This window comes from Octopus sinensis, linkage group LG17, assembly GCF_006345805.1.
Source record: "Octopus sinensis linkage group LG17, ASM634580v1, whole genome shotgun sequence".
Taxonomy (NCBI): domain Eukaryota; kingdom Metazoa; phylum Mollusca; class Cephalopoda; order Octopoda; family Octopodidae; genus Octopus; species Octopus sinensis.
The window spans coordinates 26,899,125-26,971,213 of NC_043013.1; the positions used below are offsets into that span (position 1 = coordinate 26,899,125).

At 36.7% G+C, this 72,089-nt stretch overlaps 1 pseudogene; it reads right to left on the bottom strand.

The window, feature by feature from the left end:
* Nucleotides 1–48,533: 48,533 nt before the first annotated feature.
* LOC115220787 lies at nt 48,534–49,607 on the bottom strand (annotated as a pseudogene).
* Nucleotides 49,608–72,089: the final 22,482 nt, after the last annotated feature.

A 72,089-nucleotide genomic window follows, 5' to 3' on the forward strand; every position in this document is an offset into this window, starting at 1 on the left:
TGACTGGTTTAAATATTAAAGGGTTAACATCCTTTATTACCATGCTGATATTGGTTGAATGGTTTGAAAAGAACAGACTAGCCAGAGGACTCAGCCAGGTTCTACATTTTGGCATGGCTTCTACAAATGAATGCTCTTTCTAACACAAGCCACAACGTAGTGGGTGCTTTTATGTGGTACCAGCACCAGTGAGGTCACCGAGTGCACGTAAGATAAGACCTATCAACTGAGCAGGATATAGGCTCAGGGGTGAAGGAACTAGGATAGAGGTAGAGGAGCAAGTGTCTTGCTGAAGATATGGGTGTATGTACAGGAGTGTATGTGTGCGTATGACAAGAGGTTGTGTGTTCATGCATGTGTGTCTCTGTGTGTTTGTCTCTGCACATCTTCACAACGACACCACTTCAGCTATGATGTCATTGTTTAAGTCTTTCAATAAATGAAATTATCTGACATCAGATTCGTGTGGAAAGACATGGAATGAAGCACCTTATCGAAAAAGTCAGTCGAGGCATTGAGAAGGAGCATCTTACCAGAGGATACAGGCATAAGAACAAAGAAAAAAAGGCACAGAAAAGGCAAACATAAAAAACAATGAGGACAACGACAACAATGATGATGATGATGATAACAACAACGACGACGACGACAATGATGGTGATTATGATGATGATGATGATGATTATGACAGTAATGACGATGATGATGATGGTGATGATGATGATGATGCTGGTGATGATGTCAATGAAGACCGTCATCATAAACATGATGATCTGAATGATAACAATGATGATGAGGATGATGATGATGATGATGACAATGACGATGACAAAGACGACAACGATGATGATGGTGATGATGATGATGATGATGATGCAGGTGATGACAATGAGGCTGGTGATGATGACAATGAAGATTGTCATCACAAACATGATGATCTGGACAATAACAATGATGATGAGGATGATGATGATGATGACAATGACGATGACAAAGACGACAACGATGATGATGGTGATGATGATGATGATGATAATGAGATGATGATTATGACAGTAATGACGATGATGATGATGATGATGATGATGCAGGTGATGACAATGAGGCTGGTGATGATGACAATGAAGATTGTCATCACAAACATGATGATCTGGACGATAACAATGATGATGATGATGATGATGATGACAACAGTGATAATGAAGATGACATTTATATTTCTTTAAGCTATAATTTTTGCTTTGTAATTTTCTTTGCAATAATGTTGAATTTTTTCTTTCAGGCACCGTTCTTATATTTTTGTTTCATTTAGATTCACATTGAAAACCCTGTTATTCAACCCCCACCCAATCAAAAAAGACTGTTTAAATAAATGGTTTTGTATCAATCATTAAATCATCAAAACCTAATGAAAAGTTTATAATTTCAGTTATTAGAAATAATAAATATCTATTAACTGTTGTTGTTGTTGTTGTTGTTGTTGTTGTTGTTGTTGTTGTTGTTGTCGTTGTCGTTGTCGTTGTCGTTGTCGTTGTCGTTGTCGTCGTCGTTCTGTTAGCCATATCACTGCTGTCTCTATTGTCACTATTGATAATTGTGATTTCACGCAGAAGCAGTTTTGATAGATGTAACTAGATGATATTGCTAACACTTCATGACATCCCTAATTGAGGAGACCTACGATTTAAAGCCTTCCACCTATGACTATCACATCGTATTTTCAGATACAGTGCATTTAGAACTACACTATCCAAAATTCTTTTTCTTTAAAATAGCAAGATAAGATTTGATGCATTCTTGGTTGCTGTTTCCAGCAGTCAAACAACCACTTCACCCATATATGCCCATAAAAAAATGAAGTCTTAAAATTTCACAGTATTTAGATTAAACGTTTATGGTAAGTTTTCAAAATCTGGAAGAGAAGGACAGCATGCAGTCGTTAGCTATGGGTGTCGATTACCAACTGAACATTTTGTATTCTTGGTCAGATTCTTCCTGGTGAGTTCATGTCCAAACAAGTAGGAGCAGGTTCTGCATTGCGAAATCGCAACCAGGGATATACATGGGTTAAGATCACTTATTCTTACCACAGGAGTAAGAATTAGTAAATTGATGTTGTTGTTGTTTAGTTATAGATCAGCCAAGATCAAGCAGACCTGTGACCAAAACCATTCCATCCAGGCATGACAGCACATCTCTTTTCTTATGTGCAAAGAACTTAGGGTTACATTTTCCAAATGTATTGTTTTCTTAGATGGTGGAATGTGATTTGAGGGTGATTTGTTTGCTATTTCAAGCAAGTTGGGGAGCTGTATAGAGGCTTCCAAAGACTTAACTGGGAAAGCCATGTAAACCACTCTCTAGCAAATCACTGGTTCCTGTCATCATCATCCTCATCATCATTTAATGTCTGTGGATTGGACAGTTTGACAGGAGATGACAATAATAATCCTTTCTACTGGAAGCACAAGGCCTCAAATTTGGGAGAAAGGATTAAAGCGATTACATCAACCCCAGTGTTTCACTGGTACTTATTTAATTGACCCCAAAAGGATGAAAGGCAAAGTCGACCTCGGCAGAATTTGAACTCAGAACATAGCGGTAGACGAAATATCATTAAGCATTTCACCTTGCATGCTAATGATTCTGCCAGCTCGCCGCCTGGAGATAACAAAAGTAATAATAATAATTTTTGCTACTTTTAGTGGAGGGGCTAGTTGATTATATGGACCCCAGTCCTTGATTTGTACTTATTTCTTTGACCCCAAAAGTGATGAAAGGCAAAGTCAACTTCAGTGGAATTTGGACTCAGAACCTAAAGAAGAAATGCTACTAAACATTTTGCTGTGCTCATGATTCTGCCAGCTAATGCTATACAATCAATAGAAATAATAAAAATGTTTTAATTATAATGATGCATGTTCATGATATAATTGAACGTGTTAATAAAGCCAAGTTAAATCACATTAAACTTGATTGTAACATAAAACTTCAGCTTGTTTTTTCAAAAACCTCTTTTTACACTTTCAAAACTACTAAATTTTCATAATGCTGACAAGAATTTTTTTTATATTTACATAATTTATCAAAGTTTTAAGGTAATTTATTATGCATTTTTGACATTGTTTCATTAAATTGAAATTCTGTTTCTGCATATAATTAGGCCTAATACAAAATGTAAATCTCATACACATATAAAATATAAAAAGAATGGCTTGCTTGGCTAAATAAGAACATATCATACACATTTTTTTTTAGATATAGAGGAATTTTTTTGAGAGGAACCTTACTTAAAAGTAGGTTTCTTTGCCATTAATATCTTTGTTTTTTAAAACAAACTTAAAAAGCTGTATTTTTAGGAATCTTGGATGTTCTCTATTTGAAAAACTACTACTACTACTACTACTACTACTACTACTACCATCCCTACCACTAAATTTTTATTCACTTCAATTCACCAGTGATGTAATTCTCCAAAGACAAAGCAAAAATAAAGTTATTCTCATGTCTTTGACACAGATGCATTCCTGGATCAAGCAAAGACCAAATTTGGGCATCAGGTTCTTGGACTGTAGTCAGATGCTTGTAGTTCTCTAGCAATCTGACAACATGGCCAGTGATATATCAACCCCAGCATTCTATAAAATGTTAGTGTTTGATGGTATGAACAATAAAATTTTCAAGGAGAATCTGGTCAGCAATGGAAATCAATTGAACAGCTCTTTTGAGAGAAGTTTAAAGAAAATCAGTACCAGTGAAGTACCAGGTTTGATGAAATAATAGTCAAGTACCAGGGTTGATAAAAATAAATGCACTAATCAAATTTTGGGGTTCACACAATCGATTATCCCTTGCCTTCAAAATTTCTGGTGAATAAAATACAATTAAAACCACATTATCTGTATTAGGGCTTATAACATTACACACAGCCCACATCTCCCCGTGAGGCGCTTTCAATTCAAGGGCACAATTAAAACAGCACCCCGTCATATATTCAGCACAGGAACTCAATAAAATAACCCAAGCCACACAACATATATTATACTTGATCCCCACTACTCAAGAGATGTACTCTACACACATAACATATGCTGATTCTACAGAACAAACATGTCACATTCTACACAGCTGCACCAAATTAATGACACACAAACCACATACATCTAATCAATACACCTGACTGCGACCCTTGTATTGTTCTGACCCTAATATGATGCTATTATGGTTTGAGTCTATAGACAGGTCTGTGGCAAACCAGCTCAGCTTATACTCTATTCTGCTTTGAAATCCAAACAGATACTTCCATATAACCTGGCCTGGTCAATAGAGACTACATTGTTTTACATATCGACCAAGGTTTCTTTTAGATGCTAGAGAACACAGAACACCCTGTCACTTCTTACTTGGTCTTGAATAATACCTCAGGTAAGGAGATACACTTTTTTGTGACAACCTCCTGTCACACTTCCAGTTAAGCCTTCACTTAGTCTACATCCAAAATTTGCCTGATTCCGGCAAATGTCAGTGAAATTGCTTCCATTACCACTAACGTTCTTATTCTACAAAATGTGTTGGCATATGTGCATTCTTGTTGTTGCTATGACCAAAACTGTTCCAATAAATGTTGTCACTAATTCTGAGATCTTTGAAAATGTGCATACTTTGTTGGAAAATATTCTGTTTATTTTTTTTTTTCTGTTTAATGTTTGTAAAAACATAGTTATTCTAGCTAAAAATTTTGGAAACATTCCCAATTAAAGAAGCCATTTTGTTTAATTATGAATGAAGAAGAAAATACTTTCTTCACAAATTAAAAGGTTTTTTTCTCTCTCTCTCTCTCTCTCTCTCTCTGTTCAAAAAGGAAAGAAATCATAGAAACAATTAATAATTACCTTTCTACAGAGAAATTCTGATCTGACTTAATTTCACTAGAAAAATCCACAAATTTGGAAAGCAAGATGTACCACTTCAGACTGATACAGTCATACTAATAATAATAATGATAAGAATGGTGGTGGTGGTGGTGGTGGTGGTTGGTGGTGGTGGTAATGATGGCAATGATGATGTCAGCAAAAGCGCAGACACTGTTGTGCCAAAAACTGAACTTGTCCAAGCTACATGCAGAGCATGTGAGTCAGTTCCACTGCTCTGCATGTATCTTGGACAAGTTCAGTTGTTGGCATTTCCATGCATGCAGAGGGGGGATATACATAGGTACAAACATGGTTGTGTGGTTAAGAAGTATGGTTTCAAGATCAATCTCACTATATAGCACCTTGAGCAAGTGATTTTTACTCTAGCCCCAGGTCAATCAATAACTTGTGAGTGAATTTGGTAGACCAGAACTGGGTGCAAGCCCATCATGCATATGTGTGTGTGTGTGTGTGTGTGTGTGCGCACGCGTTTGTGTGTGTTTGAGTTAGCATTTGTCATCCCCATCACTGTCACCATTTAACAAGTGGTATTGGTTTGTTTATGTCCCTGTAACTCAGTGGTTTGGCAAAAGAGACCAATGGAATCATCATCATCACCATCATCATCATCATCATCATCATCATCATCATCATCATCATCATCATCATCATCATCATATCATCATCATCAAGTACCAGATTTAAAAAAGAAAAAAATGCTGAGGCTGATTACAGTTCATTCAACCCTTCCAGGTGGTGCCCCAGCATGGCCACAGTTCAGTGACCAAAACAAGTAAAAAACAATATATATATATATATATATATTACAGCAGTGGTGCCCCAGCATGGCCACGGCCTTCGGGCTAAAACATTTTTAAGGATTTAAGGATATATATTAAAATTAATCAAAGGACACACTAAATATGTCTACCTGCTGGAAATAACAGTCAAAACTCTTATTTATTAAGAGTTTTGACTGTTATTTCCAGCAGGTAGACATACTTAGTATGTCCTTTGATTAATTTTAATCCTTCAGCTACTTAATGCTGTTTTTGGAGGCCTGCAATTGCCTATATTATTGATTCTATTTTTATCATTTTTAAATTGTTACACTAGATAATAACAGAGTCAATGGTATCTTTGCAAATTAATTTTCCATGAATTATTTGCTCCGTATTTAAATGAGATGTTTTTGCAGGATGTTAGAAATGAATGATGTTCATGAAGACAAGTAGACACAGACATACACACAGTCATGCATGCATACACACACACACAAGAGTCACCCACACACATAGATAATATAGATAGAAAGATATATATATATGTATATATATATATGTGAATATAATAAAAAAAGGGTCATAACATAGATTACTACCAGTGGCCCAGCACAAAAGACGAATTAGTCATTAGACAAAATAATATTCTTATAGAAAAATATTATTCATATAGAAATATAATTAAGGGCTCCTAAATAAGGATGCCAAGTGCTATTTATATATGTATATATATATATATATATATATATATATATAGAGAGAGAGAGAGGAGAGAGAGAGAGAGAGAGAGAGAGAGAAAGAGACCCACACACACAAAGACACACATATATATTCACGCACTTGCATGCATACACACACATATTCACACACACACACACACACATGTATGAAAGGCTTATTCACATTGTATCTACCAAAAATTCCACTCTGGAGGTTTTGCTTAACCAGGGGCAAACCAAAGCCTTCAGAAGTCCCACACAATAGGACTGAACCTGAAACTATATGGTTGGGAAGCAAAATTCTCAAAAATGCAGCCTGTCCGAAGAAATGTAAATAGATAAGATGTTTAGGCTTGGATTTCATCCCTAAGATGTCCCATTTTATCAGTGCTTAAATATACAGATCTTCCAAAGACTGAAACACTGTCTATTCTAAGCCTTTTGGATGAAGAAGTATCAACTGCAGAGCTAAATGGATAAAAGAACATTGGCCTGAAGGATAGAATGTTAGTCTGTGCTTGAGACATTTCTGGAAGATCTGATAGCTATCATTCCATACTCTGCCTATCTCTCTACAGTTAGGTGATCTGGGTCACAAAGATTTTTAATTGCCCTGTTCAGAAAAACAATAAAAGGTCTGCAGCAGATATGAAATCCTGATCCATAAATTGATAGGCCATTTTACCATTATCTATTATCATCTCAGTTGCTTCTGTTTTAAAATAAATAATATATATATATTTACAAATGTGTATGAGTGCATATTATGTGTATGTAAGCATGCATGCTTCTATAATATGTATGTGCAAATATGTATATTCACACACACACACACACATGTATAGTAAAAATTAGCTATTTATTTTGCCAACTTTCATGGCCTGTTGTGAGTTGTTCTCCATATTAGGTAATGAAATTGTGTTGAATTATATTGGAAAGAGACCAAAAATTAGGTTTGCATAGAAATTTGTCATAATGAATAATTTACATTAATATTTCATGGATAAGAAAATGAAAATGTAATAATTGCTATAAATGCAATAAAAGTACTTAGTTAATGAAAAGGCTAAATGCTTTTTTGTTTGTTTGTTTGTTTGGTTGGTTGTGTGCTTTTTTTTTGTTTTTTCTTAGTCCAAGCTAGAAGTTCAATGGTTATAGCTTCTGTAGACCTTCCTATTGAAAGTAAGGTCGATGTTGTGGTGTTCAGCTTTGACTTCTGCATGTCAATGCTAGCAAGGAAATCATGGCAAAAAGAGAGTGAGGTGGCAGCAGTAGAGAAGAAGAAGAAGAAGAAGAAGAAGAAGAAGAAGAAGAAGAAGAAGAAGAAGAAGAAGAAGAAGAAGAAGAAGAAGAGAAGAAGAAGAAGAAGAAGAAGAGAAGAAGAAGAAGAAGAAGAAGAAGAAGAAGAAGAAGAAGAAGAGAGAAGAAGAAGAAGAAGAAGAAGAAGAAGAAGAAGAAGAAGAAGAAGAAGAAGAAGAAGGTGACTTGAGTTTTGGGAAGAACAAAAGGATAGGACAGAAAATGTAAATGATGTGCTTGGTACAAAGTTTATAGAGTAATTCACACATAAAATAAAAAGAGGAGAAGAAAGAGGTGGGAGGTGAAGCAAATGAGGGTGGGTGTAGGACTTGTCACCCCTAACCCCCCCCACTCTATTTTGGTGTTTGTGCATGTAGTTTGGTAGTTCAGATGAACAAGAGCTGTTATAATAAGAAAAAAAAATGACCATAAGTATTGGTCATTGAGTATTTAGTTATTTAAATCAAGTGAACTGCTTCCTTGTGGAATGAGTCTATAATAGGCTGAGTACTCCATCGATATATCATCATCATCATCATCATCAACATCAACATCAGCAACATCATCAACATCATCAACGTTTGCTTTTCTTAAGATTGGTATTTAGGCAGTATGTGTGTATGACGGATAGGAAGACATATAGATAGATAGATAGATAGATAGATAGATAGATAGATAGATAGATAGATAGATAGATAGATAGATAGATAGATAGATAGATAGATAATTAGATAGATAGATAGATAGATAGATAGATAGATAGATAGATAGATGATAGATAGATAGATAGATAATTAGATAGATAGATAGATAGATAGATAGATGATAGATAGATAGATAGATAGATAGATAGATAGATAGATAGATAATTAGATAGATAGATAGATAGATAGATAGATAGATAGATGATAGATAGATAGATAGATAATTAGATAGATAGAGATAGATAGATAGATAGATAGATATGTTTCTTTATTAGCCACACAGGGCTGCACACAGATAGAACAAATTACAAGGTAGAGCTTTTCTTTTGAAGGTTTTAAAAAAAAAAAATAAAAAATAAAAAAATAAATAAATAAATAATAATAATATAATAATAATAAAATAAAAAAATAAAATAAAATAAAAAAGGGGGGGTCGATCAAAAGGGATCGTAAAAGGAGAGAAGGAGGACAAAAAAAGGGGGGGTTAAAAAAAAAGGGGGAGAGGAAAAAAAATTGATCAATAGGGATCGTTATCACAGAAATGTCAATATGAAGTGTAAAGGGGAGGACAGGTGAGGTTTACCGTGGAAAGAAAAGCCTACGGAAAAGACCACGGTAACCTCGGTCAATGAAGTCACATGTTATATTTCTTTTTTTTTTTTTGCAAATAAGCAACTCTCTGTATTAATTTTTACGGTTCATAGAATCATAGTCAAGGTGGCTTCGTCATTCATACGTGCCATCCTTGCTACATTCACCCATCTTTTTTTAAAACATTCACTAGACAAAACTTGCCTCTCTACTCTCACTTTTTTCTTCAAGTGATACTTGAAGAAGTTGATGAGAGATTGACCAGAGAGGAAAGTGTTTGTCTCTAATCCTTTCAGACGCGTCCACCAGATACATTCTTTCGCCATAGCCACAAGTATGATAAAAATAGCTCTTCCTTCCCGTTTGAAGGAAGGAGGCGTGACGATATTAACGATAGACTCGGCGGATAAACCGACACGTCCCATACGTGACAGCAGTCGTTCGACATAAGCCCACAGGTGGGAAATTGCTGGACACTGCACGATTGCGTGCAGAGCGGTTTTGTCGCTCTGCCCGCATCTCGGGCAGGTCGGCCCCGTGTTTCTCGAGCCATGCCTATAGAGCTTATCCCGAACGGGTAGCGCTTCTCGGTAGCACCGCCAGGCCAGGGATCTCTGGAAGTTGTCCATAGGTCCCGGGCCGAAAGTCGTTTGAAACAGGCGGGTCAGGTATTCCTCGTCGACGCCCAGGTTTGCCCCGAGCTCGTCGTCGTACCTCCCCTCCACTAATCCCCTATAGAATACTTTGGTTGTGTTGAAGTCACTCAAGGTCGACCCAGGACGGCAGAGTTGCTTGAGAGCAACGCGACACTCGCGGTGCCATTCGCCCTTCTTCGGCCTCTTTTTGATCCACGACTGTAGTTCGGTCATGGAGACGAGTTGCGGGAATGCGTGCCTCACAAACGGCGACCACACCTGTTCACCGTCGTCTACATAGAGCCGGAGATGTCGCAGTCTCAGCGCGTGTCTGCGCATCATCAACCACGGCATGCCCAGCCCTCCTTTTAACGGGTGTTGACAGCAAATGGATCGCCTGACCATCGGGACGCATCCTTTCCACAAGAAGCGGAAGAGGATGCGTTCTAGTTTGGTGATGGTAGGGTCGGGACAAGGTACGACGGTCAGGCGGTAGTAGATGATGGACGCGATGTACGCGTTCACCACCTCCGCCCGACCTTTTAGGGACAGTTTCCTCTCGGCCCATTGCTGGGCGAGAGTGACCACCCTACTCGTTATCTCGATAGATAGATAGAGAGATAGATAGATAGATAGATAGATAGATAGATAGATAGATAGATAGATATATGTGTATACTCATGTCCTGTTATCATATCATGATCGTAAATGAGCATCACCATCATACAAGCAAGGTTATTTGTTTCCTGTCTTCCATGAAAAACATGTCTAGCCATGAGGAAACATTACCTAGTTTGGAAACAGGTGAGGGTTGGTGACAGGAAGGGCACCCAGCTGTAGAAAACCGGCCTCAACAAATTCCTTCAGAACCATGCAAGCATGGGAAGCCAGACATTAAATGCTGCTGCTGCTGCTGATGGTGGTGGTGGTGGTGGCGGCGGCGGCGGTGGTGGTGGTGGTGGTGGTGGTGGTGGGGTGGTGGTGGTGGTGGCGGTGGTGGTGGCAGCAGAGGTGGCAGTAATAACATACATAAAGTAACTAAATTGCTTTAAAACAGAGATAGATGTATGCATTGCATTTGGCTTCAAAGGAATACACATTCAATAATTATAGTACATCAAAAATATTGAAGGATTTTTTTTTTTGAAACATCCTGTCTTTTTCCAACCTTGCATCATACCAATGAACGAGAGGCAACACACAACCATACTGCAGTACAGTGATTCTAAACATCTGTATTAAAGTTTAAGTGGCTGAGTACTCCAAACACACACAGACAGGGACTCCTAACATCAGAGTTGCCAAACTGGGTCACATGTAGCAGGTTGGGCAACTCTTTGGGTCTGCAGGTTACAATTTATATATTCAATTTTTTTCTACTTTGGGAAGGTTGCTACTTCAAATATTAACTTTTAAATAGAAGAATCTTATTGAATATCAATCATACTAAATTATTAAATGAGTAAACCAGAACAAATCTATAGGTAATCTCTTCATTAGTTAGAGTGTCAAGCTTACAATCGTGAGGTTGTGAGTTTGATTTTACCTGACCGGGCTGCGTGTTGTGTTCTTGAGCAAGACACTTTATTTCACGTTGCTCCAGTTAACTCAGCTGTAGAAATGAGTTACAACATCACTGAAATTTAATAATATTTTAGAATGTCTAATGGAATTAAGAATTATTTTTATGTATTTGTGTACATTTAAACTAATTAAATATTATTTTACAGAATAATAGAATTAAAATTTCTTTGATTAAAACCCTTTCTAACATGGAAGTATCCAAAGAGCATTTGAGGCACATAATGCTTTATCAGTACAAAAAAGGAAACTCTGCAGCCAAAGCGACTCAAAACATACACTCGGTTTATGGGAAAGAATGCTTGAATGAAAGAACTTGCAGAAGATGGTTTGCAAAATTCAGAAGAAGAGATTTCAGCCCTGAAGATGAAGATCAAACAAGGCGTCCAGTTGAGTTTGATGATAACCTCTTTGAGGCATTATTTGAAGAAAATCCTGCATTATTGGTTGAAGAATCGGCAATAAAGCTTAGTTCAAATCATACAACTGTTCATCGTCATCTTCAACAACTTGGAAAGGTTCCTAAACTTGGAGAATGGGTGCCTCATGAATTATCTGAAAGTAATCGCAAATCCCGAGTTGACATCTGCTCTTCTCTCCATTCTCGTGAACTCATTTGACCCTTTTTGGATAGACTTGTGACTGGTGATGAAAAATGAGTCTTCTATCAAAATGTTAAACATCATAAACAGTGGCTTCATAAAAGGGAAAAAGCTCAACTGCAACCAAGAAGGGAATTTCATGGGAGAAAGGTTCTTCTCTCTATCTGGTGGGATTGCATAGGAGTAATTCACTTTGAATTGTTACCACCTAATGCAACAATCGATGCTCAAGTCTACTGTCAGCAATTAGAGTGTTTGAACCAAACTTTGAAGAAAAAATGACTGGCTTTAGTGAATAGAAAAGGAGTGATGTTTCATCAGGACAATGCGCGACTCCACACTGCAAAGATCACATCACAGAAGATCGAAGAGCTTGGTTGGGGAAAAATTCCTCATCCACTTTATTCTTGACCTTACTCCTTCAGACTACCATTTATTTCATAGTTTACAGAATCATTTGGAGTACATAACTTTCACAAGCCAGTAGAAGGTCGAAACTGACATTTCAGAGTTCTTCGCTTTGAAACCAAAAGAGTTTTACATTGATGGGATTAAAAAGCTCGTAAATAGATGGAAGGAAGTCATAGATAATCAGAGAAAGTACATCGATGATTAAATTTCAATTAAATATAACATTTGATCGCTTGTTTTCTTTATTCAAAATTAGGACAGAACTTATGGGATGACCTGATATTATATACAAAGTGTTTGGGCTAAATTTGACAGTTTGCATAAAAGGAAAAGAAAACACAATATCTCCTTGAAAAATAAATGTATTTTAGATATTTTAAAGAATCAAAAAATATCGACCAGATTATGTCTGGGATATAGCAATTTAATCAAAGTAGCTACCCTCAGCTTCCACCACAGCTTCAAGATGGCTTTGGGACCTGGTGCATGCATTCCTCACCATGATCTTGTGAACATCTTCAAATACCTTCTTGATCTTGGCCACCAGCTCCTGCCTTGGCATTGAAGGCAGAGAGGTTGGTATCTTTCTCAACCATGCCCCAAACATAGTAATCCATTGGATTACTATTGGGGGAATTAGGAGGCTAGAAACTGGTGCTGGTGAAGTCATAGAAATTCTCCAACAATCACTTCTAACTTCAGTGGAGGTATAGCAAGGAGCCAAATGCTGCTGCCACACATTTGGCCTTCTAGCATTTACCCTCTCCAGCCAGGATCTGACTATAGTCTCCAGCAATTTCACATAGCTGTCTGAATTGCATCTAAAACCCTGTTCAAAGATGTGGGATGGCACGATGTCACCCTTAATCAGGCCAGGATTAAGACACATTGAGGCGCTAAGCACTTAAAAGATTTTGGTGCCCCCATAAAAGATTATGTAATTCAAAATATAAACAATAACAAACCATAAAATAAATTTTAATTTTTCAAAACAAAACAAAACAGTAAAAGGAAAAATAATGTATATTTTTGTCTACTTCTACTTTATTTAGATTTGAAAAGTTTCCTTCTACATTTTTGAATTGCAAGGTCTTTAATCAGATCCTCAAAATTAATCTTAGATAATACATCTGCAGCTATACTTAGTAGAGATAAAGGCATTCCAAATATTATTTTAGCAAGTTTAAAGTGATTTCTTTTGTGCCATAAACCATTTACCATTTCTGTAGTGCCCCTCCTTCGTTTGATGCCCTAAGCACATGCTTATTTAGCTTAATGGTTAATCCAGTGCTGCCCTTAATGGAGATACACCCAAAGACCATCACTATTTGGGGAAACTAGCCTTTACAGTTTTCTCAGCAGGTGTGATGTTGGAATTTTGATACCAAAGTGAATCCTTATGATACAGGTAACATTTTCCCAATATTCAGATGGCTTCCAATCCTCCCTGTCAGCTAACATTTTCTCAACTACCACCTTAACCTTTCTGCTCTCCAACACCATTGATTATGCACAAAGACATCAAACTGTTCCGGAAAAAAAAAAGAAACCTAAAAATCATCAAATTTAGCCCAACCATTACATATATATATATAAAACAATTGCAGCGTGGAAGGTGTTTATAAGCCATTTAAGAAACACACAAAAACTGTCAGATTCACTTCAACATTTAAATTTAATTTGTCAAAATATTTTCGTCGCTTTGAGACCGTGACCTGTTCACTGACAAAGTTTCGTGCTGCATATGCATCTCTTTGTATATAATATCAGAGATGCAGCACGAAGCTTTGTCAGTGAACAGTGAGAGAGAGGGGGAGAGAAAGAGAACAGTGAAGGGGGAGGAGAAGAAAAACAGAAAGAAGGAAGAATAATAGAGGGTGAATAGAGATAGTTGTAGAGTATGCATCAGAATTATTAAGATAAAAATTACCTGGAAATGGATGCGTGGCGTTCAATCATATAATGATATAAATTACTTCCCACTCTTGAGCAGCCAACATACAGTTGTCCATGCGAGAAGCAGGGCTAGGACCACTCACGGCGATCAAGAGGGTACTCAGTCCTCTGTTTCCCGTTGAGGCACCATCGTTGCCAACGGACACATCGGTGGCAACCGCTAATTCCACAGGCGGTCATCTGCCGCCTTGTCAGCGCTCGATATCTAGGGCACTTCTCCTCCAATCCGTTGTCGCGACCCATGCCCGTCAGACCAGTAGGCACATGGCGTCCACAGGTTACAAGTAAGCCCCTGTCGCAGTCAGCTTCACGACTGGCTGGTGTCCATTTTAATTAAGCCAGCAACCATTTTAATTAAGCAAAAAAGGAGAAAAAATTTATTACTATTAAAATGCTCACCACGATCACGAGGTGCCGGTGGACATCGGGACCTACACTTCTCTCGATTGGGCCCGTCGCTCCACAAAAGTGCAGACACAGCTAACCAACGGAAATGGGCTAATGCACCTTGCCTTCAGCAAACACGACACAGCGAGTTGTGCACTGTTTATGCAGCACGTGACGCAGCCAGATGTGCACTGCCATGTTGCCTCCGTCATGAGAGAGCAGCGCGCAGCAGTCGCAGGACCATACAAAAAACCGCCCCTGCCACCGGTCAGTGATGAGCATCGGCAACCTACCCAACCCATCTTGAAACACGGACTGAGGAGTCCCAGTCGGATGCAAGTTATTGGATCCTTTCACTTCGCGAACTCCGATGGCACAGTGAAAGCGAGAACGTGAAACGTCGTCACTCACATTGCCAGCGCCAGTGCCGTCATCGAGGTGTGCACAGCACCTCGAAGCATCGTTCTCAGGTCAGGCTCACGTGTTCGTGATCACGCGTCATCGAGTTCCCGCTCCTACTCAACTCAAGTGTAGCAGGCAGCCGGGAACCCGAAAGACGGAGAACCATGCCCAGTCGGGATGAAGCCAGAGGAAACTCTGGTGGAAGTCCGAAGTGCCTCTGACGTGCAAATTAATTGTTGAAACCGGGTGTATAGGGTGAAAGACCAATCGAGCTGTCTAGTGGCTGGTTCCCTCCGAAGTTTCCCTCAAGATAGCTGGCACAAGTGGGAGAATGACACGCAATTCCGTTTGGTAAAGCGAACGACTAGAGGCCCCGGGGACGTTGACAGCCTCAATCTACTCTCGAACTCAGAATGGGCGAAACGGGCCGCTCCTCTCCCGATCAGCCATTGCGATGCGACGAATGCATGGTAAGCAGAGCTGGTGATGTAGGATGAAGCGAACGTCCAGCGAAGGTGCCCTACACTTCACCATTAGACCCTCAAAATTTCGATATAGACAGCAGGACGGTGGCCACGGAAATCGAAATCCGCTCAGGAGTGTATAACAACTTACCTGCCGAATCGACCGGCCCCAAAAATGCTTGGCACCGAAGCGAGCAACCGATGCCGGAGAAGATTAACAACCACATACAATCACCAAACATCTCCACTACTTAACACCATTCAAACTACATAACAGGCAGAATTGTCGGATTAAGACAGTAGGGTGTTTTGAGGGAGATTTGGCTGCTATTTCTACCAGGTCTAGATACCTCTACCTACCGTGTAGAGGTCTCCGTCATTGGCTTATTACATACTAGCAGTATTGCCCGGCGTTGCTCGGGTTTGTAAGGGAAATAACTATATAAGCATTTTTAGAGAGTTACTTCCCTTATAGATGCCAATTCGGGCTTTCTTAGCCATTTCTGTTTTGGTGTCTTCAAGCCATGAAGTCGTTGTTCTAAAAGAACGCTGGTCTCCTTGACAACGCATTACGACGTTGATTTCTTTACACTCCCTTCCCCACAGCTTCACGAGGGAGGGAAGGGGGGGAAGCAAACACAGGTGCAGGTGTTTGAGCGTGGACGCCAACTCCGCCGCCATCGACACACGAAAAATTATGCATTAAAATGGAATAAAAAATGATGTTAAATTATTTTTAAAATCGTAGACTCATCGTTGACGCGCGCTAATAGCCAGACGGGCTCGATATGAATCACGACTATAAGATACCCGAATTTGGTTAAACTGCACCGCAAAATGTGGGAGGAGTTAGGAATCTAAATCGAAGGGGACAGACACTCACACAACTAGAGTTTTATATATATAGATATACATAAACTCGAAATAAAATACTTAAGTAACAGGCGTCAAATACAAAAGCCAAGGTCCATGCAGTGTCATGGGCCAAAAAAATTTCCAACTTTTTGCCTAATGCGAGCGCAGAGAAATCTCTTATCTCTTACACTATTTCAGTATTGCGTCTCTATTGTAATGTGAGGTAATATTTTCGGTTTGAAAGAAGTCTGTTCTATACATAAATATTTTCCTTATGCATTCCAAAACGAGTTACAGATTTTGACGTATGTGGTATCAAAAGATTTAGTACTATTTCGGCTACAAATTAAACTTCATTTCCATTCACATATTTGCATTTCAAAAATTTAACATTATAATCTTTTCCATATATCAACTCAACTATCGTAAACATTTGATACGATGACGTCACATAGTCTATATGTGTGTGTGTGTGTGTGTGTGTGTGTGTGTGTGTGTGTGTACCTGAAAAGATATCAATCATCACGACACACAGCTTCATTCACTTACTCTATCTCTCTTTGTCACTCTGTTTCTCTCTCTCACACATGCGCCCGCCCCACGCACACACACACATACACGTCCATTTCATATAGACGCACATACATCTTTCACTTTCTTTCTCTGTCTTTTTCGCTTTCTCTTCTCTCAATTTCTACTCTCTTCAAATAAATTTTTACGGAATGAGCGAGAGAAACACAGAAAAGACGTAATCTCTCCAGAAACAAGTATAAAGCAAGGATGATTGTAGAAAACCGAAGGCACGAGTCTGAAGAGAGAAACGAGATGAGATTTTCTCAAGATCAGCAAATGCATGATGCAGTAGTTAATGCTAGATCAATTAAATCAATGTTTTAATGATTAGACAGAGGTTCAATAGAATAGCTCTCAGAAATAGACTACGTACAAATTCGTTCTCCACAACTCCTGAAGCTGTTTTCAGATATGATCCATCCCATTCTTATAAAAATGATAACTCTGTCCAAATTGGTGTGCTAAACACAAATTGTCATTTCTGTAGAGCTTTAAAATTTTCAAATGAAACAAACGGTATGTGCTGCTCAGGCGGTCAGGTAACATCGCCAGCACTACTAGCTCCTTCTCAACATCTAATGGATTTTATAGAAGGTACTTCTACCAGTCAAAGGATTTATTGAACAATATCAGACATTTCAACTGACATCATTTGGTGCATCTAAGAAGATAGATAAACATGAATTTATGCCGACGTCAAACCTCATTGGTTCCATGTTACCCACAAATGAACAACCACAGTTTTTCCAAATTTACTTTATGAGTGATGTAGGACAACGAACCCGAAGGAGGTGTTAAAATTTCAGATGATGGGTCTTGTTAGAGACAGCACTGACTGCTGCAAAAGAGAGTATATCTAATGACAGCTTTTTGGTGCGTTCAAAAATCACATAACCTCCACTCCCAATTTTCCATGACAGGTTGGGGCTCGAAATACTCCAAACGGACACATAGCATGATGCTTAGTCGAATTAGCCCAGCATTTACTCCACAAATGTTTTGTTGTCAAAGCTACTCTTTCCCATATCACCTATTTCAATATAACTGTAATATATTATATACAAACGATGCCATTTTAATCCCGAACAACGCCAGATATCTCTGCTAGTGCACACACACACATATGTATGTATATATGTATGTATGTATGTATGTATGTATGTATGTATGTATGTATGTATGTATGTATGTATGTATGTATGTATGAGGACTTACTGCCTATATCCAAGAAATGGACCATGCACAGAGGTATGTATAGATTATTTTCAAAACACAATTTTTCTTAATTCGTTGTGGTAGCATACGTTTCTCTTTGAGAATGGACTTGTTTGTACCCAAGAAATGGACAATGCACTTGTTATAATTATTTCTATAACGTAACAATTTAAAGGAATGTTAAAAAGAATTTCTTTTAATAACATGAACTGCCTGTATAAAGAATTAAATTTTAAAAATGAAAGAGTGGAAAGCTTTGTAAATAGGGGCAGGGAAAGGTTGAATACTTAAGAGAATTTGCAGCGTGTAAGAAGTTTGTAAGCAATTCCAGAACAACAAAAGCCGTTACTTTCACTGCAAAAGGGGGGGTCTTTTCGGTTTGAACGGCAGTTTTTTCTAGCGGTGTCATATGAAATTGTCACCCATAATTATGACCCTAGTATCGATCTATTGCATTTCAATCTGTTTTAGGGTTAGGGTTAGAGTTAGGGTTAGGGGTAGGGGTAGGGGGAAGGGGAAGGGTATCTTTTTTTCTTCAGAAATGTAAATAAACACAATCTGTTTCTTAAACGAGGGGCATATTCATAGGGCACAGAATGTTTTCACCTCAATAGACGTCATTGATTGGTTGAAATTGCAGAAATTGAAGAAAAAAAACAACAAATATCTTACAAACTATGGAATTTTCTCAATAAAGCCAAGGGAAAAAGATGTTTTATAAACAGATTCTACCAGTATACGAAGTTTAAGTGCTTAGTTACGTGGAAATTATTTTAAAAAACTGCCGGTCAAACCGAAAAGATCATTTGTGTGTGTGTGTGTGTGTTGTGTGTGTGTGTGTGTGTGTGGTGCGTGTGTGTGTTTTTGAATGGCTTACAAACAACTACTCTTCAATTGTTTTTATTAATACCATTATGTAGAAGACAGAATCGTAAAAATTTTGTGCGCAAATTTTTGTTTTCATCTTCGTTTATACCATAAATAATTTTTTAGTCTGAAATGCCACCATCGGCCTCCAAGGACGCGTTGGTTGGCCCGAGGCTATGGCTGAAAATACTTACTGGCGAACAGATGGGGGAGAGGAACAAGACAATTTACGCGATCCGATTTTTTCCCTAAAGAAAATGGTTATTCTTCCCAACCACACAGTTCCGCGTACAGTCCCAGTGATTGGCACCTTGGGCAAACACTGGAGTTTAAAGGACATGTTGTACACCTATTACACTATTTAAATATTTTTTTTGCTTGGGTCAAACACTAGAGTTTAAAGGTCATGGTCTGACGTTGCAAATTTTCCGAGTCCTCTCCCCCACACCTGCGTTCGCGAGCACACATTTTTTTTTCATATTCGTTTACATGTTGTACAGCTATTACACTATTTTTTTTTTTTTTTGCTTGGATCAAACACTAAAGTTTAAAGGTCATGGTCTGACGATGTGAATTTTCCGAGTCCTCTCCTTCACCCCTCCGTTTGCGAGCGCACATTTTTTTTCGTTTACTACATGTGGTTGTACACCTATAATACTATTTTTTCCTCTTTTTTTTTGCTCGGGTCAAACCCTTTAGTTTGACCGGAATGTGTGGGGTAACGATGAAGGGAGAGGGTGGAAGGAAAGTGGGTAGGAGTGAAGAGAGGAAGTAGGTATCAGAGCAAGAGAGGAGAGGAGAGGTGGGTGGGAGTAAAGTGAGGAAATAGGTGTGAGAGGAAGAGAGGAGGGGGTTAGATGAAAAGGGGAGGAGAGTTGAGACCATGTGATGCAAAGGAGCGAAGAAAGAAGATTAATTCTTGTTGACGGCGAAGACGGAAGTCCAGATGGCCCCTGTGCAAGGACAATCCGAACACAGACAGGTGTTGTAAAGAATGACTGGTAGAGCAGAAATGGCGCGAGACCATACACATATACATAAGTATATACGTGCGTGCGTGCGTACGTACGGACAGACGGATGTTAATAGAGCCATGAATCCCTGGAAATGATGGGCATAAAAATATCACCAAGGGCCTTTTAATTGATACAACACCCAGACCCTTAAGAGTCCCAACTGAACAGCCTTTGATGACAGGCTAAACAACAAAGCGTTTTTTCTTGAAACTTCATCTCACGAATTGTGTGGTTAAAAATCCCGCTTTGCATCAACGTGACTCCAACTTCGATTTCACTACTCAGCACTTTGGATAAGCAACTGCCACCAAAGCCTTTGTATTGGCCAATAATTCATAAATGCAGAAGTAAACTTTACGACTCGAAATATATATATATATATATATATATATATATATATATATATATATATATATATATATAAACAACACTCATATACACAAATCTGAAAGGTAGAGTCGGTCCTGGTAGGGATTGAACTCAGATCCAAAAGAAGAGAGCTAAAATACTCTGAGATATCTAATTCAGCATCCTATAAGTTTCCCTATTTTCATTTTATAAACCTGTTTGTAACGATACTAATAATTTCAAAAACAACAACAGCAGCAACAACAACAACAACAACAACAGAAACCGCAGGTAACCTTTAGTTTATGAACTTATGGCCAAGGGATGACATAAAAAATGGTAGTTGGGTTGGAATGCAAGCGGAATAAATACCAGAAAATGATCTTGGAGTATCATTTGACATTTCTCTTTCGTTTCTTTTCTTTTCTTTTTTCATATACCAATTTATAAATTTATAAGACTTACTGAGCAAAGATAGATGCAAGACAAGGTGGTGGTAGTGGAGGTGTCCTTTCATTCAAAGACTTAGGTGAGGGTGAAGTTAGCGTGTACTTTTATTAAAAGCAGTTGTTTATACTTTTTAATGTGTATGTTAAAAATACACCACATGCATGTAAACACACGTGTGAGTATGCGTATGGATACATGTGTCTGTGCATGCATGTATATGTACACACAGACACACACACACACATAATCATTATATAAATCAGAAACAAATTATATGTATCTGAATATATAATTATGTATATTGCACACACACAGAGAGAATTAACCGCTGATAACCCTAGGTAGCTTAAAATATTTTCCACGTGATCTCTTACTGTTTAAAAGACATTTTACTACATTATAAAGTAAAAACAAAAATCATAATTGCATATTTAATGACAAGCGTGAGTGTGTGTGTGTGTGCGCGCGCGTGTAAGTTTGTGTGTGTATGCGTGAGCATGTGAGCGTGTTCGTTCGTTGAAAATTGAATGGGAAAGATATATAGGGGTTGCGGTAATAAAATGATAATAAAAGAAATAAAGGAAAGAGAGGGACAGACTTAGAGTTGAGGGGGGGTGAGTGTAATAAGGAGAGTAGCGGAGTGAGTGGGAAAAGTATCTAATGGTTAGTCAAGGAGTAAGAGAGAGAGAGAGAGAAAAAGAGAAGAAAGGAAGACAGAGACACAGTAAAAAACGACAGGAAGGCGTGAGATGGCCTGATAGAAGAGGGGGAAGAGATGGTAAAAGAAAAGGAAAAGTAAAAAATACAAGCGAGGATGACAGGAAGAAGTGAGACAGTTTAAGAGCGAGAGATAGAGCAGGGAAAAAGAGAACTGGAGACGAGTGGGAGTGGAAGGCAAGCAGAGAGTAATGGGGAGAGTAACGGTGAGAGGAGAAATGGACTGACGAAATTAGAGAATGAGTGACAAGAAACAAAACAAGAATGAGGAGAGTATGATAGAAAGGAAAAGCCCGAAGGAAGGAGGAAATAAGACGCTAAGGCCTATCGGAATGGGAAAAGAGAGGGAAAACCCAAAAATGGGAAGAGAGAGTAAAAGATCAATGAGGGAAACGATGAAAGGAAGAAAAGAGGTGTGGAAAGAGACAGTGGCGGAAAGAGGAAATAAGACAAAAGAGGGAGGAGGAAATAAGAACAGAAGAAGAGGAAGTGGGAGAAAGTAAAGGGAGTGGGGGAGGGTCAAATATGTTTTATGGGGGAAGTTCAAATTAGAAGGGGAGAAAAAAAGACTAATAAATGAAACGAAGTGGATGCGCAAGTGAGAAAGGAGTGGGAAGAGGTTTATAGGGGAAACAAATTTGACAGGGAAAATAAAATAAAAATAAGTGTGAGGAGTAGGAGAAGAAAAGAGAATGGAAGGAAATATGGGGGGATAAAATACGATAAACGATGAGATAAAATAGAGATGCAAGAGAATGAGTTGAAGAGAGAGGAGAAGAGAAGTAGGCGTGGAAGAGATAGAGGGGAATGAAAAGTAAAAACAAAAGAATTAGATAAAAGTGAGAGAGGAGAAGAAAACTGGAAATGACAGAGGAAGGGGAGGAGAAAATAAACTAAAATGATAAAAGTGGGAGAGAGAGAGAGAGACTGAGAGAAATGACAATGGAGTGGATGAGGTTTAAATTAAGAGAGAAGGGGCGAGCAATGACAATAAGAGAAATGTGAGAGAGAAAGAAGACTTTAAAAGATCGGGGTGGGGTAGAAAAAAGAAAAGGAGAAAGGAAGGAAATGAAAGAGAGTGAAAAGAAAAACTGAAATGTTGGAGAGAAAAAGAGAGAGAATGAGAAAGGACAGAAGGAAGAGGAAAAGCCTTAAGAAATGAGGAAATTAAATAATACAAGGAAATGGAGACATGGGGGCGAAAAGAAAAGAGAAAGAGTAATAGAAGAGTGAGAAAAGGAGAAAGATAAAGTAAGTGGAGAGATAGAGAGAGGAAGAGAGATGTGAGAGGGAGAAGATTTGAGTGAGGGAGATGAGCGAGAGTAAAGGGAAGAGGAAATATTAGAAAAACAATGACAACCAAAGGAAATTAAAATATAAGAGACAGAGGTAGAAAGAAGAGAGAAGAAAATAACGAAAATGGAGAGAAAGAGACTTTGTGGAGAAGAAACAGAGAGAGAGAGAGAGAGAGCGAATGAGGAGTGACAAAGAGATGAGAGAAGGAAAATATAATGGCAATAAAGGGAAAATTAGAAAGAGTAATACAAGTGCAGGCAAGAGAAGCAATAGAAGTGAGAGAAAGGGGGTATTAAATAAGAAAAGTATAGTCATTAAGAGAGGAGGAAGGAAGAGGAGAATCCTAAAGAGAGTGAAGAGCAAAAGCAAAGAAGGGAGGAGGAAACAGAACGGGAATAATGAAAGTAATAGAAAACAGATAGGGAGAAATAGATAAATAAAAATAGATGGAAAAAGTCACAAAGGGAAAGAGAGAGGAGGATAATACTACGAAATATAGGAAGAGGAAGATAAAAATAATAGAATAGAGAAATTCACAGAAAAGCTGGTGGTGGGTTGGGAATAAGTAAAAAGAAATGCAGATCGAAGAGAAAATCAAAATAAGAGAAAAAGAGCATCGAAATACCATCCAACCTGTGTCTCTGTGTGTGTGTGTGTGCGCGCGTTGTTGTACATATGTGTGCATGTGTATGTACGTATGTGAAGATTATGTACATATGTTTTATATGAATTTGCATATGAATTTGTATACAAACATATTGGCATATATCTATTTCCTTGTGTTTGCGTGTGTGTGTATATATATATATAAATATGCATGTGTGTGTGTGTATGTATATATGAGAGAGAGCGGGATAGATATATAGATAGGTAGATAGACAGATAGATAGATAGATAGATAGATAGATAGATAGATAGATAGATAGATAGATAGATAGATAGATAGATAGATAGACGTACATGCTATTGTGTACGTATTTACCAATCGATCTATCGATCATTCATCCATCTATCCATCCATCCATCTAGCAATCTCTTCATTCCATCACTCATTCCATCAATCAATCAATCAATCAATTTATATAACTGTCTCTATCTATCTATCTATCTATCTATCTATCTATCTATCTATCTATCTATCTATCTCTCTCTCTCTCTCTCTCTATATATATATATATATATATATATATATATATATATATATATATATATATATATATATATATAATATATATATATACAATTAGATCGGTACATACTTTTTCTTTCTTTTTTTTTTTTTTGATAACCAACTGTATTATGTCATAAAATATTTCGTTCTTTCCTAGTTCAAAACCATTTTTATTACTTTTGTTGTTTCTCCGTTTCTTTCTTCTGATATAACACACATCAGCCTCTGCTAAATTCTTTCTTCTACTTCTCCTATAAGAAGAAAACTGTCAAAAATATTCTGTCCAAAAATCCATCCTCTGGACTTCGTGCACTCTGAAGAACAAAGGGAAAACGAATGGGTCGAGGAACGAAAGTAAAAGACAGAAAAAAGTTGAATCCCAACGGAATATTAAGTGGCAACTAATTTTTAGTTTTGCTTCTTTTCCCTTTTTCCCCCTTCCTCTTTCTATTTCCTTTTCCTCGTTTCTTTTCAGCCCTTTTCTTGTTCTTCTTTTATCTCTTTTTCTATTTTCTTTGCTCTTCCTTTTCTCCTTTTCCATCTCTTTCGCCTTTATTTTCTTCTTTCTTCTTACATACATTTCCAAAAGTAGCCTTTAAGTTTTAACTTCTTTTTTGAATCAAATTTTTATTTTGTTTTTTGGATTTTTTTCTTTTTTCTATACAACTTCTCCCCTATAAAATAACAGGAAGCAACAAGTCGGCAAAACAAGGCAAGACTATGACAACCCTTGTCTAGGTGTTACATTTCTCTATACTATTTTATTCTCATTTTACGTTTTTTTCTTTCGATTTTTCTCCCTCCCGCGCACAACCCCTTAAACACTCACCAGTCTCTCTCTCTCTCTCTCTCTCTTTCTCTCGCTCTCTCTCGATCTCGCTCTCTCTTCCACATCCAATTATGTGTCTCTTTTATTCTGTACTTCCTTCCTTTTCCTCCCTATCTTCCTCTAACGTTTTCCTGCATTTAATCATTTCCATAATCTATCCTCACCCCTTCTCTCTCTATCTTTCTCGCTATCTCTCTCTCTCTCTCTATCTCTCTTTGTCGCTATCTCGCTCAGTCACCCTCTCAATAAATATCTTTATTGCGCCCATACTCTCTCTGTCTCTCGCACTATTTGTCTCTCTTCTTCTCCGTCTCTCACTGTTTTCTTCTTCAGTTATATATGTCACTCTCTCTCCTTTTGCTCTCTTTACCATTATCATCATCATCATCATCACCTCTCTCTCTTTCTTTCTATGCCTTTCTTTCTTACATACACAAACAGTCGACACTCTGCTCAGGATTCATCCACTTTGACTTCCTTTTTTCCACAATCTCTTTCTCAATCATCCCTCTCCTACCCTCTCTTTCTTTCTCACTCATCTCTCTCCTACTTCCCCTTCTCTCTCTCTCTTTTTCTCTTGTACGCCTCTTTCTTTCTTTCTCTTCTTATTCTCTTGGATCTTCCTTCCAGTTCATCTCCATACCTCTCTATCCGCTTATCTATCTCTTATTGTCTTCTCTCACTTTCACTCTTCCCTCTATCTCTCTCTCTCTATCTCTCTCAATAACTTTTTTTATCCCTCATCTCTTCCTGACACGCTTACATACAAGCAAGCACCCGTATATATATATATATATATATATTATATATATATATATATATATACATTTACACTCACATATGTACGTGCATACTCCCACTTTAACGCTTCTCTTTTTTTTTTTTGTACTTTTCTTTCATCCTTCGCTCCTTCCCCTCCAGCCTTCTCTCTTTGCTGCCATCAACACCACCACCACCACCTACTACTACTACTACCACTACCACCACCACTACACCGATACCCCCTCCTCCCATGTCACCACTCCCACACTACTGCAATCTTCAGAGTCACAGGGTACAACATTCAAAAACAAACATAAGCCATCGCTGCCAGTCAATATGAAAGAAAATGGTGTAATTTTGCGATTGGAAGACTTCTTTTATATATATATATAATACGTACAATGCATACATATACAATACATAAATATATGCAATACGTACATACACAAATGTGTTTGTTATTTTTCTTTTTATTTCGTTTCATTGATGTGTAAGGGCGAGGGTGTTGAATTCGGAAGATCTGTTTTTTAACATTTGCACTTGTATTTTTTTTATCTTTTTATTGATTCGACACGAAAAGTTTACGGTTTTTGCGTTTTGTTTTATTTTCTTTTTCTTTTGTTTTTTTTTTCTTTTGTATGTGATTCATTGAATGTACCACTGAATGTAACGCCGTATATTACTGGTATTTTGTTGTCAGAAGAAGTGAAAGGTTGAACTTGGTCGCAGCACTCCGTCGAGGTCTTTGTGTTTCACGTTTCGTCTGTCGTTACGTTCTGAGTTCAAATTCCGCCGAGGTCGACTTTGCCTTTCATCCTTTCGGGGTCGATAAAGTACCAGTTTCCCACTGGGGTCGATGTAATCGACTTAATCCCTTTGTTCTTGTTTGTCCCCTCTATGTTTAGCCCCTTGTGGGCAGTAAAGAAATACATTACTGTTCGATATCGATGAAATACTTGTCAAGAACTAAGATTCCAGGTGCGGCTGTGTGTTAAGCAGTTTGTTTCTGAAATCACATGGCTCCGGGTTCAGTCCCATTGCTCGGTACCTTGGGCAGGTGTCTTCTACCAATGAGTGGATTTGCTAGACGGAAACTGAAAGAAGCCTATCATATGTATATATTTATATGTGTGTATGTATGTGTTTGTCATCCACTATTGCTTGACAACTAGTGCTGGTTTGTTTACGCCTCATAACGTAGCGGTTTAACTAATAGGACCGATTGAATAAGTAACAAGCTTTAAAAAAAAAAGTCCTAGAGTCGATTCGTTTGACTTAAAACCGTTCAAGGCGATGCACTAAGAAAAAAAAAAACTCGGATTTTTTGCGTGGAATCAAGTACCCTGACCTCCTAATATGCTGGAAATCCCAATTCCGAACCAAAATATGGGATTCCCAGCATATTAGGAGGTCAGGGTACTTGATTCCACGCAAAAAATCCGAGTTTTTTTTCTTAGTGAAAATCGTGCGGGTGTTAATCTGTAATTTTACCGACTATTTCTCCTCTCACTAAAATTGCTGGCCTTGTGCCAAAACTTGGATTCATTGTTATGGAATAGCGAAAACAGAATTGTTAGAGCGTTGGAATAAGTCTTTTGCGATATTTCTTCCGACTCTGCGTTCAGAGTTCAAATACCACATTTTATCCTTACGGGTTAGATAAAATAAAGTATCATTCAAGTACTGGAGATTGATGTAATCGGGTAACCGCAACCTCACTTGCTGGTTCTTGTACCAAAATTTGAAGCACTTATTATTTCTTGCTTTAATGTGGTCAGCTAGCAGAGTCATTAAAACCGTTTGGAAAACGTGTTGCGGTATTTGATTCCACGCTTTACATTCTAGTTTGAAATCACGCCGAGATCAGCTTCACCTTTCGTCTCTCTCTGGAATTGATTAAATAAAGTATTTATTGTCAAATACTGGAGTCTGTTAAATTGAATAACCCCTTTCCCCCAAAGTCTGGCCTTGTGCCAGTGTTAGAAACTATTATTTCTTAAAATGGCACAAGTCCTCAAAATATTAATGAGACTCATCGTGACTTGAATCGGAAAAAAATACATGGCATGACTGGTACCTAATTTATTGACCCACAAAAGATGGAAGGCAAAGTTGACATCTAGCCCTTAATTCGTTGTATTTTAGTTTCATTTCGTGACATTCTGAGTCGAAATCTTCCAAATTTCGAGTAAAGTAAATACCCGTTAAACGATATTCCTTCAAGGTTTTAAGCAGTGTGTGCAAAAATCTTATGTTGTGTAATTTCCCCGTCTTACAAAGATATATACACATTGAATGTATAATCATTAATTTCTATATTGTTTCAGTCGTCTAACGTGTGTGTGTGAACACTTTAATTTATGCTCGCATTTTCAGTTGAACGTTAGTTACAAAACGTGATGGTTGCACAGCTTTGATGCTCTTCTTCATTTACTGGAGATTAAATAAAAAATATTACTGGCTCACTTCATATGGAGAGTTAAATAATACTTGTGTACTTGACATGAGAATTTTTTTTTTAACTGAAACTTATGCTTTATAGTTTTGGCGGGCTAAGATCTAGGATCTCAAAATCTAGGAAACCACCGGCCAAGATGTAAATGTGGTTCTAGTTGTGAGGGCGGAGGATTGAAAAAGGTCTCAGTAAATGGAATAATCTAGGATAAGGGTCCCCCACCACCGGGTCACACAGAAAGAATAAAACTTAAAATTTAATTTCTTTATTGATCATTACAATCTGCAGAGTGTTTTCGCATTTATATGTAATAATTAGATTATATATACTATGCACTTTATTAATAAATGATAATGAACTTATTGTATACACTCAGGTGCATTGCTTTGCTCTGCGCATGATTACCTCGTCAGTGGGAAAATTGTCTTGCATGAAACTGGCTCGCCGTGCATAAAGGTTGCACCTTGGTTACAAAAAGAGGTTGCTAGCCTAGAGCCACTTTTCATCTAAACCCGGCACTTGTGTATAACGAAATTATGAATAATAATACATAATTTCAAGATTCTTGGACATAAATGAGGATTTTCTAAAGCCTTAAATTGTATTCATAAAAACTGACGGTGGATGTTGGAAACATAATGGTTTCGAGAGAACAGTGCAGTCAGGTATTAGAAACAATCTAATTGATTATTTCTTCTCCTCTGTTGGAAATCATTATTTATACTGTTATTTTGGCCATCCCCGTTTTGTTTCAATAATTGTTTCTACATGCACCCCTTTGGGGTTTTGTCTTTCGTAATTTGCTTTGTGACCAATAAAGAAATAATTGCGGCGTGGAAAATACATAGCCATCCAAAACACACAAAGACCAGGTCAAAACTGGTGCGACAAAAGTTTTGACACCAAATAATAAATTTTTAAGTGGAATTAACAGTCTTCCGTGTGTTTTTGAGTGGCTAATATTGTCTTCCGCGCTGCAGTCGTTTTAGTTACAACGTACTGTCTCAGATCAATTACTTACCTGGCAAATACACCCGCGAAAGAGATTATTTTAGGAAGATTTTGTGTTCGAATCTCACCAAGATTAACTTTAGCGATTCTTCGTTCCTAGAGCTCAACGAAAGTATAAGTATTTATCTTGAACAAAATGTTTTCCTTCAAAATATAAATATTGTGCTGTAGAGTGTTGACTAGATCTTATACAGGCAGCATCCAGTGTAACGATGTAATTATTGAAATTGGATCCAGCAAATATTTTTGATTGCATCCTAACTAACGTGAGCAAAGCATGACTATTAATTACCCAAGTGTATATCTAATCTCAATTGAAGAGAACGATTAACAGCAAATACACGCAACATAATTATTTGTCAGCAAAATTATGACTTTCTTCGTTGCATTTGACTTCTAGTTGCATTCTAGTTGTGATGAGACTATGAAGTTCACTGAAGACTCTGTGCCTCCTTATCTAGAAATCCTATGATAGTTGTAAACGAGTATCATCCTCATATAAGCAGTGTCATTCATTTCCAATTTACCATGGAAATATGTCCTTTTATGGGGAAAATACTATCTTGGTTCAAAACAAGTGAGGGTTGGTGACAAGAAAGGCATTAGGTCACAGAAAATCTGCCTCGACTAATTCCATCTGGCTCATGGAAAAGTGGATATTAAAACGATGAGGAGGAGAAAGAGGATGATGATGATGATTGGTCACACCTGTATCACTTCTGATCATGGGTCTGCTCAATCAGAGATGATTAAGAGCTAAGTAGCAACAACAATAGCTTAAAAGTAGATGTAACAGCATATTGCCACAGTGAAGGTGCATGGCTTAGTGGTAAGGGTATTTAGCTCTCAGTTGTAAGGCCCTGAGTTCAATTCCTGGCAGTGCATTGTACCCTTGAACAAGACACTTTATTTCACATTACTCCAGTCCACTCAGCTGGCAAAAATGAGTAGTACCTATATTTCAAAGGGCCAGCCTTGTGGCATTCTGTGTCACACTGAATCTCCCTGGGAACTACATTGAGGGTACACATGTCTGTAGAGTGCTCAACCACTTTCACATTAATTTCATCATCTGACTGTTTGGTTGATTGGATCAACTGGAACACTCATCGTCATAACCCACAACTATGTTGATAAATATTCCCCCACCTGATATGATAAAAGACATTCCTCCATTTACACCACCCATCACTCCTGAGATAATGCCATGTCCTACCTATGAATCTCCTCTATTTGATTGTTGCTTTGAGATCTGATCACCAAACACCTGTTATTTTGTCATTTCTACTTCTTTACTTTCATAACTAATTAACTCAGCTGTCATATTTTGGATACATATTAGACTATAATTTATTCTGTCCAGGCTTTTTCACTGTAAGTCAGTAAGCACTCTGCATGTGACAAACTGGCAGAATTGTTAGCATGCCAGACAAAATTCCCAGCAGCATTTCATCCAGTGCTTAACATCCTGTGTTCAAATCTTGCTGAAGTTGTCTTTTCGTTTTATCCTTTTGGGGTTGATAAAATAAATACCAGTTGAGCACTGGGGTCGATGTAATCAAGTTAACTCCCCTCCCCTAAAATTGCTGGCCTTGTGCCCAATTTTGTAAACATTATAAGGCAGGCGCAGGAGTGGCTGTGTGTGGTAAGTAGCTTGCTTACCAACCACATGGTTCCGGGTTCAGTCCCACTGCATGGCACCTTAGGCAAGTGTCTTCAACTATAGCCTCGGGTCGACCAAAGCCTTGTGAGTGGATTTAGTAGATGGAAACTGAAAGAAGCCCGTCGTGTTTATATATATATTGAATGTCAAGTCAGCCAAGCCAAATTACCACTGTTCAAACAGCTGCACCCAGTTATCTCATTCTGGTAAAATACTTACACAGGATTATAATGGACAACCTTTCTAAAATTTCAAATATGAGTGAGATATTGTGACCAAAAAAGTTCACTGTGCTGAAGAACACGCATGCGTGACTAATGCAGTGAAGCTGAGAAGTCAGTGCAGCCTAACCTAATGACACTCTAAAACAGTAATGCAGCATTGTCACCATCATGATTCCATATTCCATACTGAATGAAAATCAATACTGAGATTTTTTTCCCCCAGGAGGGTGAGAAAGGATAATGTAGGAGCATAAAAATGAAGGTAAGACAAGACCCAGACTTCTAAATTGTTATAACTGGAAGATGTAAATAGACTTGAAAGAAATTCTGGTATTTCGAAGCGATAGTGCCATAATGCAATACCATAATTTCCACAACAAGAATCATCTTAATCCTCCAGACTGTATTTGAAGAATTTGAGACTGGTTGCCCCTGGTAACTGCTATTTGTGGAATCTGTGGTAGAACTGGAGAAGAAATTTCAGATGTGGAAATTGCCACCGTCCAAACATCTGTGCCCAATTGTCTCATTCTGGTAGAATATTTAGACAGAATTATGATGGACAACTTTTTCAGAATTTCAAAGATGGGTGAGATTTAATATCCATATTCCGTACTGAATGAATATCAATACTGAGATTTTTTTCCCCCAGGAGGGTGAGAGAGGACAATGTTGGAGCATAAAAATGAAGGTAAGTGAGATATTTGAGACTGGTTGTCCCTGGTAACTGCTATTTGCAAATGAGCTTGATTGTGGAATCTGTGATAGAACTAGAGAAGAAATTTCAGATGTGGAAGCAAGGTATGATCTAGTTTCACTAAAATATGAAGTGACATATATGAAAAAAAACACCAGGTCTAAATTACAAAGGATTTGAGGACGAAATGGCAAATGTATAGTGCTTCCTATAGAGGTGTGATGTCATGGATTTGTAACTAGATCCACAACATCCAGTCTGGCATTAAATTTAGGAAGAAGAATGAAAGTGGTGAGTTATGAAGTTGAGAGAGAATCAGAAAATGCTTTATCATGGATATAAGAGAGATATTTGAGAGAAAGAAAAACAAGTCATCAGCAAGAAGTAAAATGAAATCATTGCTGCATGGCTGGAATGGTTACAGCTGTTCCTGGATTGGTGCAGTAGCTGCAAGGATGGAACAGAAGGGGGAAAATTGTGCTACATGAGTGTAGTTCCTCCAAAACCCAGTCATTCCGTGGGAGTATTGATGCTTGTCCACAGCTGTTTAAGGAAGTGATGGTATGAGAAGATGTCAAGATTGTTGAGATGTCTAATCAATATATGATGAAGAGAATATCCTGCAATGCATGTAAAATATATTCGTGGTACTCAGAAGTATATATATTTGTGTGTGTGTGTGTGTATAAATATGTGTGCACAGGTGTGTATTTATGTATAGATGTAAGGATATATTTAGAAACATATTAGTATGCATATATACACAGATACAGATGTATGTATAAAAAACGTATGTCTGAGTGTGCACATGCAGATGAGTGTTTGCAAGTGTGTGTGTGTATGTTATAAATACACGTTTCAATATATATCTGTATAAGTGTTGAGCTTTACAAGGGAATATAGGAAATAGACTTCCATGGTGCTCTTTTTTCTGTTTTAGTTATGATATACATACATATATATATATATATACACACATGTGTACATACTCACACACATATACATACATACATACATACATACATACATACATACATACATACATATATATATATATAATATATATATATATACATATACATACATACATACATACATATATATATAATATATATATATTATATATATATATATATATATATATATATATATATACATACATACATGTTTTAAAGTTGTGTACGTGTCTTTTAATTGCTTAATTAAGAACATTTGATCCTGAACAGATTTTTAATTAATCATTAGCTATTACAGTTTTAAGAAGAGAAAGACTAAACCAGTTATATTTGAACTGTGTGTAAATCGAATACTTTGTGTTTTTTGGTTGTTGTTTTTCTATATATTTTCTTTTTGTTTTTTCTCTCTATTGAAGATATAATTAGAATATTAAAATGACTCACTCGATGAATAACATGCCGAAAATACAAAAACAAATAGGCAGATACAAGTAATAAGAATAATAATAGTAATAATAATGATGATGATGATATTAAAAATGACGATAATGATAATAATAATAATAATAATGATAATGATAATATTAAAGCAAGTAAAATTATCATTGGAATACTTTAAAGGTTTTTAGAATTGAGTAATCAATAATATTTTGAGAATTTCAGAGAGAAAATATCACATGATAAGAACCTCATCTGCTAATATTTGTTATATGTTAAAGTAGCTTCTCCTGAAATTCTTCAGAAAATATTATTAAGGCATTTTGACACACAGGAACAGGAAACATTTGTGTGTACGCATTCAACATAAGAGGCAAGGATCAAGTGAGCAATTTTTAATAATATTTTGTTTTTTTTATCAGAATATCCTAAACTGACATAACTGTTTTTTTTGTTCTTTTTCCTTTGTTTTTCTTTTGTTTATTTATCTATATCTATATCTATAAAACAGAAGATATCTGTGTGTCTGTCTGTGTGTGTATATGCTCGTTATGCATTTCCACATTTTTCAACCGGTTTCACTCAAACTTGACACACTGATAGCTTATGCTCCAAGGGAAGTCATGACCTACTTTATATTTTCCAGACCCCTGCATATTTTTTTCTCTTTTACTTGTTTTAGTCATTTGAGCACCGCCTTTAGTCAAGCAAACTGACCCCAGGACTTATTCTTTGGAAGCCTAGTACTTATTCTATCGGTCTCTTTTGCTGAACCGCTAAGTTACGGGGACGTAAACACACCACTATTGGTTGTCAAGCAATGTTGGGGGGACAAACACAGACACACAAACATTACACACACATACATATATATATATATATATATATATATATATATATATATATATATATACAATGGGCTTCTTTCAGTTTCCGTCTACCAAATCCACTCACAAGGCTTTGGTTGGCCCGAGGCTGTAGTAAAAGACACTTGCCCAAGGTGCCATGCTGTGGGAAACCAAAAACCATGAATAACTATTCAGAAAACCAGTTTTTTGCCAATGCCCCCTTGATTTTTCGAATGATTTCCACCAAAATTGACACGACACAAGAATTGTTTTGTTTAAAATTTTTGTCAAGGTCATCTGTGTTAATTGCGAAAAATCCACAAATAACTGCATAAAAATTGGGGGTTTTTTTGCCAATAACTTCTGCAATTTCCAACCAATTCGCTCCAAATTTGGCAAGAATATGTTAAACTGGCTAGTTTAAACTAATGTTTTGTCAAGTTTATTTGCATTAAGTTTTCAATTTACTAGATTAAACTTAGTTTTTTGCTTAAAACTTCTGCCGCTTACTTACACACCAAGGATTGTGGGGTAGTTTTACCTCACTGATTTGGTCTGTGTACATAAGTGTTTATTTAAAATAAAACCTTATTATCCCTACAGTCATGATCCCCCCCCCCACACACACACACACTTCAGCACAAATTTTCTTTAATTACCTTCTGTTCATGGTGTGATAACATGGGGTGAACTGTAAGCATGACTTTTGACATGTGGCTGTGAACACTATTAATGTGCACTCCCCTTTTGTGATCTGTATATATTAGTGTTTACTTACCCCCCCCCCATTATCACCTACAGGAGGGCATGCCATGTTTCTCTCATGGCTAGTTATATATCAGATGCTCCAGAGTTGGAAGAAAGCAAAATCTATTCGTACTTGCCCCTAATTGCAAAACAAAAAAAATGTGGTCTACAGAGAGGTATTGTAGGCACTTCATGTACCAACTGTTTTCAAATTTCTGAACCTCGGTACTTCCACTACACCCGTGTAACCTTGCAGACCTGATATGTGGTAACTGTGTGCTACTGTAGTCATGCTTTCAAAATTACTAACTTTTCTCAACAATGTTTCTTTTCCTTTGTCCATCCTTGATTTGTCATCTGTTTTCACAGTTTCACATTTCACAGCAACAGTTCCGTTGCTTTCGGTCTAAATGAGAGAAAGGCATTTTACAGGACCACTTTACATACTATTGTTACACCACCTGAGAATGCATTACACCTCTTTTCAGGGCTTCTTATCAAATTGTTACCGCTGTGAGAACGACAAAAAATCCCTTTTCAGGGCTACTTCACCCATGATTGTTAGACCATCTGAGAATGCATTAAAGCCCTTCTCAGGACTTTGTATCAAAGTGTTACCTATTTCTTTATTACCCACAAGGGGCTAAACACAGAGGGGACAAATAAGGACAGACATAGGTATTAAGTCGATTACATCGACCCCAGTGCGTAACTGGCACTTAATTTATCGACCTCGAAAGGATGAAAGGCAAAGTCGACCTCAGCAGAATTTGAACTGAGAACCTAACGGCAGACGAAATATGGCTACGCATTTCGTCCGGCATGCTAACGACTCTGCCAGCTCATCGCCTTTGTATCAAAGTGTTACCACTTGGCTTCAGCAGTACTCGCCAGCCAATTTTGTTACAATTTGTGACAATTTTGTTATAATTTTGTTACAATAAGTGACCAATTTTGTTACAATTTGGCATTAATGCTATTTATGACAGGAAATTTACTAAGTATCAAAAACATTGTAGTATTTGAATCCCAAGCAACGCCAGGTACTTCTGCTAGTTATATATATTTTAGGTGTGGCTATGTGGTTAATAAATTTTCTCCCTGACCACATGGTTCTGGGTTCAGTCCTACATCATGGTATCTTGGACAAGTGTCTTCTGTTATATCCTGAGCCAACCAAAGTCTTCTTGTGAGTGGATTTGATAGACAGAAACTGACAGAAACTCATAGCATATATATATATATATATATATATATATATATATATATATATATATATATATATATATATATATGTGGTGGTTGGTGTTAGGAAGGGCATCCAGCTGTAAAAATCCTGCCAAAACAGTCACATAAGTCTGGTGCAGGCTTCTGCCTGGTCAGCTCCTGTCAAATCAGCCTACCCATGCCAGCATGGAAGATGGACGTTAAACAATGATAATGATGATATATAGATGTATATATATATGTGTGTATGTGTATTATGTATATTTAGAGCATGTTAGTTATGGCTGACTCATTGGGTTACCCAGGGTTTTGTGTCCATGTCTCATCAGATCAAACTGGCCACCGGCTATTAGGGTCTGACAAGACGTGTATAAAGCCAAGCACTTTATGGATGCAAAACCTAGAGTAATCCTATGAACTGAACATAAATAACATTCAGTAAATACTCTACTGTTCTGTAACTTGGAGTGTGCTTGTGGCACATAAAAAACACCATCCGAGCGTGGCCGTCTGCCAGCCTCGTCTGGCACCTGTGTCGGTGGCACATAAAATCACCCACTACACTCTCGGAGTGGTTTGCGTTAGGAAGGGCATCCAGCTGTAGAAACACTGCCAGATCTGACTGGCCTGGTGTAGCCTTCGGGCTTGCCAGACCCCAGTTGAACCGTCCAACCCATGCTAGCATGGAAAGCGGACGTTAAATGATGATGATGATGATGATGATGATAAGGAGGAGATTGAGAAAAGATTTTGGTATTATTTGTTTATCATTACATGTGTTTCATTTCTCACTATGGCTTACAAAGGTGTACATGTAGAATAAACATGTGGAGTATTTCCTAGTGGAAATTAATCAAACAGGGAATCAGTGATACAAAATTTACATTTGGATGCAAATATATAGAATTTACATGCAATTTTGGAGTTCTGGTCTATGCAGATGTGCTTTATGAGGATACAGCTTGGATTATAACCCTATATGTATGTAATGTGTGTGTGTGTGTGTTTCCTTGCATTGACATAGTCTGAGAGTTGCAAATGCCGGTTACTGTCAGGTCAGGTCAGTAGTGTCATACATCTCCAATATTCTGCAAAAAACATGTCTGGTCATGGGTAAATATTACTTTGTCTGGAAACAGGTACGGGTTGATAACAGGAAGGAAATCTGGCTGTAGAAATAAACTTCATAAATAAACTGAATAAACTTCAGTCAACCCATGAAAGCATGGGAAAGTGAGCACAAAAATGATGATGATGATAGTGGTGGTGGTGGTCGTGGTGGTCGTGGTCGTGGTCATGATTGTGGTCGTGGTTGTGGTGGTTGTGGCAGCGATGATGATGATTATCTTTTAAATGGTGAATTGGCAAGATCATTAGAGCATGGAATAACAAAATGCCTTGCAGTATGTCTTTCAAAATCGGGCAGTGAACTGACAGAATCATTCACACACTGGGCAGAATACTTAGCACCATTTCATCCATCTTCATGTTCTAAGTTCCAATTCTGGCAAAGTCAGTTTAACCTTTTATTCTTTCGGGGTCGATAAAATGAGTACCCATTGAGCCCTGGGATTGATATAATCGACTTAGACCCACCCCAAAATTGCTGACCTTGTGTCTAAATTTAAAACCAATATGTCTTCCAACTTTCTGAGTTCAAATCTCACCAAGGTCATCTGTGTCTTTCATCATTCCATAGTTTAATAAAATAAGGTACCAGTCCTTGGCAATGGAATAGTAGAACTGTTAGAGCATTGGACTGGTTACCTTGTAGTAATTGTTGCTATTGTGCTTTCTAAGTTTTTGGTTGTTTTTGGTTAATCCATCATCCAGATTAAGAACAGCAGCATTTGGTCAAGCAAAGACACTGGGTTAAGGATTACTCCTTCCCTCCACACCACCAATCTTAGAAACTCTGAAAATAATTAAGGGTCCTGGAAGCTGCCCTTAAAAAAATATTAGATTAAAGACATGGCTGTGTGGTTAAGATGTCCACTTTGCAACCATGTGGTTTTGAGTTCAGTCCCATTCATGTGGCATCTTGAGCAAGTATCTTCTACTATAGTCCCAGGCTGTGTATGTGTGTATATGATTTAGTGTTTGTCTCCTTCACTGCTTGACAACTGGTGTTGGTTTGTTCATGTCCCTATTACTTAATGGTTCAGCAAAAGAAATCAATAGAATAAGTTTCAGACTTTAAAATAAGTCCTGGGGTCAATTTGTTTAACTAAACCCTACAAAGTGATGCCCCAGCATGGCTGCAGTCCAATGAATGAAGCCTATGAAAGATAAAAGATAGTCGAAATAATCACGAGTTCAAACCAAAAATTGATATCTTCCACCGATTGGAACTAATCCATGCTTTTCTTTCACCTCTCGTATAAAAAGAGAAACTGCCAAGAAAACATGTCATTGGTCTGCCAACTCATAGGTCTTAAGTTCAAATCTATAAGCTTCCTGAATTAAGTGCTAGGTAGATTGTCTGGAGCCATTATCTGTGATTTATCAATATCTTATTCAGTTGGAGATTTATCTCTCATCCGCTTTACACCATAAAATCAAAACTAAGAATCAACCCTTAAAAATTTCCTGGGAGCTGTTGAAGATTCTACAAAGCAAACTGGCAAAATCATAAGAGCATCAGACAAAAATGGCTTGCAGTATTTGTTCCAGCTCTTTCACTGGTGCTAGCACTATGTAAGAAGCACCCAGTCCATTCTGTAAAATGGTTGTTATTAGAAAGTGCATCCAGCTGTTAAAACCATGCCAAAGCAGATCTCACTAGTGCTGGTGCCACATGAAAATCTCCCACTCTACTCTATAAGGTGGTTGGTGTTAGGAAAGTCATCCAACCATAAAAAAAACTAGGACAAATCTGACAGTAGCATTTGGTACAATCCTCTGACTTGCCAGTTCCTGTCAAACTTCTCAACCAATTCCAGCTAGGAAGATGGACATTAAATGATGATGATGATGAATTCAACTTTGCCTTTCATTTTTTGTCAATAGGTAAAGAACCAGTCATGTACTGGGGGTCGTGATAATGACAAGAGCCCCTCCCCTCAAGATTACTGGCCTTGTGCCAAAATCAGGAACATTTTATGCTAATCTATTCAGACTCATGTTCTTATGTTGATTGCCAAACTTACATTTTGACCATTGTTCTTTCTGGCCATCTACACATGTATCATTTGGTAATGTTCTTAGAATTTCAGAGTAAACCTTTTATTAAATCCTGGAAGGTACATTGTTCCTATTCCATTATTCATACCACAAAAAAAAAAACATTTTTCAATTCAAAAAATTTTCCTCACTGGAATCCCCAAATTTTCTTCCTACCTACTTCATTCTCTGTAGAACGAAGGCCATCAACAACTTTTCTCCATTCTTCTTGAGCGTAGGCCAATTCTGGGTTGTCTTTTCTGCTTCCTGTCCCACATTTTGGTTTTGCATTGTCATCAATGCTTCTGTCACTTTGCTTTTTTGCTAGGTAGATGTGTTGGCTCTACAAAAACTCATTCTTTTTGAAAGAGGTGGCCCATATTGGTCTGGCCTCTACCCTTTGACCTCTCCAGCATGGGAGACCCTACCAGGAGCTTACTCTTCACTGGTATAGCTCTCAGGGTCACCGAGGCACACAAATCACCACACATCAACAAGGACTACTCCTTGTGTTGACAAATTTTCCCCTGGAATCTCCAAATTTTCATCAAGAATTCTCAAATTTTCTTCATATTAAAGAATTGCACTTCTAAAAGTAGTCAGCAAAAAATGCACAAGTCTTCTCGTAAGAATGGTTCAGTTTATATTCTTCAACTTCAAATCTGTGATATTGTGCCAGTATAAGAAACCATTGTTTAGGTTTTTGGTTATGGCACTACTTCAAAGAATATGAATAATGGTTATTAACCCATTGGTATCAAAATATTCATACTTACTTAGAAATATTCTTCTACATGTTACTCTAAATAAAATATTAATAACATTTCACAACACAACCCCTTTACTCCACCCCTTCCCCCCTATCAAAGATCAATTATGCAAATAAGATGGAGTGAGGGGGGGGGGTAAAAAATTAAATGGAATCAATATTTTCCACAGTTATTATTTTTTTTTTATCATTATCATTTGAAAAAAAGTAGTAAACTTGCCCTAATATTAAAGGAAAATTGACTTTAGCTTCAAAAGCCATCGACCACTTAGCTTTGTTTATATCTCACAGCTGATTTGGTATTCTACCCAGTTCGTAAAGTTGATGCTGATACATGGGTGCAGCACGACGGGGTGTTTCAATGTTGATAAAAGGAAAAGAAAACAAAATAATGTTGAAACAAAATCAAATGTAGGTGGCATGTTGGTTTTTTTTTTTTTTTTGATTTGTTTTGTTTTTAAAGACTATCAATTAAAAAATACAAACAATGAAATAAGAGCTTATAATCAATTACAGACACCAAAGTATAAAAATATCTAAATAGATATCATCATTATCGTTGTTTATGAGCCAACAAGATAACCTCTACATGGTCGTTCAACCTACATGATGTAGTAACTAAACCTCTCTAAAATCACACTCTACTATCTTTGAAAAAGAACAGACACCTTGGATAATGTACGATTAGATACATTTTGGCTAAAAATAAACAGAATGGTCGCAACTGTAAAGTCTTTGATCATGAGTCTGTTCCATATGGACTGACCTAGAACTAATTAGCACTAATAATCATCGTCATTTCAACCATTTTTACCCCTTCTATACTGGAATGATTTTAAAAGAAGTCTGCCATGCAACACTTGTCATTTTTTGTGATTCTTCATAATCTTATCCATGATGTCAAACATCTTGAAATGTAACAACAACATATATTCAATGTCTACCCCTGTTGTCAGATATATTCCGCTGTCAGCCAGTACTAGTTTTCTTGTGCTTTTTCCAGGCTGACCTAGATCAGCTGAGACATCTTGAGGCAGTATTCTGTGGCCAGATGCCCTTCCTTATTCTAAACCTTTGTTGCTTTCAAGCAAGATATATATATATATATATGTATTTCTTCATGTGCCAAACAACCAAGCTGCTGGACATAAACAGTATCAGCATAAACAATATTATCAAAGTCCAAATGGTGATCTAAGTAAAATGACCTGAAGACAAACACACACACACACATTCAAAAAAACACGCATACACACATGTATATATATGTATGAATGTACATATATGTGTATGTGTGTATATATAGGAGGAATTCCAACCACATTTCGTGGTTTTCTACCTCAACAGCTCCTTTATAGGATCCAGTGGCTAAAGACATCAAAAAGAGGAACCACATCCGGTCTTGGCCCCTACTCCTCTACCATTTTCAACATGACAGGGCCCCACCATCTTTTTGGAGATGTCTTCAGCTCTGTCGTTGAGTGCATTTTTTCTTTCTCCATTTTTCTTTGGCTTTTTGTTCTTTGGTTTCTTCATCGCAGCATCAATGAATGTCCATCCTGCCAAATTTCCCTTTAAATACTCACCGGTTGGCTCCAGCAGCCAGCACCAGCTAACTGCCATGTAACATTATCCAGACTTCAACTGACCAATGCAGGGGCAGGACACATAGTTTTGGCCTGCGCCCTTTCTGAGCCTACCTTCCAACAACATCGTGTTAGTTTCAGTTTCAGCAGCCAGAGCCAACTAGCTCTCTGGTGGTACAAGCCTTCAAACCATCAGATTGCTTGCATATCTATTACATAAAATCCGTTCTGTCTGTCTATGGGACGGTCGGACAAGTTGTTTTGAGAAAATTTGGTTTAAATGTTTGACAACTCAGTACTGTCTATTGGACGGTGGGGGGGGGGGGGGGGGGGGCTTTTGCTCGTGTGTATGTATATACATACATATAAGAGGTATGACCACAAAGTGCACATCCATTTTGCTAGAAGTAGACCCCCCCCCCCCCTATGGTCTTACCACTAGAAAAGGATTGTTCTCAAGAAAATTTAGCAAATGCCAGAATGTAAGCGTGCAAGACAAATGAAAATATACAAAATATTAATCAAATTAATATTCAGTTTTTCACCCTTATTATTTTAAATATATATATATATACATACATACATACATACATACATACATACACACACACACACACACATATCCATCCATATTTATACACTCATATGTATATACACATATACATTCATATTTAAAACTTTTTGCAAATAAAACTTGATACAGTCATAATATTTGAAGAAAGATGTTCTTAAAAAGATATTAACTATTTATAAAAAGTTTTTTAAAAAAGCAGAATGGCATGAACCTTTTGGAATAATGCTTTTATACCATGTGTAATCGCTTTCGCTGTTCAATTTTTAAATACAAACATGCACACACACTCAGATATACACACAAACAAAGACACATGCAGATAGATACATACATAAATATATACATACATACATACATGCATATACATTCATACATACATACACATACCTACATACATGCACATATACACACATACATGCATACATACACACACATACATACCTAGATACATAAATACACACCCATACATACATACATATACATGCATACATACACACATACATACATATACACATATACATACCTACATAATACATGCATACATACACACACATACATACATACACCCATACACACCCATACACTCACATACATACATTCATGTATGCATGCTTACATACATACTTACATACATGCACACATGCATACACAGACATGTACATACACACACACATACATATATGCATGCATAAATACAAACAGACACAGACTGATAGATATAAAGGACAGGCTTCTGTCATACATTTATAAACACTAATCCGAGATTGAAATTGATAAATAATACGAAACTTTCGTTCTTAGGAATCAAGCCCCAGGCAAACCTGTTAATAATTTTTGGTATTTTCTTTCTCCAAACTTTAGCATAAATGTCAGATCTACATCTACCGAAATGTTTTGCCTCTGAAAAGTACTTTGGTGCATTTCTTTGGAATTATTCGGTCACTTAGTTCTATACAGAATCAAGCTTCTTCTATTAAAGTCTAAAATTAGATGAGAAATATTACCAAGAACATGAATTAATTATATGTTAATTGCTAAGGTCTCAATATAATACTCATAAATTTAACACAAAATTGGCAGTGTGATACAGAGGCCCATTTTGTAGCCAGAAAGTTTTGGGTTCAGTCCCACTGTACAGCCTCTTGAGTAAGTATCTTTTACTAATCCCTGGGCCAACCACTGCTTTGTGAGTAAATTTGATAGAAACTATGTTGAAGCCTGTGTAGAAGCATGTGTGTGTGTCCCCTTGTGTTTATGTATGTCTTCTTCACTGTTTCACAACCAGTGTTGGTTTGTTTATGTCTCCTTTAAGTTAAGAGTTAGGCAAACAGGTGTGATAGAATAAGTACTAGGTTTAAAATTAAGTATTAGGATCAATATGTTTGATTAAGGTGGTACCCCAGCATGGCCACAGTTTCAAGAGTGAAAGATATCAAAAACTTTGATATACTTTCACATTGATATTTGTGTGAAAACATAGTCTGGTGGTTAGGGTGTTCAATTCTTGGACAGGTGGTATGTTGTGTCTTTGAGCAACATACTCTACCCACCTGTATACGGAGAGATATTGTGGCACTATGTTGCTTTTTATTCAATCCATCCACCCATCCTTACTGACTCTTTCACCAAGGCCCTGATACAACCCCTTCTTTTTCCCTACTATTACTCCCTTCCCTAACATTGTCTCTGCTAAATTTTCCCCTCTTGACCCCTCTCAACAATAAACTTGTATGACTCAAAGAAGAATCAATTTCGGGAAAAGTGCCTGTGTCAGTGCCATTTAAAAAGCACCCAGGACACTCTGTAAAGTGGTTGGCATTCAGAAAGGCATAGAAATATAGAAACCATGCCAAAACAGACACATGGAGCCTAGTGCAGCCCTCTGGCTTGCCAGCTCTTGTCAAACCATCCAACCCATGCCAGCATGGAAAACAGGCATTAAAAGATGATGATGAACCATTCCATCCATGAGGATATGGAAGACAGACTAACCCACCCCCATCACTAGGTTCACCTGCTCAACCCATCCTTTCGCTCTTACCATTTTGTCTCCTCCTCCACACTCATCCTTGACATTACTCTTCTTTGTTTCCTCCATTATCCTACCCCACACTTTAGTTGGGAATTTGATGGCACTTGTTCTCCTGGCCTGCCTGCCTCTGTGTTGCCCAACTGCAGTGACCCTGTTGGCTTTTTAGGTTTGCCTGCCCCTTTGGACAGCTGACCACCATTTACCTCTGTCCTGAATTTTCTGCTCTCATGTGACATGGCTGACACATGGTATTGGTGGTTATGGTACTAAAGTAGGCAACAGACTAAGTCTACCACCCAAGATTTGATTTGAATATTGAAGCACGTGTGAGGTGGTGAGCTGGCAGAATCATTAGCACAGTGGGGAAAATGCTTAGCAGCATTTTGAGATCAAATTCCACTGAGTTCCACTTGGCCTTCCATCTTTTCAGGAGTCGTTGTCGTCGTCATCATCGTCATCATTTAACGTCTGCCTTCCATGGGTGGGATGGTTTGACAAGAGCTGGCCAGACAGAAGCCTGCACCAAACCTCTGTGACTGTTTTGGCAGGATTTTACAGCTGGAGGCCCTTCTTAACACCAACCATTCAGCGAAGTGGACTTAGTGCTTTTTACATGGCACAAGCACAGGTGAGGTCAGTTTTGGCAAGGTTTTTACAGCTGGATGCCCTACAGTGTGGACTGGGTGCTTTGAAGTGGAACCTGCACTGACAGGGTCACCAAGTATTTGCAAGGCAAAAAATTTTTTAAAAAAAGACTTTTCGAGGAGGAGGGGAACATTGGAGAAGGTGATCTTGTGTCAGATGATGAAAGGTTATAGTGAGATAGAGGGACAGAAACAGGTGTCTTGCTGTAGAGGAAGTACAAGGTTACCCAGCTGGGGAGAGAGAGAAAGAGATCAAGAATGAAGACAGAAACATGTACACTGCTGAAACAGCAATAAAATACCAATTGAGTGCTGGGGTCACTGCAGTTGACTTACCTGCTTCCCTAAAATTGCTGGTCTTGTGCCAAAATTTGAAATCAATATTTAATACATTCTATGGTGATGATCTGGAAGTTTTTATGGCAGTAATTTTTCCATCTTTATGTTCTGAGTCCAAATTCTGTCAAGGTTGACTTTGCCTTTCATCCTTTCAGGAGCTGATAAAATAAGCACCAGTTGAGCACTGGAAGTCAATGTAATCTACTTACCCCCTCCCCCAAATTTGCTGGCCTTGTGCCAAAATTTGAAATCAGTATTAAAGGATGAGTAAGACAGGAAGCTGGCAGTATTGTTAGCATTGCAGACAAAATGCTTAGTGGCATTTCACCTAGCTTTACGTTCTGAGTTCAAATTCTGATGAGGTCCACTTTGTTCTGCATCCTTTCAGTACCAGTTAAGCACTGGGGTTGATGGAATCCACTTACCCCCTCCTTCAAAATTGCTGGCGTTGTGCCAAAATTTGAAATCAATATTAAAGTATGTTAACTCAACTCTATTGTCAATATATCTATCATCTGCAGACTGTAAATTCAAAATGAAATTACACATATGAAAAATGAAAAATAAAGCACTTTAGAAAATACATTCCAACACAGAGTAACATAGCAACACAATATATTTTCTTGCAGATATCACTTGTCTATAATAGTTAGCTGTGCAAAATACATTCAAATAACTGACCAAAATATGAAGGAGAATAATGTTCTCTTTTGTTTTCATTCATTAACCTTTCACTTAATATTAGGTCAAATATTTCTTCTGCTTATATAATGGAATGAGAGGAGGGAGGTGCGCTGGTAGACATAGAATCTAATCTAGCTTGTTTCGAAATCTTTACTTTGTTCAATTTGTAATGTTATCATTCCAGTGCTTTTATCTGTGGTGATTGATTCTGTCATGTTCCCAATATTGTTAAGGAATGAAAGATAATGGCTGTTTCCTTTCTTCTTGTAGAAAATTCCATGTTTACTTTAAATATTTACACATGTAAACCACAGGACACGTATCACACATATAAATGTATATATTTGTTTGTGTGTTTATGTTTGCATGTGTGTGTGTGTGTGTAGTATGTGAGGTTTCTCTGTGTGTGTGTATGTGTGCATCATTGTATAAGCATGTCTATATATGTGTGTGTGTGTGTGTATGTATGTATATATAAACATTATGATATATATATCATTTAAACATAAGATACATATATATATATGTATATATATACATATATATACATACACATACACACACACAATATATCTTATAAACATTATGATGTATGTATATATATATGTGTGTGTGTGTATATATATATATATATATATTGAATTCAAACTCAAAATCACTGACGTGGGTGATGACAATACCACCTGATTGGCACTCATGCCAGTGGAACGTTAAAAGCACATCCGAGCATGATTGTTGCCAGGGCCACAGACTGGCTCCCGTGCCAGTGGCACGTAAAAAGCACCATTCAAATGTGATCATTGCCAGCATCGCCTTACCAGCACATGGAAAACAGTATTTGAGTGTAGTCGTTGCCAGTGCTGCTGGGCTGACTCCTGTGCAGGCAGCACATAAAAATCACCTTTTGAGTGTGGTTGTTGCCAGAACCACCTGACTGGCCCTCGTGTTGGTGGCACGTAAAAGCACCCACTACACTCTCGGAATGGTTGACATTAGGAAGGGCATCCAGCTGTAGAAACCATACCAAACTAGACTGAGCCTGGTGCAGCCTTCTGGCTCACCAGTACTCAGTCAAACTGTCCAACCTATGCCAGCATGGAAAGCGGACGATAAACAACGACGATGATGATGATGATGTATGTATATGTTTGTGTGTCTGTGTTTGTCCCCTCAACATTGCTTGATAACCAATGCTGGTATGTTTACATCCCTATAACTTAGCAGTTCTGCAAAAGAAACCGATAGAAGAAGTACTAACCTTACAAAGAATAAGTTCTGGGGTCAATTTACTTGACTCAAGGTGGTGCTCCAACATGGCCACAGTTAAATGACTGAACCAAATAAAAGAAAGAATTCATATAAGGTGCGGGGAGCTGGCAGAAACATTAGCACACCGGCAAAATGCTTAACGGTATTTCATCTGTCTTTACGTTCTGAGTTCAAATTCTGCCATGGTCGACTTTGCCTTTCGTCCTCTCAGGGTCAATAAATTAAGTACCAATTTCATACTGGAGTCGATATAATTGACTGGCTCCTTCTCCAAAAATTTCAGGCCTTGTGCCTTGAGTAGAAAAATATAATATATATATATTCGGTCATCCCATAAATAACGTAATTTTTTAATACTTTTTTTATTTTTCAACATTAAGATAAACAAAGTTCTTTTTTAATCTAAAATATACTCTCCTTCATTTCCTACAATGCTCTTCCATCTATCTGGTAGACTTGCAAGGTCACTCTTCCAAAATTCACTTGTCTGTGACAAAAAATATTCCTCCAGTACTGTTCTGACATCATCTACAGATTTCATACTTTTTCTGTCCAAATGATTTTGGAGACTGCGGAATAAATGATAATCAGATGGGGCAATGTACAGCAAATATGATGGGTGGGGCATCGTTTCCCAGTCAAACTGCTCCAGCCTTTGGGATATCATCCTCGCTGTATGTGGCCAAGCATTATCTTGATGGAAGAACACTTTTTGTCTTGAAACCAAAGTTGGTTATTTTTTCATCTAGCGCTGACTAAAGCTGCTCACAGTAGATTTCCTTTGTTATCATTTGGTTGGGGTTTAAAAGTCCAAAGTTGACTAAACCTTTCATATGCTACCAAACAGATAACAACACCTTACATGGGTAAAGACCTTCTTTATTCTGGGGTGCCGGTGTTTCTCCTTTCCCTATTCACTGTCTTTGGTGCTTGACATTTTTATAGAGAACCCATATCTCATCGTGAGTCACTCTTCAGTCCAAGAAAGGTCCATTCCTGAGAGATGACAAAAGAGAAGAGCATCTATACACTTTCTGCACCCGATTAGACTCAGGAAATTTGTGAGGAACCCATTAACCCAAATTGCTGGCTATTCCGATGGCATGCAGGTGTTAATGAATGGTTGAATGACCAAATCTAAGCTTCTCTGCTAGTTCCTCAACAGTTACAATGGGATTTTTTTCTGCCAGGTTTTGCAGAATGTCCTCATCAAGCTCTACAGATCTTCAAGGATGAGGCTCATCTTCCAGGCTGTAGTTTCTGGCTCAGAATTTCTGTAGCCACCATTGACACTGACTTATGCAAGTACAAGTTAAAATTCCTACTTGCTTTTATAGCAAGTTGATACAGGTAGTTTATCCTATACCCCTCCAACTTTTAGTTCCTGCAATTGAAAATATCGCATTATTTATGGAATGACCCAATATATATGTATGTATATGTATGCACATATATATATATATATATATATATATATATATATATATATATATATATATATATATATATATGCATACATATACATACATATATATACACATACATATATATTGGGTCATTCCATAAATAATGCGATATTTTCAATTGCAGGAACTAAAAGTATATATATATATATATATGATATCTGTATGTATGTATATTAGGTTGTCAAGAAAATTCTTGCGGTTTTTAAACTTTAAATTCAGATGCACATATCTCGGCTCAAACAAAACTTTATTAATCGAAATAAACAGCATCAGAATCAACACACTTTTGCCAACACGAAACAAGTTTATCTATGCCAGTAGCATAAAAATTCTGTGTTCTGGTGGTGATGAAGTCATTGAAGGTGTGTTTGGCATCGTCTTGGTTTTTGAAGCATTTCTCACGCAGGAAGTTGTTGAGATGCTTGAAAAAGTGGTAGTTGGTAGGTGAAAGGTCTACTGAGTATGGCCGATGAGGCAGAGTTTCGTAGCCCAATTCATTCAACTTCTGCAGGCTCAGTTGTGCAATGTGCAGCTGACCATTGTCATGGAGAAGAATTGGTCCTTATCTATTGACAAATGCTGGCTGTTGTTATCGGAGTTTCTTATACATTTCATCCATTTGCTGACAGTACTTCTCTGCCATAATGGTTTCGCTTGGATCCAAAAAGCTGTGATGGATGAGACTGGCTGCAGACTATGAAACAGCCACCATGACCTTCTTTTGGTGCAACTTTGGCTTCGGTAAGTGCCGTGGAGCTTCGTTGGTGTTGAACCACTGAGCTGAGCATCACTGGTTGTCGTAAAGAATCCACTTTTCATCACAAGTCACAATCCAGTCAAGAAACGGGTCGTTCTTGTTGCATAAAAGAAGGGAAGACAACACTTCAAAACAGCATTTTTTTTTCGTTGTCATTCAATTCGTGCGGCACCCATTTCTGAAGTATTTTTGTTTTTCCAATCTCTTTCAAGTGATTGGAAATTGTTGTATACATTACATCTAATTCAGAAGCAAGCTCTCAAACAGTTATGTGTGGATTGTCTTCCACTAAGGCTCTTAGTTGATTGTTGTCAACATCTGATGGACGACCACTACACTTATCATCTTCAAGACTCTCGTCACCGCTACGAAATTTCATGAACCACCATTGTGCTGTACATTCATTAGTGGTTCCTGGGTCAAATACATCGTTGATATTGCGAGCAGTTTCAACAGCTTTTCGGCCTAGCTTAAACTGGAATAAGAAAATTGTGCGAATTTACCTTTTGTCCATGTTGTATTTAATGTTCCAGAAAAAAATGGCCTAATTATTCAAAAAGAAAAAGAGTACACGATTAGATAGAGCATAAAACGGGCTTTAAAATGATATCTAAAATCAAAGTAATTTAACGAAAATTAATTTGAAAATACATCATTTAAAACCAAATTTAAAATTCTGTAAGAACTTTCTTGATAACCTATGTATATAAATATATATATACACATAACACATACATACATATATATATATATATATATATATATATATATATATATATATATATGTATATCAACAATTGAGGGTAAAATTAATTAATTAATCAATTTCACCAAGTGTTCAGTATGTAAAGGCCATTTAAGGCGAATTCAAAATATTACATTATATAATTTAGGGCTTAGTAAAATAAATTACTTTGCCACATACTGAACTTAGTAGAAATAGCAGCCAAAAAAAAATTTTTTTTTTTTAGCTATTTCTACTACTTAAAGAAAATTTCTCTCAGATAATGTTTACTCCAGACAGCTCACGAAGGTTTGGAGGTAAATACAGAAAAATATCACAAGTACATAGATCGTTTGAGTACGTCAACGTTTCAAGATTAGCCAAATAAAATCAGCATTTCTTTCGTCAGCTCAAAATTTCTTAATTTCTTAAATATCACAAGTACATAGATCGTTTGAGTACGTTAACGTTTCAAGATTAGCCAAATAAAATCAGCATTTCTTTCGTCAGCTCAAAATTTCTTAATTATCTGAGAGAAATTTTCTTTAAGTAGTAGAAATAGCTAAAAAAAATTTTTTTGGCTGCTATTTCTACTAAGTTCAGTATGTGGCAAAGTAATTTATTTTACTAAGCCCTAATTATATAATATATATATGTATATGTATATATATATACACACATAAACATTTATATATATATATATATATGATTATGTGCATTACACATACACACATATATATATAACATACAGTCAGTACCTTGTCATTTAAGTATATGTAACATTTCTTTTCTAGAATTCAGTTCTAAGTAGTTTCCTCCATAATATTATAAGACACACCCCTGTGTCATTGCAATATGGAGTGATATTTTAACCCTTCCTCTCATATAATCTCACACTATAAAACATCACAAGACACTTGTCAAAATGAAAAGAAGTCAGTTGTACAAATGGTGGTGGTGGTGGTGGTGGGGAGACATTTGGATGAAGGAAATGAAAGAAAGAAAAAGGGAAAGCTGGTATTGGATTAATAAAAGACAGAAGAAATTAATTAAATATGCACATTAAGCAGAGGAAGATATGAAATTAGGTTTTTTTTTTGTTCTTTTTACTTTTCATGGCGACCTGTGACATTGCAGCATATTGCTGCATCCACCATCTGTTGGTATCTGTTCAAGTCTTTCTAGGCAACCCTCCAAATAGTGTCCCTGTCAACCCTCAGCAAGATAGTTTCTCATTTGCCGTGACCTTGATGCATGTGCTCAATTAATATGAGCCCCAGCTGGATCCTCAGAGAAGAGAAGGCAATATGCAGGATCCAACTTGGAAAATCAAGCAACATAACCAAACAGTCTGAGAGGATGTTCCCAAACCATACAAGTAACAGGATGCATTCTATTTTTTCTAGTCATTGGTCAGATGTGAAATCTGACCAATGGTAATGCATAGTACTATAAACTCTCCTGGTACCAAAAGAGTTCAGTTAGCTCCTAAGGGCCTCAAACAGTGTCCAAGGTTTGTAACTAAAGAGCAAAATAGGGAGAACCAGAGATTTGAACCTTTGTCTTCTTGCTCAGATACCAGCAGCACCAAAGATCTTTGTCCAATGAGTCTTCAACAACCCCAACATTTTAAGTAATTGAAAATATTGATAAGTTTTTGTCCAAAGAAGAAAGTGCCTGTCTTTAATCCTTGCAATCTTGTCCACCACTCAACCTTTTTTGTCATAACCAGCAAAAAGAGGCAGTGCTAGCTTTAAGGCATGGGCATTCTTAGCAGTTGCTTAGGGGTTCCAAGTGTCTAAGGGTCCAGTGCTTATCTAATTATGTCGTTATGTATGTAACTGGGGAGGAACTTTGGTGTATTGCTTTGCCCAGGAGCCTATAATTCTGTGAAAATGGCCTTGAACAGGGGAAAAATTGCCTATCCTTCCTTAGTAAAGGAAAGCAGCGGAGCAACCTTTATGATGGACCCAACTGATGGACAGATTTGTCCTATACATTATAACAAATGTTCAATGTATCTCCACAATTCAGCAATGTTTAAGCAATGAACAGGGAGAATTGGGCCATACGTGACATGGTTCATTATCAGGTGAGCTACACTTAGGCTTGCCATTCAGAAAGTCCTACAGCTGCGTGTGGCCAGTGAGCTGAAGTTTGTCCATGGCTGCTTTACATAATAAACAAGGACATACAAAACTTCATAGCTCTATGCCACACATCCCCTCAGGCAGGTTCAGCTGACAGTATTGCCACGCCTGTGGAGTTTCTCTTGCCATGGCATTGCTCCCCACTTTTCCACTGCATAGATAATGATATTAGTTGAACCTGAAAAGAACTGTTCAAACTCAACATTTAGCATTTAATAAAATTGAAAAATAATTCATGAATTGTTTGCATGCAGTTTGCTTGTTGTTGATGAATAATGAAAGAGCTGTGAGAAATGAATCATTCTGATTAATAAGTTTGCTTGATTGTGTTTATGAACTTCATGGGAAGTAGGTTTGCTATTTTCATTGTTTTGTGAAGAAGAAAAAGAAGAAAGAAAAAGAAAACAACCACACTGTATTCCCTGTGAGTCAACATCAAGGAAAATTCTACAGAATCATTAATCTTCTGTTCAGTACATGTCAACAAGGGATTTACTACACATTTGCTTGACCTGTTAGAAATAGCAGCCAAAGCACCATCAAATGACACCTCATTATGTCTTAACCCTTTTCATAACCACCCCTGGTTTTATGATACAGACTGCCTTTTTAAAGTAATCTCAACTAAAGCCTTCTCTCAAAATTCCATGTTATGTTCCAAACTTGCTTAATGATAACAAAATCGTTTTTCTTATTCTTAATTTATCTTAAAAATTAATTGAAACAAGAGCAGTGTATGTTGAACAGAAATATAGCAACAAAAGAGTTAAGACATAATGAGGTGTCATTTGATGGTGCTTTGGCTGCTATTTCTAACAGGTCAAGCAAATGTGTAGTAAATTCCTTGTTGACATGTACTGAACAGAAGATTAATGATTCTGTAGAATTTTCCTTGTTGTTGACTCACAGGGAATACAGTGTGCAAGATACCACTCACATAGATTGAACCTGAAACTACTTAGTTGGAAAGCAAACTTCTTAACTAAATTGCCATGACTGTACTTTTTTTAATGTAATGTGTCAAGAAGATTCTTCATGATAAATATCTAGCAGCTAGTGTTGCTATCTCGTGTAATGTATTTGTCCCTTGTTTTGATTAGGCATTTGTCAGCATCTTTTTTCTATCAGTCCCAAAGCATTGTTATTTAAGAATTTGATTCTGTAATGAAAATCACACATCAGATGATGTTCCACTTTCCATAGATATTTTCTCCATTTCTTTCACAGATGTTGTCACCTACTGATAAAGAGATATTTTTTTCCTCTGATGATCTTCAACGACAATCTCTCTCTCTCTCTCTCTCTCTCTCTCTCTCTCTCTCTCTCTCTCTCTCTCTCTCTCTCTCTCCCCCTCTCTCTCTCTCCCACCCATCCACTGAAACACTGGAATTTGTTCATGCAAATTTTCTACAGCTAGATGCACTTCCTGTCACCAACACTTCTATGTTTCCAAGCAAGGTAATATTTCCCCGTGGCCAGACATGATTTTCAGGCAAGACTGGAAACAACATCACTTGTATGAGAGTAAAACTCATCTACAACCATTACATGATGTCAAGACATTAGTGTTATCTCCAACAATTACTATTTTGTATTACTATTTAGTATTAGCTTTCATAACTTGTCGGAAGTGAGTCACTTCCGGTTTATATCTGGGATCGAGGTTGCTTTGTTTCCAGAAAAACAGGTGGTCTTTTTGTGTCCATCTATATCTCGGAAAACCTGCTGTCATCCCTGAATGTTCTCCTTCTTTGGTTATTTCATGTTACTACCAGTGTGTACCAGTGTGACCAAATTTCTGCTGCTTCTAGAATGATGAACCGACAAAGTTTTTTCTACTGTTGCTGCTTCATGTAGAAGTCTAGGCAAGCAGAATCACAACTACCACTGTGATAACAAAGATGAAAAATGGTTTAAATTTTTGGAGTCATTTATTTTCTACCCATACGTCACATCGTGCAGGCGTACACTTGCCATACACTTGTATATACACACAGTACACCTGCACGATGTGATGTATGGGTAGAAAATAAATGGCTCCAAAAATATAAACCATTGTTTGTTTTAGTTATCGCAGTGGTGTCTGTGACCCCGCTTAACTAGATTTCTACATGAAGCAGCAATAATGAGTACGCATAAACACACAGACACACATAAATCCGATGCTTTATGTCAAAGAATGGGAAAGGAGTGCTCAATACATGTTGTAGAGGATACAGCTTTTTTTTTATTGAAAAATTACAGGGTGTGAAATTCAAATCAAAAGACAAACTCTCAGCTTATAAAGAATCTATTTGCATAGGTACATTACTTCTCAACAACATGGTTCCTGGTTCAGTCCTACTGCATGGCACTTTGGGTAAGTGTCTTCTACTGCAACCTCTGGCCAACCAAAGCCTTATGAGTGGATATAGCAGATGGAAACTGAAAGAAGCCCATCATATGTGTGCGCGTGTGCATACATGCATGCATGTGTGTTGTTTTTGTGTTTTTGTTTGTCCCCCTCCACTGCTTGTCAACTGGTGTTGGCTTGTTTATACCCCTGTAAGTTAGCAATTTGACAAAACAGACCGGAAGAATAAGTACCAGGCTTTGGTAAAATAAGGACTGGACTCAATTCATTCAGCTAAAAGAAATTTCTTCAAGGTGATGCCCCAGCATGACTGCAATGAGTAAAGGATGTAGATGATTGCTTTCTTTCAATTTCCATCAATCAAGTTCACTTTCAAGGCTTTGGTATGCCTGGGGCTGTAGAAGAAGATAATTGCTCAAGCTTCTGCACAGTGAGACTGAACCCAAGACCACACAATACAGTTGGGAAGCAAACTTCTTAACCACATAGCCATTTTCTCTTTGCTAGATTTCCTCATACATTTTGTAGGTTTATTTTTCCCATCCTCTTCAGAGATGCCTCTTACCTCAACTCCTCTTTCATATTTGTTTACCTCAGATGTAAACAATTTTCTTTTCTTTTTTTTTTCTTCATGCGGTATAACTATTCTGTTAGTTTCCCTTTATTCTTTACTAAGTACTTTTGTAGTTTTAAAGTAGATGTTTTATGTTAGTATTCTAACTGATACAACCCCCCACACACTCGTTTGTGTTCATGTAAAACGTAGTCTTTCTATGCCAGTTCTTCAGTGGTATATTCCAAATGAATTCATTATCTTTGTGTTTTCCTATCTAATCTTGGTAATTTCTTTAACTGACATTTGAGAATATTGTAACTGTAACTTATTTCTGGAACAGCTAAAATATTGATACTTATTATCTTGTTCCTAGCATTTGGCTCACTTTTAAGAATTAATCTAATGTATTTATAATTTTCCTTTCTGAAACTTTTCTTTCATTTCTGTGTGTCCTAAATATTTGTAAGCCTGTCTTTGGTCTAATCCTTTTATCTTTATTTCTTTATCTAATATTGTATTTACTGTCTTTTTATTAATTTTCATCTCATCAAGGTTTTCTTGGCATATTTTCTCAAACTATATTGCATGCCAATTTCCCTCCTGAATCATGCACTGTACGCAACAGACTTTTCAATTGCTTGTTAATTACAGCATATAGTTTGATGACACACATACATAATTTAATTGGTTGATTTTTCAGCAAAATCATTGAATGTTTTTGCACATACTTTGTAACTACCTGTTAGATATTCTAGCCAGAAATTTGGCACTTCTTTCATTTCCTGTCATTTCTTGTTCATATTCTCTAAAGTATCTGCTTTATTTGCTGAAAGGTTATTTTTTTTTTCTTTCCAGAAATGTTCTTACCATTATGCTTGCTGCTTTTAACATGTTTACCCATAACAATCCATCAAATGTCTATATTACTTTCCTAAAATCTTCAGCTTCTCCTGTTTCTGATTCTACAATGATTTCCATTTTGCTTTCTCCCTGGTTTTTGGTAAGGTTGCGTTAGGTTAAAAACAAGTTGTTTTTTTTGTTCAAAGAAATCTTGTCACTTTTTAAAATGACAAATTCCTTATGATTTATGAGGATTCCCTTCTTTTTTTTTTCTTTTTTTGCTTAGACCCTATTTGATTTCAGATAGATTTTATGTTCCTTATTTTGTATGTGTCTCCCATTTTTTCCATTTATATATCTTTTTGTTGTCAATCATATTAAAGATTGAGAGATCTTTTATACTATTTTGTTTCTCTACGTTTGGCTTTCACATGTCCTCCTCCTCCCCCCCTTCTTCTTCTTCTTCTTCTTCTTCTTCTTCTTCTTCTTCTTCTTCTTCTTCTTCTTCTTCTTCTTCTTCTTCTTCTTCTTCTTCCATTACCGTCATCATCAAGTACTTTCTGAGTGAGAAAACCTGATCATAAACATTGCAGCCATGAATATTATTTCTTTCTTTCTTTCTTTCTTTCTCTCTCTCTTTCTTTCTTTCTTTCTTCCTTACATACAAGGGCTCCAGGACTGTATTATCCAATATGACCTTTTTTTTTAAAGATGATTTAAGAGAGAATTGGCTGATATTTCATGTTCAGTGACCACATAGAGACTCCCTCATTGGTTCATGTTTCCACATTATTTACTTAGCATTAGATCTTCCCATGTGAGACGTTTTGAGGAAAAATTCATTTTCTCTTAGTAACCACTCTTCACCACTAGTACCCACTGCATATAGTAGTTAACTTATCTTGGAGATATTAATGCCATCTTTTGATTCCAGTATGTCTATGATTGTCCAGTCTGCAATTGTTACTGTTGAGCTATTTTATTGCTGAATTTCATCAACTCTAAGGTGTGGTAGGGAGAACTATAGGGAGAACTATAGGAGAACTATGTTACAAGTGTGGTAAGAAGTTTGCTCCATAATCACATGGTTTTGTGTTCAGTCCCACTATATGGCACCTTGGGCAATTATCTTCTGCCATAGTCTTGAAACCAATGCCTTGTGAGTGGATTTGTTGCATGGACACTGAAAGAAACCTGTTATATATATACATACATACATATATATATATTTATATACATACATACATACATATATGCATATATATACATGCGTATATATATATATATATATATATACACACACACACAGACATAACAGAAGTAAATAAACACCTCATAAAACATCATTTTATGTTTATTCTAATTTATAAAAAGTTTATAATTTTTATTAATTGACATTTTTATGTTTCAGGTTCTGTATGTGACTGTTTAATCATGCCATGTACAAAAGAAGCCTCGGAACTGTCTGAATTTCAAAGTGGCCGTATTGTAGATCATTCTGAAGGTGGACATAGTCAGCGTAAAATCGAAGAAAACCTTATAATCCCACGTTTTACAGTTAATAGGGTGATTTGCAATTCACCAAGAAGGTCCACATCACCTCGCCCAGATCAACCAGGGCACTCTAGCAGAACCCTTCTCTTTGTTAAGAGAATTGTGGAGGATAATCTTCATTGCAAGGACTCTGACATAGCAGAACAAGTTGATGTCAGTCCCAGAACAGCTGTCATGTATCTCCACAAACTTGGTTATGATGACAGCAGCAAGAAGGAAACCATTTCTTCAGCCAGCCAACAACAAGCAGAGAAAAGATTGGGCCAGTGAGATGATGGAGAGGCCACTAGCATTTTGGGACATGGTCATATTTTCTGATGTGTCCAGATTTGCTTTATTTTCTGACAGTTGTCGAGTGTGGGTCTGGAGACTCTGTCATCAAGAATTTGACATGAAAAGACTGCAGCCAACAATGAAACATGGCAGCTATTCTGTGGTGGTCTGGAGGGCAATTTGGAGCAATGGTTTATCAGAGGTGATGGAGTATAAGGGAAACATAAACTCAGATAAATATGTATCCATATTGCAGAAAGGATTCCTTCCAATCTTCTCCAGTGGTGAAATGATTAAAAAAGACTTTATTTATGGAAGATGGCGCTCCTTGTCACATGGCTAAAATTTGTTGGATGAGAATGACATTAAAAAGCTTCCATGGCCAAACCAGTCACCAGATATGAACCCTATTGAACACCTCTGAGACATAATGGACAGGACACTTCATAAAAAGAACAAGAAAGCATCTTCAAAGCTGGATCTTTTGAGATTACTGCATGAAACTTGGCCAGAAATTCTGCAAAAGAATATTCATCGTTTAATCAGTAACATGTCTAATAGGGTCCTTGCCTTGCAAAATACAAAGGGCATATCTACAAAAAATCAGATATTCACATTATAATAATTAATAAATAATTTGAATGTATAATTTCAGATTTAAATATAAATTTTAATGATTCACTTCTGTCATGTCTGTGTATAGATATACATTATTGTATAATATATATATATATATATATCAAGAGAGAGAGAGAGAGAGAGAAAGAAATAACTGTACAGGGTACAATTTTACTTAATTATACCCTATACAGTTATATATCTCTGTAAATGTATTTTACTTAAAAGGTTATATGCTGACCATTGATAAAATTTTAATAATTTTATCCTCTATGTTTATATATATGTATGTTTGTATGTATATATATGTATATATGTATGCATGTATATATATGTATGTATATATGTATGTGTATATATATATATATGTATGTATGTATGTATGCATGCATATATATATATATATACATACACACATACATACATAAGCCTACTGATATTTGCAACACAGGTACCTGATTAGATACTGTGATTCTATGTGAATACTAGCAGAGATATCACTGTTGTTTCCAGCATCCAGGCATCTACCAGAGACAAGGCCAAGGAAGGTAGAAATCATGTGATCTGGTAGTCCTGGTGGTTGTGATGGTGGCTGAATTATCTCCCACTAGCGATATAAACAAGAGTGCTTATATGCACCAAAAGTCCACATGGTAACTATTGAAGTATTCTGTATTCTAACACAACAGCCATTTTTAAGTGGTAATAAATAAATAAATAAATATATATATATATATATATGCATGTATGTTTAAGTGTGTATATATGTACATACCTCTGCGTGTTTGTGTGTGTGCGTGTGTGTTACTGTCTCCTTGCCTTGGTGTCACATGACAGTTGTAAGCATGTGTCACTGTCATGCAAGCAGTTTCCTTTGTTTTTGATCCTTAGACACATTTCTGGCCATAGAGAAATACTTGGAAACAGGTGAAGGTTGGTGACAGGAAGAGCATCCAGCTACAGAAAAATATGCGTTGACAAACTCCACCTGACTAACACAAGCATGGAAAAGTGGACGTTAAAGCAACAACATTGATGATGATGACAGTGATGGAGATGTTGATGGTGGTGGTGGTAGTGGTGGCAGCGGCGGTGGCAGTGGTGATGATGATGGGAAGATCTTCTATTGATTTTAATTCTTTAACTATTTCTACCTTTAGATTGTTATCATATTTGCAATTTTTCAACACTTTAGATCTTTTTCTCCTTTTAGATCTTTCATAAATTCTCTATGTGTTCATATTTTCATTGATGTAGTTCTGGTGTGGTGTTTGTTAATGGTCACTATTCTGTACATATACTAAGATTTGATTTTCTTGTGTTTTATTGTTCATTTTCTTTTTATCTATGTTTGTTTTTCTGTTGCCTTTATCTTCATGATTTATGTTCTCTAATGTCTATAACTTTAATGTTTGTGTTTAAAAAAATTGTTATTTTCATGCATAAAAATAACTGCATAATTTTTTTTCTCTTCTTATCTTTTTTTTTTTTTTTTTTTTGAAAAAGTTCCGTCAAAATGCATCTCAATTTATAACATAAAAATCAATGAAAAAAATAGATTTCACATTAAGGAATTCCACATTACAGAAAGTTTTTCCAGAAATTTCTATGGTTTGGGGGATACCTGTAATAATTCTTTCTGAACTAAACACCAGGCCTGAAATTTTGGAGGAAGGAGCTTTTCTATTACATCAGCCTCAGTGCTCAACTGGTAATTATTTCATCAACCCCAAAGGATAAAGAACAAAGTCAACCATGGCAGAATTTGAACTCAGAATGTCAAGTCAGAAGAAATGCTGTAAAGCATTATGTCTAGCATGCTTATGATTTTGCTAGTTTGTTGCCTTGAGAGGGATACCTGTAATAATAATGATAATAATAATAATAATAATAATAATAATAATAATAATAATAATAATAATAATAGTGCAAACTTCTGCCAAGGCAACACCAACGTCCTCTCAACAATTACCCAGAGATGATTTTTAAAATGAGAATATCTGAAATAAACTCGGCTGCTCTCACAAATGAGAATACTAAAAATAAACCCAACTGCTCTCAAAAATTAAGGCAAAATAAAACAGAAAAATAATCCTGAATCCTTGTCTGGTACCTGATTGAGCCCAGTAGTAATCGTGGAATGTGAAAGTGGGTGTACAGGCTGTGTTTGTAATGCTGCATATGTATCTGCAGTGGGAACAGGGACAGTTTTCTCTATGAAGGCCTTTTTTAGTCCACTGATATAGTGTCTTTACAAATATTAAGGTCTATAGTGAAAAATTTATCCTTGCATAAAGAAAATGGAAAGGACCTGCATTCAATGCTGTTAACAGAGGTTTAACAACATCATTGCACACAAAAACGTGAATCCAAGAAGTAAAGCTTCCTTCAAGGTAGAGCTAGAAATGCAATTGTCAAGTAGGTTAGAGGTTTTAAACAGGAGTGATATATTCAAAATAGGTAAAACCAAAAGTTGTCGAGGATAAATTAAATTTATTATCATTACTGAATATGTTAGTGTTATTTAATTTCTGAACAGTTTTGCTGCCGTTTGTTTATGTAGTTTGATTTCTTTATCCATCAGTTTCTACTAAGATAGAGACACAAGTAAAATCAATAATAGAGAAACAAATATAAAACATTGGAAAAAGCAATGCCACTATAGCTTACGTGGAAAACATGAACATGCATGAAAGTGAATGTAAGATTGTAATACTTCATGTAAAGTAAATGTAACAAATAATCCAGAATACTTTTCCAGTACCATATTGATCCCAAAATCTAATCAGTTCATACCAGTCATGAGGCCAAACTTCACTAAAAGTTTCATCCAAATCCATCCAGTGGTTTTTGAGATATCTTGTCCATGGACAAACAAACAGACAAACATGACTGAAAACAATACCTCTGCCTTCACTAATGCAGAGGTAATAATGAAGGCAGCTTGGGTGAAGGGGTTAAATCAATTACATTGATCCCAGTGCATAACTGCTACTTGCTTAATCAACCCCGAAAGGATAAAAGGCAAAGTCAACCTCAATGGAATTTGAACTCAGAACATAGTGGCAGATAAAACACTGCTAAGCATTTTGCCCAGCATGCTAACAACTCTGCCAGCTTGCCGCCTTTAATAATAATGATAATAATAATTTTTCTACTACAGGTAGAAGGCCTGAAATTTTTTGGTGGGGTGTGGGGATAAGTTGATTACAGTGTTCAACTGGTACTTATTTTATTGACCCCGAAAGGATGAAAGGCAAAGTCGACCCCCAGCAGCATTTGAACTCAGAACACGAAGACAGACGAAATACCACTAAGAATTTCACCTGGCATACTAACGACTCTGCCAGCTCACCACCTTAATATCTATAATAATATTGTCTTAGTGTTTATAACTTTAATGGGAATTTTTTTTATTATTTGATTTTGTTTTTTGTATTTTCATCATCATCATCATCATCGTTTAGCGTCCGTTTTCCATGCTAGCATGGTTCACAGTATATTAATTTTTTTTTATAAACATTCTGTATTTATGTCTTGATATCAGCTTTAAGTATTTTTCTTCTTAAATTAACTTAGTCTATCAGAAACTAAAACGACTTCCAGATCATAGTTATTTTCTCTCCAGCTGTTATACATTCTTTTACTCTTTCACTTGTTTCACTCATCAGACTGTAGCTATTTTGTGGAATTGTCTTGGAGGGTTTTAGTCAATTACGTCAACCTCAGCACTTATTTTTGAGTCTGATGCTTATTTTAGCAATCTCTATTTGGCAAATCACTGAAGTTTCAGGGTATAAACAAAGACATCATTTGTAAAAAATGATGCTTTTTCAATATAAAACTGACATAGAAATAGACAGACATACACACAGATAAACACACACACTCACACACATATATATACATGCACACACACACGCATGCATATATATATATATATATATATATTATATATATATATATATATATATATATATATATATATATATATATATATATATATATATATATACACATGTATATGTATACATATATATCTATATACATATATACAAATAGACACACACACACACATATGTGTATATATATATATATATATATATATTGTGTGTGTGTATGTATGTATATATATATTCTTTTATTTGTTTGTCATTTGACTGCAACCATGCTGGAACACCCCCTTTAGTCGACCAAATCAACCCCAGGATTTATTCTTTGTAAGCCAAGTACTTATTCTGTAATATCCCTTCCGCTGAACTGCTAAGTTACAGGAATGTAAACACCAACATCGGTTGTTAAGCAATGGTATGGGGGGGGGACAAACACAGACACACAAACATCATATATATACATATTGGGTTGGCAACTAAGTCCCTGCCGTTTTTTAAAATTTTAGAATTTATTGCGTTTTTAAATTTTGGAATCTATTGTTTTTCGAGAATTCTATTTTTGAATCATTTTGGAATCTATTTTGTATTTTTTCGAGTTAATTTTAGTTAATTTTTGTTTATTTTTTGGATCATTAAAATGGAATGTCAAATTAAGAAAAACAAGCATTTTTAACACCTCCTTCTTTTTGCTTTTAATCAAGGTTCTAAGGCTGCAAAAGCTACTCACGACATTTGTGCTGTGTATGGAGAGGGTGCCATAGCTGAAAGAACCACTTGTGATTGGTATGTCAAGTTCAAAAATGGAAATTTTGACCTCAAAGATGCACCTTGTTCTGGCTATCCAGTTGAGTTTGATGAAGAGTGATTAAACCAACTTTTGCACGAAAATTCTCATCAAATGACAAGGGAACTGGCAGAGAAAATGGAATGCTCCCACACTGCTATAGAGAAGCATCTTCCCTCGATGGGAAAGATTCAGAAGTCTGGAGCATGGGTTCTGCACGCTTTAAGTGACAACAACAAAAATCAACAAGCCACAATCTCCGCTGATTTGCTTGCTTGTTACCGCTTGACTCATGGACACAAGCAACAATTTCTTTACCGAGTTGTTACTGGTGATGAAAAATGGTACCTGTACATCAATATGAAGCAGCGTAAGGAATGGCATAGCCCCGACAAACAAGTGACACTGCACATGAAAGAAGATCTTCTACGAATTGCTTGAATGGAACCAAACGGTCAATGCGGAACTCTATGTTCAACAGATAGAACGACATAACATGGCTATTCAGAGAAAAGACCTAATCGGCAGCATGGAGTTCTGCTGCCCGACAACACCCACCCTCACATCGCCAATATGACCATGGAAGCCATTCAAATGCATGGCTGGAAAGTGCTGCCACACCCGCCATACTCTCCTGATTTGGCACCAATGGATTTCCACCTCTTTCGATCTCTTTCAAATGATATGCACGGAGTTTTGTTCAATACTGATGCAGAATTGAGAGCTTGGTTGGATCAACTTTTCAAGTCAAAATCAGGTGATTTCTACCAATGAGGTATTGAAAATCTTGTTGAACGTTGGGAAGAAGTTGTAAACAACAAGGGTGAATACATCATTGATTAATTAGTTGTTATTTTTTATTAAACCTTTTAAAAAACTTAAATTTAAAAAAAACAGCGGGAACTTAGTTGCCAACTCAATATATATATTATTTCAGTGCACATGTTTTTTTATATGGTGCCATTTTTACATTCCTGTAAATAATAATAATGGTATTTTTATATAAGCTTCAAGCTTATGGCGATCACCGTGCAATAACTAAGGAAAATAGTCTAATAAAGGGGCATATAAACCCTCGACAGAAAAAAAGAAGGTTTTCTATCCGTGTGGAATATATATGTATATGTATGTTTGTATAAGTGATTAGTGTATAGATTCAGAGAATTATGTTGCTTTCACAGTATGCTCTTCATTATGGACTCGGTTATCAGTCCACATGGTGATCAATTACAAAATATTGTAAGATCAGGCATTTGTGTAACTGAAAATCCTGAAAATCCGAGTAATAAAATTATTCAGCAAGGAATATATACGAACATAATGTCAGAAGGTTTGGGAGTTAAATATATACCTATTTATTTAACCAAGTGTTTTCCATAGGACTGTAGCCATTTCACTTTTGTTATATAGTATTAATATCAGTATGCAAGAAATTACATGTATTTGTTTGTATTAGTAAGTATGCTGATCATCATACTATACAATTGCATATTCACAAATTAGTGATCTGATGAGCTAGGTTTTCTTATTTGCATTTATAATGAATATACAGTTTGTATTGTATAATGATCAGCATGTATATTAGTGCAGCCATGCACACATAATGTACTTTGTAGTAGTGGTGATGGTGGTCTGTTGTTTCATGGTATTGATGTTGTAATTAGTTTCATTATTTCTTCTGTTGGACTGCACATTATAGTCTTGGATTGGAAACATTGTTCTTTTACTTTTCTCTTTTAAAAGTCTTTCTCTGTTGATATTATCACACATCTGGCTTTTATATCATGGACTGGATAATTGTTGCTGATCTAATTCAACAGGTTTTATGCACTACAGTGCATTATTACCTCTGCCTGATTGAAGGCAGAGGTATTGTTTTCAGTCGCGTTTGTTTGTTTGTCTGTGGACAAGATATTTCAAGGACTGCTGGATGGATTCGGATGAAACTTTCAGGGATGTTTGGCCTCATGACTGATACAAACTGATTAGATTTTGGGATTGATCTGGTATCGGACAAGGATTCTGGATTATTTGTTATATTTACTTTACATGCTTTCAATCTTATGTTAACTTTCAAGTCTTTCTCAATTATCTCCCTTTAGGCTGTAACTATTTTTCAATAGTGAATTTCTTAACTGTGGCTTGTATTAGATAAGGATAAGCTATTTATTACTGTTACTAAATTTTCTACAGCCATCTTCACATTCCATGACTACCATTGGGATTGATCATGTTCCGGACAAGGATTCTGGGTTATTTTCCCAGTTTTTTTACTTAATTTTTTGAGAGCAGTTGGGTTCATTTTTAGTATTCTCATTTGTGAAAGCAATCAAGTTTATTTCAGATATTCCCCTTTTAAAAATCTTCTCTGGTTTATCGTTGAGAGGATGTTGGTGTGGCATTGGCGGAGATTTACGCTCTCTGAGTGCACTTGTTATTATTATTATTATTATTATTATTGAGTGAGAGAGCAGCGCAAGCCATCAAAGTGATACTGGGGTACAAATATACCTAGCACGATACATCTGTCATTACTACCCATCCAATAAGGGTACACCAAGCACATGCATCATAACCATATATGTGTGAATTGATGATCTAATATCAAGATAAACAGTGCATGACCTTGCAGGTGGGGCCCAGTTAAAATTTTTCGTCAGGTCGAATAGCCCATCCCACTCAAAAGGTCCCTGAAGGTTTGTTCAAAGATTATGAACAAAACACCCATGTTTCCAGGGGTGAATTATTCAAACCCCAAAGAATTCTTCTCAACACATGGCTATGATGCTCCCCCACTACCTCTGCTCATGATCAGAGATGCACATATCATAAACCCCTAAGGGACGTGGTATTGAGCAGAATATTTGTTGTTAACCCATCTTTTATTCCAATCAGTTAAGATCAGATACCATGCGAGCCATGCCTGGTATTGCATCACTAACACCTTTTTTTCCCATTCTTCTTCTTTGTGCTGTATACCATATATACTTCTCCTCTTTTAATGTATACCATGTATACTTTTCCTTCTTTTTTCTATCATTCCATTATATGTAAACCCCAACACTTTATGTCTGTCTTTGTATTGTCCCACTCACCCTCACTCAGGTGGAAAATAAAAGAAATCATTATTATTATTAAAGGTGGTGAGCTGGCAGAGTCGTTAGCACACTGGATGAAATGCTTAACAGTATTTCACCTGTTGCTACATTCTGAGTTCAAATTCCACCAAGGTCGGCTTTGCCTTTCATCCTTTTGGGGTCAATAAATTAAGTACCAGTTGAGTACTGGGGTTAATGTAATTAACTATCCCCGCCCCCATCAAATTTCAGGCCTTGAGCTTATAGTAGAAAGGATTATTATTATTATTATTATTATTATTATTATCATTATTATTATTATTCCTTTGTAACACATTGAAGGTAAAAATGCAATAGAGTCTTTAGTCATCTGTCAAGTCGCAACAAGGACCTCAGACAGATAATACTTTCCTTAAGATGTGCACTGTGCCCAATAAGGTTGCTTTTTGCAAGACATCAATCTTGCATGGGATTTCCAGTCGCCTTAAGAAGTCTTGAAGTTTCAATGGGATTGAGCACAATACTCCAATCACCACTGGTACCACTTTTACATTACCCTCTCGTATTCCATACAGTCATGCCATTTCCACTTTCAATTCGGAATACTTGGTGATTTTTTCAACCTCTTTACTCAGAACATTCATGTCATTTGGTATGGCTACATCAATGATCTGACAGTGTTTGTCTCTCTTATTCAATATGACAATATCCGGCCGTCGGTGTTCAATTACACGATCCATCTGAAAATCATAGTTCCAGAGTATCGTTACTTTTCCATCCTCCTGCATAACGTTACTTGGTACATACTCATACCAGTTCTCTGTTACTTAATATTGGTATTTACGGATTAAGAACAAATGAAGATACTTACACATTTTATCATGGCAGCGTTTGTATTCTTTTTGTGCAAGTCTCTCACATCCACTTACCAAGTTGATCACATTTTCCACACTCTTTCCACAGAGTTTGCATTTCTGGGTGTCAGAAGTTTTATAGATGTTATACTTTTTTTTTTTTTTTATTATTATTATTATTATTATTATTATTATCATTATCATTATCATTATTATTATTATTATTATTAAGAAGAAGAAGGCATGCTTTTCTACAGTTTGTCTCTTTGATGGAGCTACAACCCTGAATCATAAAAAGACCAGGATTGGACATCTGAAATCTGGAATGTCATCAGGCAGTCATTCCCACTCACCCCTTCAACTAACCAGGCAATGTGATCTGTGGAAGTTCCACTTTAGCAATATATGTATATCAGACTAGTGGTAGGAGAAAGTAATAATGCCCTGGATGAAACTTTGGGCAAGTCTCAGTGAGGAAACTTTGGGGCCAGAGATTACCACGGATAACTTCCAGGAACTATGAACCTGATACTACTACCAAGGGGCACTATTGGTTCAAGATAAAGTCTACAGGTAGAAAGTGTTCCTAGGTGAGACTGTCCAAGATGTGTGTAGAATGACAAAACCATATTGCATGCTCTCTTGCAGTATCCAAGCATTGTTGGCTGCAAAATTATTTTAAACAGCTGTTAAGTACAGCTATTGGCTGAGTCCGTTGTGAAGATTATTCCATTACTGCCCTTTAATCGGTCTGGTTAAGCGGTTGGCCTGTGTCTGGTGGTTTGGTGAAAGGGGTTGTGTGATGGATAAGACTGAAATAATTAAGAGCATATAACATCCTTTTTTGGTCAAGCCCTCATCAACTTTATCAAGTTACACTTGAGAAAGAAAATGAAGGTGGAGAGAGAAATGCTGCCGCCCAAAAAATTTGTTGAAAGGAGAATGAGAGTGGCAAGTATGGTCTGAGTGAATGGGTCTGCTTTGTACCTGTGGATTGGAGGATAATTGAGAGAGGTCACTTGCCTTAGTGAACAGGGTGACTGTGGTTTTTGTGGGGACTGTACTGAGCAACCCTCAGAGGTCTTCCCAATTTGGGGGAAAATTTTTTTTGTTATTTCCTTTGTTTACTCTTTTTTTTTTATGAATTCCCTCATTGTGTCATCCTGTTCCACCAATGATAGTTTGTCAACCCTTTTTGGTTAATAAAGAAAGCATTGCTGGCAGAATTGTTAGCACGCTGATCGAAATGCTTATCGGTATTATGCCTGTCACTCCAATCTGAGTTAAAATTCCCCCAAGGTCAACTTTGCCTTTCATCCTTTCAGGGTTGATTAAATAAGTACTAGTTATACACTGGGGTCAATAAAATCAACTTAATCCCTTCCCAAAAAATTTGAGGCCTTTCCAGTAGAAAGGATTGTTGTTGTTGTTATTTATCATCATCATCAGTATTATCATTAAGATAGCAAACTGGCAAAATCGTCAGCATGTTGAACAAAATGCTTAATGGCATTCTTTGGCTCTTCATGATCTTAGTTCAAACCCCACTGAAGTCAACTTTGTCTTTCATCCTTATGGGATCGATAACATAAAGTACCCATCAAGTACTGGGAATAATGAAATTGACTGTCACACTCTCCTAGAACAAAATAAAATTACTAGTTTTTTGGCCACAATTTAAAACCATTATTATTAGTAGTAGAAGTAGTATTAAGGCAGCAAACTGTCATAATCATTGACAAAATCCGTAGCCACATTTCATGTCTTCAAGTTCTGAGTTCAAATTCCACTGAGGTTGACTTTGCCTTTCATCCTTTCGAGGATTGATAAACTAAGTACCAGTGAAACACTGGGATCCCCTCTCACAAAATTTCAGGCCTTGTACCTTTAGTAGAAAGGATTATTATCATTACTATTTTTCTTATTATTACATGAAGAATTTATCTTCTTTACATCACATAGAATCATGTACATCTTGGAAAACATGTTTTTAAAATATTCAAGGTTAACTAATGTGTTGTCAGAATGCTATAACAGCAGCATTTATAGAATCCAGAATTGCTATTTTCCGGAACTTACATACATTTTGTCACTATCTTTACGGAAATAATTGCATAACTTTCTAATTGTAACCAATTACAAATGGCATGGTGGAATATTTCTCCATTGCCATTTCATCTTTTTTTCAACAGTGAAGTCTGTAAAATTCCTTAGCCAACTTGCTTCTGTATGACATTACAATCATTTGTATTGTTATGTCAATTAGTAAAACATCATTGTGATTTTTGTCATGTTGGATTATTGTATACTCCATGGTGGACGGTGTGCATGCTACATTTCCATACAACTTTTGCACAGTAATTCTCTAAGACAGACAGCTGAAAAAAATTTTTTTAAGAAGCTTAAACTGACAAAACCAATATGTATGCATATGTGTGTGTATATATATATGTATGTATGTGTATATATATATGTGTGTGTATGTATAGATATAAATGTGTGTATATAAATATATTTTATATATATGTGTGTGTGTAGAGAGAGAGAAAAAGAGACAGACAGTCAGATGTAGACAGATGAAGAGAGAGAGAGAGAGAGTGCTGTTTCTCCACATTTTATTTCCTAGTATATTTGTGAGAATAACTGTAGACATTCTGACGTATTGCTTCAGGAAATAGCTTGCTAAAGTGACATTTGCCATCTATTTTATAGAAACTATAAACGTGGCTGTGTGGTTAAGAAGCTCACTTTGCAACCATGTGGTTTCAGGTTCAGTCCACTGCACGGCACCCTGGCAAGTGTCTTCAACTACAGTCCCAACATAACCAATGCCTTGTGAGTAAATTTGCTAGGCAGAAACTGTGTAGAAGCCCCTCATATATATCGAAAGGATGTGTTATAATACTGTTCCACATACAAAAACAGCCATTCCAACATACCTCCATCATCAGCTGCCCCACAGATATCATTATGCTTTTGACACCTGGGCAGTACCATTCACTCTGGTGGTGTCAACAGCACTAAAATAAGTGTTGCTTGGGAACAAACATACTAAAGAAACCACAACTTTCAAACACATTTACCCTACGTACAACTGTAAATAAATTCAATAAGTAAATTAACTACCAACTCCTAAATACGTAACTAAACAGCGACCAATCCTTTAAGTCATGCAAAAATTATATTCCCTACCAACTTCCATAGCATAATATAAAAGTGAAAGCTTAATAACTACATTCGTACATATATCTATGTATGTGTGTTTTTGTATTTGTCTCCATCACCACTTAACAAATGGTGTTGTTTTGTTCACACTCTCATTACTTAACAGCTTGACAAAAGAGACCACAACAATAAGTACCAAACTTAAAAGATAAGTGCTGAGATTGATTTGTTTAACTAAACCCTTCTCGTCAATGCTCCAGCTTGGTTGCAATCAAATGAGTGAAACAACTGAAAGATATAAGATAAAAGAGTTCTCTTAACCCTTTCGTTACCACATTTCTCCATGCCGGTGGCACGTAAAAAGCACCATCTGAGAGTGGCCGTTCGCCAGCCTCATCTGGCACCTGTGTCGGTGGCACGTAAAAAGCACCCACTACACTCGGAGTGGTTGGCGTTAGGAAGGGCATCCAGCTGTAGAAACATTGTCAGATCTGACTGGCCTGGTGCAGCCTTCGGGCTTCCCAGACCCCAGTTGAACTGTCCAACCCGTGCTAGCATGGAAAGTGGACGTTAAACGATGATGATGATGATGATGATTTCTGTTGAGATGCTCTGTGTTTCTTTCAATTAATTCTAAATATAACAAAGAATTTAGTAAAATAACTTAGTTATCATTAAGCTTGTGTTAGGAACATAAATTGTGACTAAGGTTTGGTTGAAGATTTTAATTCAGAACTTATGAAAACAAGACATATGTACTATAGAGCCAGAGGTAGTTTCAGCCGGGTTGGTACCAAAAGGGCTAATAAGCTTATTTGTGATGCCTCATTCTTGTTTGAGAAACTTTACTGGTTCTGCCTCCCCTATTCTGACTGCATTTGTTCATCCTGAATGCAGTTGTTATTTTTTTAATTATTAATATATGTGGGGTAAATCTTGTTCACCTTTCATCCTTTCAGGGTCAATAAAATAAAGTACTGGTTAACAATGATGGAAATTCAGGAATATACTGGCACTTGGTGTTCCCTTGCTCTTCATCTCACAGGTAGTGAGGGTGAGGTTAAAACATCTAACTCTAACTCTTTTTAGCTTTGGCTACATAGACCTTAAACTGCCTCTAGTTCCCAAAATTCATTTACATCAATACTAAATGCGTATTGCAGAAGCAGAAAATACCAGTTCTATGTTTTGGTGGCTAATTAACATCATTAAGGGAAAGGTCATGAAATTTAATTATGCATTCAAAGGGTTAAGGATAACTACATCACTTGTCTTTCCTCTTTTTTAAGAAAGTAGGGTATGATTTGAGAGAAGTTTGGCTGCTACTTCGAATAGGTCAAGCAATCCCCCCTAACTGGTCCATTGTTAGTTCATGGTTTTGTTGTCATTGCCATTTAACCCCAGGTTAGTCAAGATCAAGCAGATCAATGATCGAAGGAGTCCCAAGCCATTATTCATTTTTTTATCAAGACATATATTTAGGCCCACATTTTAAAATATGTCCCTTTTTTAAAACATGATTGGGTGTTAATTTAAGAAAGATTTGGTTATTATGTTTAGCAAACCATGGGGCTGCATAAATGGTGCCTTCACAGAGTTAATAGCAGCAGAATCTTCAAAGGAATCATGCAGCAGAAGCTCCTGTCTTCAAAGTGATGTTAACTCTTCAAGAATTTTCAAATAAAAAAGAAAAATTCCTGTTAACACTAATAGAAGCCACAATAATCATGATGATAACAATAATAATAATAATCATAATAATAATAATAACTACAGCAACATCGTCATCAATGACAAAAACAATAACAACAATTAGATTGTTGTTGCAGCAATAATAATATAAGCAATATAAAAGATGATTAGTTTAGCTTTCAAATATATTTCTTTCTTCCTCAGTTTCATCCTTTCATCAATTCTTTTATTTCTCGTTAGAATTAACAAAGAAGAAATGGGATCAGAGCTATGGGAATTGGTCATACTATAAACCCCACCTCTCCATCACACTCACTGTTATGTGTGTGTGTATATGTATGCATATATATATATATTTACTCGTGTATATTCACACATACACACTCAATATAACATAAATATGAGTTGCAATCAACAGATAGTAGCAATCTGATATTTTCTAGAAATAACTAATCTCATAAGC